Source organism: Phaethon aethereus (genome assembly GCF_964289735.1).
Source record: "Phaethon aethereus genome assembly, chromosome: 16".
NCBI classification, from domain to species: Eukaryota; Metazoa; Chordata; class Aves; order Phaethontiformes; family Phaethontidae; genus Phaethon; species Phaethon aethereus.
In genome coordinates, this window is record NC_138592.1 from 16,835,474 (window position 1) to 16,905,811 (window position 70,338).

The 70,338-nt window shown below is 51.0% G+C and overlaps 1 protein-coding gene across 1 annotated transcript; it reads left to right on the forward strand.

The window, feature by feature from the left end:
• The first annotated feature begins 10,721 nt into the window (after positions 1-10,721).
• Positions 10,722-39,502, forward strand: LOC309410751 (uncharacterized protein). The gene is given in 27 exon segments (XM_082007197.1): positions 10,722-11,473; positions 11,668-11,724; positions 12,451-12,533; positions 12,936-13,101; positions 13,833-13,939; positions 15,229-15,456; positions 16,049-16,145; positions 16,634-16,732; positions 17,039-17,200; positions 17,520-17,698; positions 18,137-18,319; positions 19,265-19,409; positions 19,692-19,838; positions 20,045-20,275; positions 22,169-22,362; positions 24,655-24,782; positions 24,988-25,157; positions 26,015-26,158; positions 26,614-26,915; positions 28,175-28,334; positions 29,110-29,427; positions 29,859-29,984; positions 30,241-30,361; positions 32,105-32,259; positions 34,033-36,567; positions 37,341-37,496; positions 37,919-39,502. Coding segments are annotated over 27 exon segments (6,714 nt in total). The 5' UTR covers positions 10,722-11,374; the 3' UTR covers positions 38,141-39,502.
• Positions 39,503-70,338: the final 30,836 nt, after the last annotated feature.

Here is a 70,338-nt window from a genome sequence, read left to right on the forward strand (position 1 = left end):
CCGCGGGCGAGCGGGGCCATGGCGGCGCGGAGCCAGGCCTCCCTGCGGCGCCGGCTGCAGAGCTCGCAGGAGGCGCGGCAGCGCCAAGCGGTGCCGGTGCGGCTGCTACAGGCGAAGGTGAGGAGCGCGGGCGCCTGCCCGGCCCGTGTCGGGAGCTGCCCCGGGCCGCCACGGCTCCCTGTTGCCCGTGTGGGCAGCGCCGGGCAGGGCCCGGTGCTGGGGCTGTCGGGACCGGGAGAAAAGCCGGGGCGGGAGGAGCCGAGCCCCTCACAGGCTGCAGCCGCTCATGGCCACTGCGTGTGCCCATCCAGGTCCTGCAGTACCGGGCTCGGTGTCGAGAGCTGGAGCGGCGAGCGGGAGCAGCAGGGGTGAGTGTGCAGGTTGCGGACGAGAGGTCGCCTGCGTAGCATTCGTTGACGCAGACAGCACAAAGCTCCCCGAAGCCGGGGCAGAGGAAAACGAGGTTCTGCCACCTGAGGCTGGAAGGAAGCCCTGTACGGTTGCCCGTCGGTGGTTTGTCCGGTTGCCGCGCGTAGAGCAGCCGGTAGGCCCAGAAATGCCCATCCAGAAAAGCCTGTCAGGAAGGCTAAAAGCCGCAGAAGGCTAAAAGCTGCGTGCAAGAGGGCTTTGCTGCTGGAGCAGCGTTTGTCCTAGGTCTCGGGAGAGGGCTGTGCTGCCTGGTACGCTACATGGCTGAAAAAGAGCCGCCTGAAACATGGCACGTTGGAAGGCGAGAATGCTGGCATTCCACATGCAGAGCCGGCTCTGCGCTTTTCTTTCCGCTTCACGGCTAAAGTGAACCCAGGGAACGAAGGGCAGGAGAGTGGGAGAGCGTTCCCGGGCTTCGGGTCGAAGTGAGCGCTCGCGGTCATGAGCTGAGGATGCCTCGCTGTGAGAGTGCAACAGTGGGAGACTGAGGAGAGCTGCTGCCGTTAGCTAGTAACGCCCCTCCCCTCCCTTCCTGTCCGTAGTCACGACACCGTTACGCCGGGAAGGAGCCCCGAGCTCCTGAGATGATAGCCAACAAAGGGAGGGGAAAGCGATGGGTGCTGACGGGAGCGAAGGGAACAGGAGAATTTGACTAAACATGTCCTTTCTCCTTCAGGGCTCCCTTGCAGGCAGGTGGGAAGCCGCCGAAGAGCACAGCCTGGAGAAAGCACTGCTTCAGTGGGAAGAGGAGCAGCAAAGGTACCAGGAAGGAGTGGTACTTGGTACCCTGGATGCTCGTGGAAGTGAGGGGAAACCCGTCAGTGCTACCTGGTCACCCCAGGGGAAGCGGCTGGGCAAGCGGCTTTGAAAGGAGAAAGGTCCACAGTCTGTTTTCCGTGGGGCAGTCCTAGGAGTGTGTGCCGAACAGCTCTGTTTTGGGCGGGGGGCTATTCCGGGCGACCTCCAAAGGACCCTTTCCAGCCTAAGCAAATGAGTTTGCCCTCACAGAGAGCTCTCAGTTAATGCTAGAAAGCACTTCTACTGCCTCTCGGTTTGACAACAAAGTCTGTGTGGAGGGAGCTGGGAAATGACGGGGATGCTGCTTGTGGATAGCAGTTGTTCAGAGGCCTCATTGCTGTTTCTCCCTTTCCAAGGTTTTCCTGGCCAAAGTGAACACTGTCTTGCGGGAGCACCTCGATAAAGTGAATGAGGTTAATTCAGCCCTCAGAGAAGATGTTGGAGAACTGACGGCGCATTGGATGAGGGCCCGGCAGGAGCTGGAATTGAGGGAGAGTGAATGGCACGCTGAACGTGAGGTAAGGAGCGGCTACGGGAGCGTCACGGGCGATGCCAGGGTGGAATGCGAGTGCATTTTATTTGTGGCCTAGAGGACTTGCTGTGGGAAGGTTGTGGCTCTGTTGAGGCTGTGTTGGTGTTGACGAGCAGAAGCCAGGGGTGTGAGATGGAGGAGTGTCAGCAAATTGTGGTGATGGAATGTGCCCACCTGCTGTGAGCGTACTGCTCGGTCTTGGAGGCAAATGCTTGCTGTTGCTGGGCACTGCAGGGCAGTCACAGAGGACCGCTCGTCTTTTTAATAGTCCTGGAGTGTCCATCTAGAGCAGTGGAGACCAGAGAGGACTGTGTGCTTTGAGGTTCAGAGGAGCCAGCAGAAGAACAAGGCAGGCCTCCCTTACCTCCCGTAACAGCCTGTTGGCAGGAAATCTGACGCGGGTCTCGGAGGGGCTTGTTTTTGTCTTCCTCCACCACGACCGCTGGACACCTCGGCAAGGCGAGAGGAGGAATCGTGATCAGTTTGCTTTGCTGCCGTCCACTCCTGCAGGAGGAGCGTGGACGTTCCCTTCTTGGCAGTCAGGTGGCAGGTCTGCTGAGGATGCTTCTGTGGTGGCTCCTGAGCCCTTGATGCCCCTGTTGCAGTGGTTGCTAAAGGAGACCTGGGGATGGTGGCTGTAGTCTCTCCTGTGTAGAGAGACTTGTGCAGTGGCAGCGAAGGCTGACTTGGCATTTCTTTTTGTCTTTGCACGTTCAGCTTTGACAGCTACTTAAGGGGTGAAGATGACCGTCTCCTCGGCCTGTGGCGCCAGGCGGTAACCTTCCGCCGTCATTTCCTGGCAACGAAGACTGCCACTGACCGGTGAGTAGAAGCTTAGAGCTCTTGCAGAAGAGCTGTAGCTTCCCTTCACACCTGCTTTTGGAGCCGCGATGTTAACGTTAGTTGCGGCTACAGCTCGGATTTCTCCTAAAGCATTAAGCGTGCTTTAGGCTATTTTCAGAACCGTTTTTGTTCGATGCTGGTTTTCAGCTAAAGCTGAGGGGCTCGGGCTAGAAGCAATGCAGGGGCCCTAAACAGGTGACTTGACTATGGTGATGTTTGGTGATTCACAGAGACACGGGCGAGTGTGGACACATTGGAAGAGACTCACCAGCGCTATGCATGCCGCACGTAGAGCAGTCCCTTCTATAGAATGATGAAAATCTGCCTTAAATCTCACTGAGTTGCTTTTCCCGCTGCTCCCGTTGGAGAGGTCGTTCATGGATGTATTTTTTTTCCTTCTCATTCCCAGCTTACATTTATTCTGGTCAGTTTGCATCCGCTTCTTCAGCGCAAGTCCCCGACTTGAGGCTGCTTTGCCCGTGACAGGGAAGAGGTCGGAAAAGGAAAAGGGGGTAAACCCGAGCCAAGCCCGAGCACCTTTGGTGCGGCAGTCCCTTGCGTCTCCTGCCGGTGGGCGAGGATGCCGGCTTGGCTTCACCGAAGCACGGAACAGTCGAGGTGGGAAGGGGCCTGTGGAGATGGCCTCTCAAAGCCCGGTCAGCAAGAGCGGGTGGCCCTCGGGCCTGTCCAAACAGGCCTCCAGGCGGGCCCGCCCCACCGCCCGGTGGACAGCAGCCGGGCGGCGTCTCGGCAACCCAGTGAGGTGACAATGTGGCGACGTGGCAACGCGATGATGGAACGATGCGCGATTGCGCTCTATAGCCGCTGGCTGGGGGACTGGCTGGGGCGGCCGCAGCTGGGTGCCTCTGGAGCGAGAGGTGCCAGCGCAGGGTCGCAGCTCCAGGAGAGCTCTTGGAAGAGGCCATGGAGCGCCGTGTCGCTGCTGGCGTCCGAAAGGCAGATGCAATGCCGAGCGCACCAGGGAAGGGGAGAGAGGTGAGCAGCGGGCCGCTGGAGGGGGCTGGGCTGGGGAGCCTGCGCCATGGGGGGGCTGCTCCGGGCCCTGGGGACGTGCCCTGTCTTGCAAGGGCCGTGCAGGAGGCCTGTCGAGCTAGCGCCTGATTGTCTCTGTCTTCCTAGTGCGGGCACAGAAGACGGGACCCGGGAGAAGGAGCTGCTGGGCTGATGGACCCTAGGCTGCTGGACCTCCCCCTCGGGTTCAAGGTCCCGATGCCGCCCGGCTGCAAGCCTGTCTTCTGCAGGGCAAAGCTGGGGGAAAAGGTAAAGGCAGTAGAAAGGGGTAGAAAAGCTCTGCTCTTTGGCGGGGTCCCCGTCACGCAGAGAAGCCCTCGTGGCCACCTGCCGTACAGCGGCAGCTGCAGCCCTTGCGTCGGACAGGGCTGGGGAGCCGAGGGAAGCGCCTGGCTCCGTGGTGCCGAGAGGAAGGAGGACTTGCCCGTAGTTCCAGGCTGGCCAGAGGTGGATGGAGAAGAGTGTTGGAGTCAGCTCTTCCCACTACCTTTCCCTTTCCACAAGGGCGGCTTGTGGCACCTCCCATTTTGCAATCGGACTGAATTGCCCGAGGAAAAGACCCGGCTGTAGGCACCGCTTCAGCTTAGCTCCTTCCAGCTGCAGCGCCGGGCACAGCCCTCTCACGCCCGCAGTACGCAGCTCCTTGTATTGCTACAGCAACAGTAGACAGCCCCCAGACGGAGGATGGGGGCACAGGGCCGCTTTTCCGTTGGAGAGTCTCGGAAGTAGAGAGACCTTTCCTCTGGGTGGGAAGTAAGCCCGGGATTAGCCTGTACCTCGGAGGTTTGGAAATGCCGCCCTGTGCGAGGGAGGAGCTCGGGGGTGCGTTCATCTCTGCTGCGCTCTGCTGCCCCGTTCCTAGTCCGGAACATCCCTCTTACAGCTTCACCGGCCCTCGTGCTACTTTGACCTGGGAGATCCCTACTGTCGCCTAACGCGCACAGAGTACAACAGCCTGCATGACCCGCACCTGCGGGTGTACCACAAGCGCAAAGTCAACATCCGGAGGCTGAAGAGAGGGGGTTACGTCACCGCCGACGGCAAAGTAGGTTTGGACATCGTCGGACTGGTAAAAAGGCTTCCCTCCGAGCGGGGTTCCCCGAGCGCAGAGGGCGGGTGTGCAGGGGAGCAGCTGCCCTCCGAACCGCTGGGTTCGGGCCGTTTCGGGGAAGGCAGTCTGCGTAGCTGGCTTGACAGCACTCGGGGCATTTCTGCCCTCGTCTCTCCGCAGGTGGTTTGCACTCTGAAGGAGTTCAATGAGTACAGGGAGTACCTGGCCAGGCTCAAGCTGGAGGCAGAGAGAAGGTCGAGGCGAGAAGAGGTAGGCAAAGCTCAGTGTTGGCGGGCAGCGGCCGGCGGCGCGCTGCCGAGGGCTGGGGCTTTACTTGCCGCATCTCGGGGAGGCAGTCGGCGCAGAAGAGGCGAGGGCTGTGCTGCTGGGCCGGGCGTTGTGGCGGGGCCAGGACCAGCCGGCTCGGAGCCGAGCTAGCGCAGGGTGCTGGGGCGGGCACAGGCAGGACGGTCACGTGAAGCACGGGGAGGCCGGAGGGAAGCCCTTCTCGTCTGCCCGCGACGCGTGGCTGAAGCAGAGCGCTGGCCCGGGCCCGCGTGAAGCCTCAGCGCGCAGGGGCGTGAGCGCTTGTCCAGGCAACAGCGAGCCACAACCTGCTGTCTCCTTTCAGGAAAGGCTTCGGGAAGAGCTGCCCAAATTAAAGGACGTCCCCAAGCCACTGGTAGCGAGCAACACATCTTGCCTGGCAGAGTGGCTGCTGCGCCCTCGGAAGCCATCTTGCTCACCTCCACCCAAGAGCAGAAAGGACTCCCTGAAATCGGGGCGATGCAGAAGAGTGAAAGCAGCCTGCGACGAGGGCCAAACCTGCTCCCAAGCTGAGCTGGGACAGGAAGGTGCCAAGCTGCCCCGGGGGGTCAGTAGCGATGCAGCCAGCGGGTTCCGAGCTGCCTCTGCACAACAACCTGCAGCAGGAGCCCAGAAGCTTGGAGAGGTGGCTGAGACTGTGGTGGAGGAGGTGTTTGAGAGGGTGAAGGCTCCTTGGGATCAGTGTGCCTGGGTTTTAAGGAGGGCTGCCCTGGCGATCAGAGGAACAATGAGCGGCAGCGCCGGAAGAGCAGAGCCGTTGGAGACTTCTCCTCCAGGTTGCTGTCAGGAGGTTGCCCTGCTGGCCAAAGAGCTTGCAGCGAGCATGTTGGAGAGCTTGGGCAACCGTTTGGCGTCCAGCACACCCAAAGCGTCCGAGCCAGGGCCGGCAGCCAGGCGGAAGGAGCAGCCTGTTGCCGAAGGAGCCAGCCGAGTGGGCAAATGGGAGGAAGAGAAATCGGGGCAGGCGGAAATGGCAGCTTCCGACGGAGCATTTTCAGAGGCTTCCCTTGCCAGGCTCACCAGAGAAGTTGTTGACGGTGTTTGCTGCACCATGGAATCCTTTGTGGCTTCCCCGTTTAAACAACACTCTTGCTGCAGCGATTCCAAAATCCTGGAGCTTCCCAGGGGAAATGTCTCCAATAGGCAGCCGCAGCCACCCCAGACACCTTTCTCAAGGCAGGGTGGGGAAGAAGGACGAGGATGGCCCAGAGCGTCTGAACAGCGGAGCCTGGCAGCAAGCAAGGGAGCAAAGCTGCCTGTGTCGCAACCACTGGCAAACACAACCACTGCCGATGACTTGCGACTGAGCCGCACGGCTGCCAGGGAGGGCATCCAAACTGCACGGACCCCCAAAGTTCATTTTGGAAGCCGTGTAGCAGAACCGCCAAGACCACGAGATGGAAAGGAGAGCTGTCCCGCTGAGAACGCCCTCCCCGCCACGGGCGCACGCGTTTCCAGACAGCCCGTCCCCCCAGCAGGTCCGAAGCCGCCTGCCCAGACAGGAGCACGGCGCAGATCGGTGCGCGTCACGCACTTGTCCAAGGCGAGCCCCAGCAGCCCGTATGAGAAGCGAGGGCGTTAGTTGGGAGGCTTGTGGACGACGTCCTGAGGAGGCGTGTGGCAAGAGAGGTGCAGAGCCCCTGGGCAGCTCCACCAGGCACCAAGGACAGACCTTACACCCTTGTGCTCGCAATAAAGTGTTCACTCGCAAGTGCTTGCTTGTGCCTACCTTCGTTCAAGCCAGGCCATACTGGGCCTGGGCGTTTTCCCTGCTATAACCTGTCTCATCCTCTTCCCCCCGACAGCCTCTCTCACGCTAAGGCCCAATTTGACAGGGAATATTAACCAGGGAGGCGAGAAGTAGCCAGCATTTTTGCCTCGTTTAGCAAGCTTTGCTGCCGGGCTGGTGGAGGGACGGGTCCCGTTCTCAGAAGCCTGCTTTTCACATTGTGTGAAGGGTAATGTTGGTCTTTGCCTCGAGAGCCTTTTTCCAGGGCCCTTTCTCCTCCGACCGAGCTCCCCAAGCGGCTCTGCACGAATACTTCTCGCCGCTCCGGGGACGGACAGCGGCGTCTCCACCTGGGGACGGCTCTGCCACACGGCGTTTGGGTCTCGTCTGTCCGGAGCCCGGGGACGGGTATATTGCGGAGGCCCAGAATCGTGCACGTGAGCAGGTTCAGGCAGGCGGTGCCAGGGCTCACCCCAAGGGAGCGGGGGGAGCAGCCCCCTCTCTACCGGGAACTCGCTACGCTGCGGTGCCGCAGGCTGGGCCCTTGACCCTGCGAGGTGCAGCATCCCCTGGGGAAGGGAGGCCTTCGGCCCCCCGCGGAGACAAGTCAAACCCTTGGCAGGAAGCAGAGCCTGGCCTGCCCCGCTTGCCCCCAAAGCCCGTTGTCCGTGACGCGCTCAGCACTGGCGGCTGGAGCTGGACCCTGGGTGGCAGCCCATGTGCCCGGTGCCGGCTACTGGCGCGGGGGCGAGTGCCTGCATCTTCCCCAGAGTGTGCGGGGGGAGGTGGGGTGGCTGGTGGGAGATTTGTCATCTGCCAGCAAACGTCAGGCTGGACCAGCTGGCACAGAGGAGGCCCTGGGTGCGGGCTGGTGCCATCTGGGACAGTATTTGCATCCGCAAATGGCACCTGGAACGGTGTCTGCAGCCACACTGGCATCTGCATCTCTATTTGTGTCTGCAATTGTACATGCATCTGCAAGGGCACCTGTGGTTGTATGTGCATCTGCAGTGGTGTCATCTGCATCTGCAAGGGCGTCTGCAAAGCTGTCTTCAGTGGTGTCTCCCCCCAGCAAATGTTCTTCTTCTACTGCCTCTGCATCTGCAACGCCATCTCCAATGGTCTGTGCATCTGCAGCAGTATCTCCATCTGGAATGGCCTCTGCACCTGCGATGGTATCTGCACCTGTATGGGCATCTGCAATGGTCTGGGCATCTGCAGCGGCGTCTCCCTCTGCCATGCTGTCGGCATCTGCCATGCTGTCGGCATCTGCAGAGGTATCTCCATCTGCATTTCCATCCTGAATTTCATCTGCGTCTGCAACGGCCTCTGCAAAGATACCTTCCTCTGCAACGGTATCTGCATCAGCAACGCTGTCTCTATCTGCAAGGGCCTCTGCATGTCCCGTTTTGTCTCCATCTGCAGCGGCACATGCAGGGTATCTCAGCACAGGAAAGACACGGGCCTGTTGGAGCGGGGCCAGAGGAGGCCACAAACGTGCTCAGAGGGGTGGCACAGCTCTGCTGTGAGGACAGGCTGAGCGAGTTGGGGTGCTTCGGGCTGGAGCAGAGAAGGCTCTGGGGAGACCTTAGTGCAGCCTGCCAGGGCTTAAAGGGGGCTTCTGAGAAAGCTGGGGACAGACCTTTTAGCAGGGCCTGCAGCGGTAGGACAAGGGGTAACGGTTTTAAACGGAAAGAGGGGAAGATCTCGCCTCGATCGAAGGAAGACATTTTTGACAGTGAGGCTGGTGAAGCACTGGCCCAGCTTGCCCGGAGAGGTGGTAGATGTTCCCATCCCTGGAAACATCCCAGGTCAGGTTGGACGGGGCTCTGAGCAACCTGATCTAGTTGAAGGTGTCCCTGCTCATGGCAGGGGGGTTGGACTAGATGGCCTCCAAAGGTCCCTTCCAGCCCAAACCATTCTATGAGTCTAGGAGTCTATGATCTGGAGGGGCACCTGCATCTCCAGTGGCACCTCCACCTGCAATCGCATCAGGAACTGCATGTGTTTCGGCAGGGGTGTCTGCGTCTGCCCGGGCATCTACACTGGCACCTTCATCTGCAACGGCCTCTCTAATGGTTCCAGTATCCGCGTCTGCAGTGGTATCTCTGTGGGTACCTGCGTGCCTCGTTGTGCCTGTGTCTGCGTCTGTACGGGCACCTGTATGTGCATCTTCAGTCGCATTCGGACCACACCTGTTTACCGGCGCCTCCATCAGTAACGGTATCGCAAGCGGGGGCTGGAGTTGTAGGTGTAACGGAAAGTGTGCTTGTATCTGCAACTGCACGTGTAATCGTGTCTTTATCTGTAATGGTATCTGCAGTCGTATGCGTACTGGTTTGTGCGACTTTTCTTGCATGAATAATTTTGCGGGGTGTGGTGTCTGTGACGCTAATTGTGTCTGTGTTTATATATATTTTACGCCTGTGTTTGCAACTGAACGGGTGTATGGGCCTTTAGTTATAATGGTGCCGGTGTGTGCTGGGTTTGGCTGGCATAGAGTTAATTCTCTTCATGGGAGCTCTATGGTGCTCTACTTTGGATTTGTAATGACAACAGTATCGATCACACAGCTCTGCTTTAGTTACTTAGTTATGAGTAATGTAGTTAGCTGTTTGCAAGAGCTCTTTGTGGTTCAAGAAGCCCTAACCATGGCATAAGAGCTCTTACAGGCGGGTGGAACTCAGTGCTGCACTCCATCAGAGGGGTGTAGTGCTTTTTCTTATATGTACTGGTAGTTGTGAGCTACAGAGGCGGGAGAGATACTGGTTCTAACCGCTGTGGGTGCTTTTCCTGCAGCTGGAATACACTTCGCACCCCGGGCCGCGGGCAAATGCTTGAATGCCCTTTCTCCACATTTCCAATATTGCCCAGGTAGTTGTGTCGATAGGGCAGTGTAACCTGCACATAAATCTTAATCATCTAAGATCTATTTCCTGTCACAGGCTTGGTCAGTGCTGCATCTGGTGTTTTAGGTAAGCCGGTGAGGCTTGGACCCAGATGAGGTGACTCAAACCAATCAGGATCCCATAGGACACCAACATTCTCTAACTGCCTTTACTTTGATTACGGCTGCCTACAGAGCACCAAGTTAATTAATCTGCCAGGAACCCACCACTTGCTCCTTCTGGCAGCCGCAATCATGGCTTCTTTGGCCAAGAAGGTCATACATATATCTGTGGGAATATATATTCGCACATCTTCATGGGAAACATCATCAGAATCCTTCACAGACAATTGAGACGACTGATGATCAAGCACAGCACCGATGTGAAGACTAAACCAGTCCTTGTCCCTCTCTGAAATGTTACAGTGCCAGAAACTTGTGGACGGTGTTAGAGAAACTGTAAAGCAAACCTCACACCAATGCTGGTGGAATTCTTGCCTACAACTTGGTCCGTACCCTTAGGAACATTGTGGGGCACAGTGTGCTCTCAACTGGAAGAGCTGGACTCCTTAATCAGCAGCTACGACCAAGCTGTTGCGTACCAGAACCACGGGACTATCGCTGTCAAAGACGACACTGGCCGTGTTGTCAGCATCGCAACAGAAATTGAACTGCTGGACATCACTGGTGTGATCTTCTGTCCGACTCTGCTGACTTTGGGCGATGGTGGAGACCAGACTGCCAAGCTGGAAGGTACAAAACATCAGCCGGTCCCAAATGCCTTGGGAGCGGATCCAACAGCAGCCGGACTGCTGAGGCTGTGGCGCTTCCCAGAGAGATGCGGGGGACGCCCGCAGCGTGGCGGAGCAGGGAGGAGGAGCACCCTGGCCAGGGAACTAGCCCTTTTTCTTGATTAGCTCGCAAGCGCAGGAATTAAGCGTTACTTAAGTAAGTGTAAGCTCTGCAGCCTCAGGGCTTGAGTGGCGGATAAGGGAATCCACGTAACAGCCTGGTCTGGGCAAAGGGGACTGAGCCCCGCTTGCCGTGTGTGTTTGTTGTCTTTCTTCACGAGCTGCTGACAGCGAGCTTCAGTCACAGAGCAGGCTGTCCTGGCAGTGGGTTTGCAGTTCTGTCTGCCACAGCGTGTTTTCTCTTTTCTGCTTGCAGCCCGTCCCGTTCGTGCTGCAACCGGGGAGACGAAGCGCCAGCGACTCCACCCGCGGAGCTCTGGGTTTCGCACCAGACGGGGCCTCCTGCTCCAGCGCAGCCAAGGGCTGAAGCTTGAGCTTTCAGCCGAAAGCTGCCGCTGCTCCGCGGGCTGCCCTGGCCGAGGGAGCTTCCCCGTGCCGCCGCGGTGCCAGCCCCCCCGCCCCAGGGTGCCCACACGCCCCATCGCCGCCCCGGTGCCAGGGGCTGCATCCCGCCGCTCCTGCTCTCGCGGACGCTCCCCGGAGCGCGTGCTGCACGCAGCGCTTTGCGCGGCCGTTAACGGTCTCCGCGCAGAACGCGCCGGAGCAAACCGCTGCCTGGGCGGCCTCTCCCCCGCGGCAGCCCCGCAGCCCGGCGCGGCATCGTCAGCGAGGAGCGAGAAGGGAAGCGCTGCCACAGAGCGGCCCCGAGCGAGCCTAGCGCTCCCGGCCCCCGGCCCGGCTCCCGGTCGCGCCCGGCGGGCAGGGTGAGCCGCTCCACCCGGTCCGGCAGGCGCCAGCCCGCGGCCCGGAGCCGCCTGAGCTGGCGAGCGGGGCCATGGCGGCGCGGAGCCAGGCCTCCCTGCGGCGCCGGCTGCAGAGCTCGCAGGAGGCGCGGCAGCGCCAAGCGGTGCTGGTGCGGCTGCTACAGGCGAAGGTGAGGAACGCGGGCGCCTGCCCGGCCCGTATCGAGAGCTGCCCCGGGCCGCCACGGCTCCCTGTTGCCCGTGTGGGCAGCGCCGGGCAGGGCCCGGTGCTGGGGCTGTCGGGACCGGGAGAAAAGCCGGGGCGGGAGGAGCCGAGCCCCTCACAGGCTGCAGCCGCTCATGGCCATTGTGTGTGCCCATCCAGGTCCTGCAGTACCGGGCTCGGTGTCGAGAGCTGGAGCGGCGAGCGGGAGCAGCAGGGGTGAGTGTGCAGGTTGCGGACGAGAGGTCGCCTGCGTAGCATTCGTTGACGCAGACAGCACAAAGCTCCCCGAAGCCGGGGCAGAGGAAAACGAGGTTCTGCCACCTGAGGCTGGAAGGAAGCCCTGTACGGTTGCCCGTCGGTGGTTTGTCCGGTTGCCGCTCATAGAGCAGCCGGTAGGCGCAGAAATGCCCATCCAGAAAAGCCTGTCAGGAAGGCTTTTAGCTGCGTGCAAGAGGGCTTTGCTGCTGGAGCAGCGTTTGTCCTAGGTCTCGGGAGAGGGCTGTGCTGCCTGGTACGCTACATGGCTGTCTCTGAAAAAGAGCCGCTTGAAACATGGCATGTTGGAAGGCGAGAATGCTGGCGTTCCACATGCAGAGCCGGCTCTGCGCTTTTCTTTCTGCTTCATGGCTAAAGTGAACCCAGGGAACGAAGGGCAGGAGAGTGGGAGAGCGTTCCTGGGGTTCGGGTCGAAGTGAGCGCTCGCGGTCATGAGCTGAGGATACCTCGCTGTGAGAGTGCAACAGTGGGAGACTGAGGAGAGCTGCTGCCATTAGCTAGTAACGCCCCTCCCCTCCCTTCCTGTCCGTAGTCACAACACCGTTACGCCGGGAAGGAGCCCCGAGCTCCTGAGATGATAGCCAGCAAAGGGAGGGGAAAGCGATGGGTGCTGACGGGAGCGAAGGGAACAGGAGAATTTGACTAAACATGTCCTTTCTCCTTCAGGGCTCCCTTGCAGGCAGGTGGGAAGCTGCCGAAGAGCACCCCCTGAAGAAAGCACTGCTTCAGTGGGAAGAGGAGCAGCAAAGGTACCAGGAAGGAGCGTTCCCTCATACTTGATACACTGGATGCTCGTGGAAGTGAGGGGAAACCTGTCAGTGCTAGCTGGTCACCCCAGGGGAAGCGGCTGGGCAAGCTGCTTTGAAAGGAGAAAGGTCCACAGTCTGTTTTCCGTGGGGCAGTCCTAGGGGTGTGTGCTGAACAGCTCTGTTTTGGGTGGGGGTCTATTCCGGGCGACCTCCAAAGGACCCTTTCCAGCCTAAGCAAATGAGCTTGCCCTCACAGAGAGCTCTCAGTTAATGCTAGAAAGCACTTCTACTGCCTCTCGGTTTGACAACAAAGTCTGTGTGGAGGGAGCTGGGAAATGACGGGGATGCTGCTTGTGGATAGCAGTTGTTCAGAGGCCTCATTGCTGTTTCTCCCTTTCAAAGGTGTAAGAAGCTGGCCAAAGTGAACACTGTCCTGCGGGAGCACCTCGATAAAGCGAATGAGGTTAATTCAGCCCTCAGAGAAAATGTTGGAAAACTGACGGCGGATTGGATGAGGGCCCAGCAGGAGCTGGAATTGAGGGAAAGTGAACGGCGCGCTGAACGTGAGGTAAGGAGCGGCTACGGGAGCGTCACGGGCGATGCCAGGGTGGAATGCGAGTGCATTTTATTTGTGGCCTAGAGGACTTGCTGTGGGAAGGTTGTGGCTCTGTTGAGGCTGTGTTGGTGTTGACGAGCAGAAGCCAGGGGTGTGAGATGGAGGAGTGTCAGCAAATTGTGGTGATGGAAGATGCCCACCTGCTGTGAGCGTACTGCTCGGTCTTGGAGGCAAATGCTTGCTGTTGCTGGGCACTGCAGGGCAGTCACAGAGGACCGCTCGTCTTTTTAATAGTCCTGAGGTGTCTGTCTAGAGCAGTGGAGACCAGAGAGGACTGTGTGCTTTGAGGTTCAGAGGAGCCAGCAGAAGAACAAGGCAGGCCTCCCTTACCTCCCGTAACAGCCTGTTGGCAGGAAATCTGACGCGGGTCTCGGAGGGGCTTGTTTTTGTCTTCCTCCACCACGACCGCTGGACACCTCGGCAAGGCGAGAGGAGGAATCGTGATCAGTTTGCTTTGCTGCCGTCCACTCCTGCAGGAGGAGCGTGGACGTTCCCTTCTTGGCAGTCAGGTGGCAGGTCTGCTGAGGATGCTTCTGTGGTGGCTCCTGAGCCCTTGATGCCCCTGTTGCAGTGGTTGCTAAAGGAGACCTGGGGATGGTGGCTGTAGTCTCTCCTGTGTAGAGAGACTTGTGCAGTGGCAGCGAAGGCTGACTTGGCATTTCTTTTTGTCTTTGCACGTTCAGCTTTATGACAGCTACTTAAGGGGTGAACATAACCGTCTCCTCGGCCTGTGGTGCCAGGTGGTAACCTTCCGCCGCCATTTCCTGGCAATGAAGACTGCCACTGACCGGTGAGTAGAAGCTAAGGCTAGAGCTCTTGCAGAAGAGCTGTAGCTTCCCTTCACACCTGCTTTTTGAGCCTCGATGTTAACTTTAGTTGTGGCTAAAGCTCAGATTTCTCCTAAAGCATTAAGCGTGCTTTAGGCTATTTTCAGAAGCATTTTGTTCGATGCTGGTTTTCAGGTAACGCTGAGGGGCTCGGGCTATAGGCAATGCAGGGGCCTTATTCAGGTGACTTGACTATGGTGATGTTTGGGCATATTCACAGAGACACAGGCGTGTGTGGACACATTGGAAGAGACTCACCAGCGCTATGCATGCCGCACGTAGAGCAGTCCCTTCTATAGAATGATGAAAATCTGCCTTAAATCTCACTGAGTTTCTTTTCCCACTGCTCCCGATGGAGAGATCATTCATGGATATATTTTTTTTTTTTCTTCTCAATTCCAGCTTACATTTATTCTGGTCGCTTTGTATGTGCTTAGTCCTGTACCAGCATTGCTGAGAGAAAGAATATCTTCTCTACCCTGTTTCTGCATTTATCCAATTAATTTTGCTTAGTCCAATACCTCTTTTTGTGATTGTTTTCTTGTATTTGGGCTCTCTGAAGTTCCTTTCTCACAGTTGCCTTCTACACAAACAAATGTAGCGTAGCCGTAATAGTACCTTCTTCTGGTGTCAGCATGCAGTTTATTTCCAACTCTGGGTTATTGTCAGCCATTTACCTTCTTTGGCGATAAGCCATCCTTAGTGTGTGGAGTGTGCCTGACTTACTATTCAATTCTTGTGATATTTGTGCTTTTTTTGCTACAACATTTTAAGCTTATTCTTACAGCACCTTGCTGGAATGTTTATTCTGTAGATATTGTTGTGAGCCTCTTAGCAGTCCAAGGGTTGATAATAATAGCCCGCTTAAGGCTGATCCCCTAGGTAGGTATAGAAGCTGGGGACCTTGGTAAAATGCCTTACATCTGTTGATGATAACTAGAGGATATTAATAAGAGAGAGCAGGAGCAACAGTTAATAAGAGTAATGAGAGGCTCATGAAGACTTCTGGCTGTGCCCTCCATTTCTTCCTCTCTCTGAGGAGAAAACAGGCTCATTTCTCAACCGTCCCTAGACTTGTTGCTCACCTGTCAAGATGTGTCCTGGTCCCAAAGTGTCAGATGAATGATTCGTCCGCAACGAAGATGTCATCTTTCCTGCCAGCTTTTACTGTTGCACAATTACGTGCTTCAGAGGTGAGTCGGCTGCTAAAGATGGTGGCGTGAACATGAGCTCTTTCTTTATTCTTCTTCAGAGATTTGTCTGAGCTGAAGGCAGAGCAAATGAGGGTTTCTGGATCTATACTTGTAAACTGCTCCCATCTAAAATCCGTCGTACAGCTCCGGCAGCCCATCACGCTGGGTAGAGCTGTCCTCAAGGATCGGGCAGAGCAGCAAGCGGGACAGGAGATAAACCAGGAGACTCAGGAAGTGATGAGCTTACAAGTCAAGGGGGACCTGGAGAAGAAGGAGCTTCAAGACAGGTGAAGGTGTTTTAAATGTGGCTGTTGCCAGCGTGATCTTTTGTGGCTGCTGCTTGGATTCCTAGCTGGGCTGTGCTCACGTTTAAAACACAGCCATTCTGCACAGCCTTGTTTCTGTCCCTCGTCAAAGTACTGCCTTCCGCAGAAAGGACAGAAAAAACGGTCTGAGTGACAGCAGCTCTTCTGAGTAAGCCCGGACTGGAAAAGAGATTGCGTCTTTCAGTGCTTTTGCCGTTAAGTGGTTCTTGGTGAGCGGTTGAGACCAGTATAAAGAGAGCTCTGTCTCTCGTACAGCCCTTTTGCTAGCCAGGGCTGTGCTAAAGGGAGTTGGGAGGCATTTGCCCAGGGCCATCATAAGCAGTGTAGCACCTGTGTACTGACAAGTCCTTGCAAGGCTGAGTGCAGAAGGCCTCTTTGGGGCAAGAAGTGCTGTTTTGCAACATTGAGCATATGAACCTGTAGAGATGAATGCTGCCCTTGCTGTATTTTCTGGGTTGAACTTTCTCTGCTATGCTTCTGGGAGCTGCTGAGCTCTTTAACAGGCGATGGTGTGCAATGCTTCTGGAATGGCACGTGGACCTTCTGTTCTCAGGGTGGTGGAGCTCTCGGCCTTGCTTGTACAGTCTCAGAAACAGAATGAGGAGAAGGAGACGACCATGAGGACACTTCACGACACCGTGGAGATTCTAGTATGTTTTCCCTTTATCTGGGAGGTGGCGCAGCGTTTGCTCTCCAGGCTCAGCACAAAGAGGTGTAGCTTCCTCAAGAGAAAGAGTGGCAAAGGTGCTAACTGTCTGGGAACGTCAGGCACATGGCCCAATATTCCTCGTGCGTTGGGCCCATGTGGAGTCAGTCCAGGTGCAGGCAGTGGCAGGGGGGCTGGAGACAGTTCAGGTGTCTTCCTCAGGGGGGTTGCAGCAGTGCTATTGTGCCTGTGGCTTTCAGTCTCTAGGGATGAGAGTTCCTTGGAATGGATAGCTTGACAGCAGTCTGTAGAAACTAGCTGTTGGTCTTTCTCCTCTTAGTTTTTGCAAAGAAGAAATTGAATAGATGTGGGAGGGAATATACTGGAGTCACTAGGGCTGAGGCTTATCGGCATGGCAGTGCTACTGAGGATGGGAATGCTACAGAGGGGAGCAGCTCTCCCCTGCCCACCCTTGCCTTATTCTGTTCCCAGGAAGGAAGTCGATTAGAGAAAGAATATGAAGCTTCATTGACTAGAAGTGTCAAAGAAGAGAATCTTTCCCTCCAGAAGCTGATAAAAGATATAATGGAGGTGAGTACAGAGTTCAGAGACTCATAGAACCATGGAATAGTCTGGGTTGGAAGGGGCCTTTAAAGATCACCTAGTCCAACCCCCCGGCAGTGAGCAGGGGCATCTTTAACTGGATCAGGTTGCTCAGGAGTTGGGACCACAATCGCGGAGCACTTGTGGCCACAGGGACAAAACTGCTTTGTTGACTGAAGAAATGAGAGAATTGAGTTTTGAATGACTCTAGGGTGAAGTGGGGGGAAAAGGAGAAATAGATAAAGGAAGCCCAATAGAATGAGCAAAGAGTAACGGCTTGATGCGGGCTTTCAGGTGGTGTTAGATGACAGTGACAGTACGGTCAGCATTACCTGCCCTGAGAGTTCCCAACATGCAGAGCCTAGCAACATCCTCTCTTGTCTGAGCCCCCTTGATGCAGAGCGTGCCTTTGTATTGGTTCAGGAAGCACTGGCAAGGAGGCGAGGAGCAACACAGGTGAGAATTTCTGCTTGTCTTCCCTGCTGGCTCAGCTGCTAATGCCATGCTTAGCTTGACAGCTTTCCATTTACTTTGCCAGTTGAGCCAGTTCCTTTCTAGCCTGCCCACTCGAGTATTGCTACCTTGAGTATTACCTTGGCAGTCTCGCCAGCTCTGTGTTCTACTTCTTTTCTCTCCTTGATCTCCACCCCCTCGTGACAGCTTTTGCCTTCAGGCGAGCTGTCTCTCTGCTTGCTGCTTCCACTCCAGCTACCTGGAGCCATCTTCCCTGCTCCTTATGGCTTTTTTGTGCTCTTTCCCTGCCCATTCCTTGCAGGCCGTAAGAGAAGAGCTTTCTGCCAGGCAGGACTCTCTCAATTTCCTGCAGCAGCAGCACAGACAGCAGGAAGAGAAGTGCAGGAAGCTGCAGCAAAGGCTTGAGCAACTGGAGGAGGAATGCAAGGCGTCCAGCAGCCACCGGCAGCACCTCCAGGCTCTGGTAGAAGCCCTCCAAAGGTGAGTGTTTCCTCCTCCTCCTGCGCTCTAGAGGCAATCTGCTTCCAGTGCTGGGAGTCCGGAGGATTTATGGGCAAAGAACTCGCCTGCCCTGCCACGCTTGGCACTTTGTCATCCTCCTGTCACTGCTTTTCATGCTCTACTGTGCATCGTAAGGCTGTCTTGGAGATTCCGAGCGTTGTTGGACTACAAGAGGCCTCCCTCTCGACATGCTGCTTCTCTGAATTGTGTTCTTTGGGTGCCCTTCCTAGCCACTGCTGCTCACTGAATGAAGGCAAAAGCCTGCCTTCCTTTCTCCTTCCCTCCTCGGTTACCTGGCAAGGGGGAGAGCAAGTTCTTCCTTACCGTGCTCCCCACAACTCCATCCTGGCGTGATGAAAATGGGACCTGTGACTCTTCAGGCCTCTGTGTTCTTCTAAGTGAGCCTTGTCTCTGCAGTGACTGTGCAAACCTTGAGCAAACCAGGGAAGAGCTACAGCAACAGCTTGAAGTAACGGAGCAAGAAGCCTCGCGTCTGCGTCAAAGTAACTCTGAACTGCAGTTGAAGGGAGATTCAGCCCAGAGGGAAAAGGTGGAGCAGCAACAGGCGATGGAGAGAGCACGTTGTGACCAGGAGCTCCTGTGAGCGTTAAAGCTTTCTCTGGGCAGGGGTGGGCATTGCTGGACTTGAGGAGGCCCACCGTAAAAGAATGAATTTTGCATGCTCCTCGTTTGTAGCACAGAAGGGTGATGGGACTGCGTGGGCAGGTCTGGCTACCTACTGACACACAGCATAGCTGCCTCCTTGTACTTTCTTTATGACCCTTTAAAAAAAGTCATTCCAAACCTGGCCAGAGTAGTTGCTGACAGGCATAAGCTGAAACAAGAGAGGCTCAGACTGGATTCAAGGAGAACAAAAAATTTGAACCATGAAGGCGATCATGCAGCAGAACAGGTTGCTCAGGGAGGCCATCCAGATGCCATCCCTTGAAATTTGGGAGACCCGAGTGGAGAGAGCCTCGAGCAACCTGGGCTGATCCCATAGCTGACCCCAGGTGCTTTGAGTTGAAGATTGGGCTAGAGGCCTCCTGGGGTCCCTGCCAGCCTGAACCATCCTGTGATCCTATGATTATTGGACTGGAAATTCATACACATCTCCTCCCCAAACAGATTGCAGGCTCTTCCTTCATCTCACTGCTGAAGGCAAGAGCAATTGTGGGAATATGAATCTGGACTTAGAAAGTCTGTCTTGCCCAAAGACGAACTTTGGAAAGTCTCGTATCCAATGTGTGGAAAAGGAGAGAGAGAACTAACAGGCAGGAAGCGGTTGAGAGTACCTGAACCTTTTGGAAACGTTCTGTGATTTCTGGAAGCTTGTTTTACTTTCTCAGTGACAAGTGTTTCACCTACATCAATGACAAAGAGTGAGGCAGCTCTAGTCAGGGAATTCCAGTATTTGTTAGGTGCAAATAGGAAGCTGTTGGAAGTCATTCAAACTGCCATATCTGGGACACAGGATGTGCTCTTGGTTTTGGAAATGAGCATATTTTTACATTAACCACTTGTTTGCCTTTCCCCTTCTCCTAGACTGAAGGACTTAGCCGCACTTGAAGGCAAACATTCATTATTACAGAGCGAGCTGGCAGTCGCGAGAGAGGCACTGGAGGAATCGCACCTTCAGAGGGATCTGCTGAAGCAAGAGAAACACGAGCTTACGGTGGCACTGGAGAAGGTATGGTCACCATCTTGCTAGGCAGCGCTTGTGGGAGAGGGAGTTGTGATAACAAGACCACCGCAGATGCTGCTTCTGGCAGTAGAGAACAGGGACAACGTTGTTCTCCATCTTGGAAAACGGTGATCAGAGCACCCAGGCTCTTTGGGGTAGTTAGTCCCCACGTGCTTATTGGGAGCGCTGAACTGGGAGTATGTCAGAAACGCACGGCGGTGTGGACTTGCTGCTTGAAGTCGGGGATTTTCCTGCTTTTATTGTCATGTTGTTCTTTTGTCTCTTCAGGCTGAGCAGTTGGTAGCAGAGTTGACCGGGGCTCACAGTGAGCTGAGTGCTGAAAATGCTGATCTGCATGTTGCAACAGCAACCATGAGCAGCATCAATGAAGCTCTCGCACTGGATAAAGTGCAGCTGAACAAACTTGTGCTGCAGGTGAGCAGCGCTGCCAAAGAGCTTGTGAGGTGTTTGTCTCCAGCTGCTGCTGCTTCTGAGACTTCTTGCCTTCCGACCGTACGGCTGACTGAATATGGACATGTTGTTCCTCTTCCTGTGCATGCCAAAGCTTCTTCATAGTAAACTCTGTATTTTATTTATACATAAAACTGTATTTTGTTTCCTCTCTGCTTCTGTGATTGTAGCTGGAGCAAGAGAATGAAGTTCTGTCAGGTAGAGTGGCCGACATGGCGAGAGCAAAGATGTCTGACCAGGAGAAGCTGAGCCTGTGTAAAAGAGCAAATGACGAGCTCTGCACAGAGAAAGCCCACCTGGAGCAGCTGCTGCAGGAAGCAGAGGAGCAACAGGAGAGGCTGCAGGCAGAGCTGAGGTGGCTGGCAGAGGAGAAGGAAGAAACCCAAGAGAAACTCAGTCAGGTGAGACCAAAAACCTGGTGCTTCTGGGTGGGCATTGGGCTGCTTGGCTCAGTGAAGCTGCATCCGTTGGATTCTGCAGTGGTTTTGTCCAGGAGACACATGGCAGTGCTGGAGGTCATGCTTTTACTGTCATGTTTACTTCTTCTTGGAAACGTCTTGATGGCTTGCAGAGCTTTTGATAAGCTGCAAAGAGACGATTGCATTGTCCATGAATCTGAGTGGGGCTACTACTCTCACATGTGGCCAAAGCAGCAAACTGTGTAGCTCTGAGTCCTTTTTCTGAGGTGAAAAGCAGGGCTGCATGTTCCTATTTATGTTTTTCATTGAGAAGTCTGCAACTTTCAAAACTCCATTTGTCTGAGCCTAGAGAGCGGGACAAAGCTGCAAGTCAGTGCCTGCTGTCATGTATTGCTAAGAGTGGCAGTGACATCCTGAAATTGTTGAAATGGTATTGTAAGACATACATGCAACTTTGTGGCTGGAAAGCTGCCTAGGGGAAAAGGACCTGGGGGTGCTGGTCGACAGCCAGCTGCGTATCGTCTGGCAGCGTGCCCAGGTGGCCAAGAAGGCCAACAGCATCCTGGCTTGTGTCAGAAACAGGTCCTGCCCAGCAGGACTAGGGCAGGCAGTGATCGTGCCCCTGTGCTTGGCAGTGGTGAGGCCCCACCTCAACTACTGTGTTCAGTTTTATGCCCCTTGCTCCAAGAAAGACACTGAGGTGCTGGAGCGTGTCCAGAGAAGGGCAACGAAGCTGGTGAGGGGTCTGGAGCACAAGTCTGATGAGGAGCAGCTGAGGGAACTGGGGATGTTTAGCCTGGAGAAGAGGAGGCTGAGGGGAGACCTTATCACTCTCTACAAGTACCTGAACGGGGGTTGTAGCGAGGTGGGTGTCAGTCTTGGCCATTATTAGGTGTGCGGTGGGACTCGATGATCTTAAAGGTCTTTCCCAACCGAAATGATTCTGTGATTCTATGGATTGTTAGAGTCTCTTTAGGCGTTGAGGAAGAAGAGGAGAAAGAGGTGATCACACAAGACTCTTCAGTCAGGACTAACTGATTTTGGTAGCCTGGAAGAAGAGCTTGGGAGAATCATGTCCCTAGAGGAGACTAGGGAGTTTGTCATCACGGAAATGTCAGTGTCACAATGTATGATCTTGGGTATTATGGGATAGCTTTGAGAGAATTGTTTGTTTCTGACGGTCTGTTCTCTGTTAGATAGCCTTAGTTTTGGAGTATGTGGTATGTTTGGCAAATACCCAGCAGCGGTGTTAGACTGAAGAAAAAAGCCCAAAAATTGTGGTTAATCTTCAAGCTGGAATACCAGCAAGGTATATTAGACAACTTGTTTGTGTAAGACAAGTAAACAGTGTTCTTGACATGAGCTACTGTGCCAACAGAGTCTACCATCTCTTTGGCCACATCAGCCAGACTTTAGACACCAAAGTAGGTGACACTTTGAGTATTTTCTTTTTCTAGAAGGTGAAACCATGTGTATTTTCACTTTCTCCCATGAGCAAAGATGCTTTTGCTCAAACCTTCCTGAAAATTTCCAGCACTACAATAGATCCTGGTAGAATGTCAGTTTGCAAGGTGGCAGTTCTGGAAAATGCAGAATTTGTGCATGAAAACACGTAGTGTGGGATACGTACGTTTGTCGTGAAGGAGCTGTGTGGTCCCCGGCACGCCAGCAGGGCCTTACGCATCTCTTCCAAGTTAACGGTGCCAGTGCCTTTTGGCAGCCCAGGGTATGAGCGTGGTATACAGCAGATGCTGTTAAGCTTTCAGCCCACAGTACAGGAGCTCTTTCTGCGGTAGCTGGTTCACCAGTGGCACTGGCTGGCTCTGCACAGAACTCCAGAGAAAGGGCTCTAACTGTATTTTGTCCCGCTTTCAGGTTTACCATCAGCAAGAGTTGGCAAGCAGTGGTCTGGAGCAGTTGCGCCAGGAGTCCTGTCGCCAAGGGCACGCGCTGGCCGAGGCATCCAAAGAGAAGGAATTGCTGGTGCATGAGAAGGCCGCCCTAGAGGTGCGACTGGCAGCCATGGAGCGGGACAACCAAGGCCTTTCAGAGCAGTTGGCGGAAACCAGGTAAAGGCAGGGAGGAGAGCCTAGGCAGGACGTTATTTAATGTCTGTAATTATAAAGGTAATCATTACACGAGGATTTATTGCATCTTGCGTGCTTTTCAGATGTTTTCACCTTCCATGCACAGAAAATGGAAGACTCTCGAGCCAAAAGAAAAAAGAGTCTACCATGATTTGAGTGTTATTTTCTGACAGCTAAAGCTCCCCTGAGCCTTGGGCTCATGTTTCTGCCCCCTTGCACTTCACACAGGTGTGAAGTCCAAAGCAAGCCAACTTGGCTCTGCGTTGAGTAGCAATTAAACCATGCAGACATTTACTGAAACCTGAAGTTTCTCTCTAGTTTTGGTTTCTTGTTCTGTGCCTTTGAACATAGATCTTCCCTTAATAAGTAGTTTGGCATGGGATCTTCAGAATTCAAGGCTGTTGCGTACGGACATTGTGAGGAGGACACTGCCATTTAGGGTGAAGCTAGAGGCTGAAAATCTTGAGGGCCTTCTGTTTCTAAGCTAACTCCTGTCAAGTATGGTGCAGGACCTAGAGCTGGTTACAGCAGCAGCAGAGAAACCTCTTTTGAATTCTCACCAGTCTTTGGGGATTGTTGCCCATCACTGATGCCTGGGTCCTGGGCTCCTTACCACCTGCTGTTCAGAGACAGACGTTGCGGAGAAGTTATACAGGGAAGGAACAAGCTTCTGTGCTTCTGCTGTATCGGGTTTCTGAGATCACATGTGACAAGTTCTGCTTTTCCCTTCCACAAAGAAAAAGAGAAAAAGACTTGAGATGTTTGTCCTCCTCTTAGGTGTTTTTTAGAAGACTCCTGAACTTGCAGATCTGTACATTTGGTATTTGAGATTGATTGTCGTACTTCTTGACTTCTACACTTTACCACTCCAGAGTATGTTGTTAGCAAGGCTGATAAACGCCATTTTGACTCAGTGTGTTTCTTGAGAGCTGCTGCTTCTTTGGAGCTCCAGCTTCTCTTATTTGATCCAACTGAATTATGTTTGGTCAATTATTGGGCTGTTATTAAATTATTAAATGTTCAGCTCCTTTTTTTTTTTTTTCCGCCAAAGAGATAAATGCTATTTTTAAAAAGAGATCAGTTAGTTATGAAGAACCTTTGGCAATAGATAATGAAAAATCAGCAACTGTTCTTGCCAGATGCTGTTCTCAAGAGCCTTTTGTTGTCACAGTTTTGGAGTCCCATCTTTTCTGTTTTAGAGCCTGAGTTCTATTTATCCATGAAATGGGGCACATTTACTCTGGACTGCCCGAGATCGGCGTAATCAGAAATCTGTGCTTGTTCTCCTTCTTGGAGATCGATCCTCCGTTGTCCATCAAAGCAGTGAAATCCTCCCGTTGAGGGTTTTACTGTTGTACCACTCGGGTGCCCCGTTGCCCTGAAGGACGTTACCCTGATGGCATCCCTGTACTAGTGAGGCGGTGCTGTGTATTGGAGGACGCTGGCACGCAGGGCGCTGTGTGAGGTCAGGGAGGTAACTGCAGCTCCTGGTTCCAGAATCCTGTGTATCTATGCACCAGCTGGTTGAAGTCTCTGGAGTAACAGTTTGCCTCTGCAGTACTACAGCTTCCTGTCTAAGGAGTGACAAGTCATTTGGGCTACTGCCTACTTAGTTAGCAACGTGGAAATAAAGGTAGCAAGTTTTTCTCTTGACCTTCCCAGCGTTTAAACGGAAGGATACCTGTCTCTCCTTTCAGATCGTTCTTGTTCAGATAAAATCTAGTTCTGATTTCTTACAAATGCTGCTACCAGCATGAGATTTTACTATATCACCTGATGTATTTCTTTGGCCCCTTTTAAATATAGGGAGTCTGGAAAACTACCTACCTATACCTATGCTATGAACAGCACTAAAAAGTCACGAGTCAGGGTAATACTCTTCTGTTTTCTGTGCTGCTGCAGAGCAACCTGGAAGTGCTGATGAGATTAAGGGCTGCGAGCAGAGGCTGGGCTTTTGCTTGCCGGCACAGACGTTGTGGGCACAGCTACCCGCGTGTCCTAGATCGGACAACAGCAATTTAAGATTTGTCTACTGAGATCAAACTCGGCTGGGCTTTTTTGCGTTACGCTAGGTCGTAAGGAAAGCCCGGGCATTCCCTCGGAGGGGCCTGCATTGCTCTTGCAACGGTAGAAATGTGATGTCTGTATACAAGTTTCCATGCAAGCCATTTTCCATCCTCAGGTGTAGGGACCTTGAACGACTTCCTACTGGAATAAGTCTGCGTGGATGTCAGGAGCAAGAAGCTCCTTTCTCTCCGTATTCACAACTTGCAGGTCTATGAAGGAGACCCTGGTATCCAGCCTGTTTGAGGCTCAGCAGCACTTATTTCAGCTGGAGATCAGCAGGAGTCAGCTTGAAATCCAACTTCACGCAGTCAAGCAAGCCAAGGAGGTGATACAAGGTGAGAGCCTCATGTGCCTTGTTTCTGGTGGTGCCCTGCCCTAGGGAAGGTGGTATAAAAATGGCTCTGTGTCCGCAGTGCTTCTGAGGAGTGAAGGAGCTGGAGGCAGATCCCTCCTAGACCGAAATTCAAATGGCGTAAGGTCAGTAAAGTCAGAAGCGCTGCTTGTGTAGACTCTGAATCTTGCTGTTTGCCGTGTTTGCAGGGGAAGTGCAGTGCCTTCGATATGAGCTGGAAGCAGAGCGATCTCTCATGAAGCAGGAACGGGAAAACATGGCGCAGCAGCTCTTGCGGACAGAACAGCAGTGTGACAGTACCCTCCAGCTTCGGGAGGCTGATCATGAAGCGGAAATAAACAAGCTCCTGCAAGACCTGGTAGGAAACAATATGCTTCTGAATTCTTGACGCAAGCCTTGTGGGCTGGCTTCAGGAGAAGAACAGCCTGAGCATGTGAAAGGGCAGCAATCATCTGTCACAGGCCACACGTTGCTAGGCCAGGCAGCAGAGCCAATGGCTCGCACTTGAAGGCCCGTGAAGACCCACGGGGCTATGGTGGGAGAGTATATGCAGCCACAGGTTCTGTGTGGGCGTAAGACGAGTTCAACAGAAGATTGGGTGGTCTCCACCCAAAGCGTGGCAGCTTACGGAACAGGCCCCTGGTTCCTGGTACTTCAGTTCGTGGCCTGTGTTGTGACTAGGGCATCAGGGTACTGGTCTCTTTCTCACCCTGCAGTCCACCTGCACCTTGTCATTGATGAAAAGGCAGGTGAGCTTTGAAAATAGAGACTCTGAGAATAGAGAGAAATCATGAGAAGAGAGGTGCTAGGAAACAGGCAGCCATCAAAGAGGGGAAGGAGACATCCCCTTTTCTTTGTGGTTGGACTCAATGGTCTTAAAGGTGTTTTCCAACCTAAATGATTCTATGGTTCTTCTCTGTGCTGAGCCTCCCTTTAAGTTCCTTGATGGGACATGATTTATGGATGGCAGAGAGCCACTGCTGTGCACTGTTGAGGTGGGGGTTTGTGGGAGGGATGAAGCTTTGCTTTTTTTTTGCGGAGCTTGTCTGGGAGTTCATCTTGAAGCCTTTTCCTCCACTCCTCAGGCAAGCAGAAGCAGAGCGGGGCAGAAAAGCAGAAAGAAGTGGCTGAGTGAATGTGATTCTGAGACAGGAAGAGGAGAGAGGTGACCCTGATGGCACGTGCCAGTAACTTGCTCTCCATTTGTGTTTACAGAACATCACAGAAAAGCTGCAAGCAGAGCTGGACAAAACTCGGAGAGAGATCAAGGCAGTGGAGAAGAGGCACAATGAGGAAATCCAAACCACCAAAGAGGAAATTAATACTGTTCTGCAGGAGAGGGATGCTCTACGAAACCAGGTGACTGGAACAGCAATAGATGACTCCAGTCATCAAACAGGTGGTCTCTCCCCTTCTTGCCTTTCCATTGCAGAGCAGCAGGCTGATGGGGTAGTCCCTCCGACTGCCACCTTACTGTGGTCTCCATCTCAGCTGGTCTGAAGGAGACTTACTGGTCAGCTGAATTGCAGCTGCTGCCCTGGACAGATGGGTTAGTCCCTCTGCCTGTTTGCCAGCGATCATCAGAATGGATTTCTGCTGGCCAGTTACTGCTAGCCATGTTTCGTGAGGTGGTTTTTCAGATGAACGTGGTGACCCACGTGGATTTTTCAACAAGTCGGCTGTATCCACTGTGAATCTAGTACTGTCGTGACAGGGTGAAATTTAAAGTTGTTCTGTCCCTTTCCTCACAGTGTGTGATATGTCTGGCAGTGACAAGCTGTAGTCTTTGACTGCTTTGTTCTGTTTTGCTTGAGGTGGAAGAGTTGACGTCTCAGTTAGCAGCCTCCAAAGAGTCCCAGCAAGTGATTGGCCGCAAAGCTCAGCAAGATCTGAGTGAGGCACAGGAACTGTCAAGGCAGAAGGTGCTGGAGGTTGTGCACCTCCAGAAGATCCTGGAGGAGAAGAGGAGTCAATGGGAGGAGGCAGAACATCAGAATGAGGAGCTGCAAGCGTGTCTGCAGTCCTTGCAGGAGGAAAGGAGTCGATGGGAAGAAGCGGAGCACTGCAACAGAGAATTTCAGGCTTTGCTGAAGGTCCTTGAGAGTGAAAAAGCCAGGTAAACAAAAGCCAGTGGGAGTCTCCCTTCTGTTTGATGGCTTGATGCCATTTCCAGATCTTTGCATATACAAGCGGCTCTGGCAGCATTTCCTAAAAAGCAGACTTCTGAACTACCCATGCAGAGATGTTTCATTCTCTTGATGCTGTGTTTCATTTTCTTCTAATCCTTCAGTTACTGTTTTTCTGAAGACGGTGGCTTTTGGAGTAGTCCTTCCCTTCAAAGGCGGTGTTCTTTTGTTAGGTCGGCACATTAATACTGATAAACGAGACTTGCAGGGGGTTCAAACCTGAAATGCACCGAAGGAGGCAGGTGGAGCTGCAGTACAGTGAGCTGGATTGATCCATCAGCTCCTCCTCGGGTCCAGTAAACTTGAAGCATTTGGGATCTGTATCGGTCTTCCATCCCGATACCTCTGGTTGGGAGAAGCCATCTTAAAACCATGGTTTTGAACTAAGCCAGATTCCCCTCTGAGACACCCAGGAAAGAAGAATGTTTCTGATTGCCATCTGTTTCCTCGCTCCTCAGAAAATCCCCACAGGTGTCTGGAGAGGCTCGAGCAGGGTCCCTGCCAGCCTCAGCAGCTGCAGATAGGACTGACTGTCCAAGGAGTGCACGAAAGAAGAGAAAGGGTAGGCAGGCTACTTCCCCTGGTAAAGTCCTGCCAGTCTTCAGCACATGTCTTCCCTGAAGAAGAGAAATAAAAGGCAGTGCAGTCTTGCTTCCCCTGCGAGGGATCCTGCGACTTCTATACGGATCTGAGCATTTCCTCCAAGCCTCCATTACCACGGCTGGTGTCAGCCGTCATTTCTCTAGCTGAAAGTGATATGGGTGCTGGCAAAACTCCCCAAAGATCACCTTGCTGTCAGTTGCTGCTCTTCCTATCAGGACATACAAGCTAGGGGGAGAAAATGTCTCTGCATTATTGACAAAACGTCTCCCTTGGCATCTCATTAGTCAGAAGAAAAACTTTCCTCTTCCCTGATGTCTTCATTTCAGGACTTGGTTGTGTTTCTATTCACATTCCCATCTCCAGAAAGATCGGGTATGTAGGCAGTAATTCCCCTTTCTTCTGTGGAAGCAAGCGTAGTGGGCACATGCTTGGGTGTGGCTGCCAACCTGCCTTAGGACTGAAGCAGCAGCCCGGATGTTTAGACAAACCTCAGCAGACAAAGCACTTTTCCCCTTGGTGGTGGAAGTCCTAAGAGTTTATTAAACGTTATGCCACGTAGCAATGAGTTGCATGCTTTGTCTGGCAGGCTGACCTTGTCTCTGGAAGAGAAGGAACTGAGCCTCAGAACCCTGGAAGAAAACAACCTTGCCCAGCAAAACGAGGTGTCTCAGCTTCTTTCTGCTGTTCACCAGGCCCAGAAGCTGCATTCAGACCACAGAAGGGAAATACAAGAGCTCAACAACCAGGTGAGCTAGGCACTAGCATCTTCTTCTCCAGGGACATAGAATCCCACCTTCAGCTTGTAGGCCCCAGCTTGTTTCCCCTCCCAACAACGTACACACCTGCTGTACTCTGCCCAGGGACTTTGCACATGGAGGTCAAGGCTGGATCTGCGATGTTCTGCCTGTGCTTTCCCCTATTCTCTCATGGTTCACGGCATTAAATCTCTGAGGAGAAACGGAAGGCTCCTTTGGAGCTTCTCAGTACCTCTGTTACAAACGTCGTCCCCAGATGGCGTTTCTGCCTTCGACGGGCACTGAGCAGTCTGGTGAAACAGAAGTGGTTATTGCAGTCTGTGGAAGTCACTTCCATCTCAGCCGGTTCCTCGGGCATTTTGGAGATGCCCCATGAAGGATGCTGATTGTCTCCCTTTCACTTCTACTCCTGAGCATCCCTGGCAGCCCCTCTCTCCATGTGGGGATGCTTGATCTGCCACCTCACCTGCCAGCCACCCGCTCTCACACTCACCCCGCCCACAGAGCTTCGTTTCTGAGGTTGGAAAGCACGAAAGCCTGACAGTTTGATCGTTCCTTTGGGGATGGGGAAACCGCCTTCGGGCCCCTCAGCCTCCGGATACCTGTTTCTAGCTTATTTTGCTCAGTTTGAATCCTTGGCTTTGTGCCTTCTGTTTCCAGTGGTTGATTTGCTTGAGGTGATTTCTCCTTCATTGCTTCCTCTAGTTCCCGCTCCGCTGCCTCAGGAGCAGCGGTGTCCCTGAGGCTCTGTGCGTCTGTGTTCTAGATACAGTCACTGCAGGCGGTAGTGCTGGAGAAGGAGGCTGACCTGGCAGCTCAAGAGAAGCAGCTGCTGCAGGATCTGGAGGAGTCCCGAGCCGGCGAACGTTGCCTGAGGGAGACTCTGCGCACGCTGGAGGCTGAGACGTCTGAACTGCGCTTGAGGCTTCGTAGCACAGAGAACAGAGCAGAGGCATTGGCCGCGGAGCGTCAGCAGGCTGACAGCGCCCGCTGTGAAGCGCGATCCCAGCTGGAGCAACTGCACTTGGTTCTCCACCACACGATCTGTGACAGCAGAGACTTGGTCGCTTGGAGCTCAGGCAAGTGTGGCAGACTGGCTGAGCAAGTCCATAGAGCACGTACAGGAGAGCAGATGGAGGGAGGGGTGGTTCGCTGTAATCCCGATGTGGTAGCCTCATCCTTTCCGCTTCGGCTGCCTCAAGCCTCGGGAAGTCTTGAAAGCCTGTCATCGCTGCAGAGAGGCAAGTCCATGTTTGTACATGGAGAAATGACCAGCATGAAAACGAAAGAGGGCCCAAGTCATGCCAAGTCAGAGGGCACGTGCCTTCTTCCTTGGGGCAGCGCTGGCTTTAGCGGTCATCCAAATAACGCTAGCCTGTGACACACGTCTTGCTGTAATGTGAGCTCTCGGACGACGTCAAAGGCACCGCCACCTTCTCCTGTGTAGAAAGGTGGCCTTGTTGGTTGGAGGCCCTTCAGTTAAAGCTTGAAACAGAATGGCTTCTTTCTTCAGAACAGGGACATGTGTGGGGCCAAACTGTTTCTCAGGCCAGGGACCCCCCTGCAGAGCTGACAGTGGACAGAGTGGCAGCAGCCCTACAAGACCTGCGTCAGCACCTGAAGCAGACTCAGCAAGATCTGGTAACGTATGTCTGGTGCAGCCAGAGATCCTGTCCCTCGGCGGGACAGAACCGACGAGCAGAGTGCCCAAGCCAGAATGGGGGTAAATTCTTGTAGGGCAGGTTGGCTTGCTGCCGTGGGGAGTAAGGAGAATGATGATAACAGCTACCATTACTGTCCAACACCCCCTCCTGCCTTGGCTACTTCTGCCTTAGCGTTTGCACCTCTTTGTCTCCTGCCAGCAGTGAGGTGATGCTTCTCTTCTCTCCTCTTCCAGAATGATGCGAGGAAGAAGATAGAGGACTTGGAGCTGGAGCTGAGCAAGAGGCAAGCTGAGAGGGACCATTTCAGCGCCCACAATCAAGAGCTGCAGAAACAGTTGTCTCAAAGCCAGGAAGGTACAGCTTCTCCTTTCCAACCCACTGACCCCGTCCTGTCTCACCAGCGGGGTTCTCTGATACCAGGCAGAGGGAAAGTGCAGTGCCCAGAGATGGGAAAGGGAGTAAAACAACAAGCAAGAGACTTCTCGGTAGAACTACTAGTGGAAGCTTTTGAGAGAGAAGGATCCAGTGGCTGGCAGTGCATCTCGCTGTGCTACCGGTGACACATGTGCAGAGGTGGTGCCTTCGGGTCACGGGTCACTGCTAGGTAGGGGTAGCTTGATGCCTCACAGCATCCGTCTCCATATGCTCTGTAACAGCACCAACCTGCAAAAAGGCTTGTCTTTAGTGACTTCCTTTTCCTCTTACGTGGCAGATTCACCGAGCGTTAGTTCAGTGTTAAGTTCCTGCGTTATTGCATCCTTTCTTCCGCTGCTTTTCCTCGTTCCCCGGTGCCTCGTGCTTCTGCATCCTTCTTACCTGTTTTCTTGCTGATACTGATTTGGTGTCTGAGCTTAGAGCCATAGCAAACACAGGTTCTGACTTCCCTAGCCACTTCTTACTTACGCCTTTGCTAACGTGTTCACGTTGGGTTTATCTATAAACTGTTTTTCACATGTAGCTAGTCACCTCTTCCTCTAATCTGCAGGCCATCCCAGAGCCTCCAGGGCTATTGGCCTCTCTACATCATAGCTGGACAGGCATCCCTGCTCCTTCCTCTGTCATTGTTTTCCCACTCTCCCCATCAGAAAAGCTTTTTCATCTCATCGCCTTGTTTTCCGTGTCTCAGACTGCAGGAACAGGGAAGGGTGGGCATTGCTCATTGCCTCTGCCACAGGCTGTCGCCTGCTCATGTCCTGCCTTTACGTGCTCAGCATTTCTTCATGTTCCCGCTCTGAGATGGCACTGCTGGTCATTTTTCAGACTCTTTACAGGAGAGATCGTCTCAGGCCTTAGATCATCCCTTTTTCTGGAACAGCCGTAGTTTTACCACATGTGTTACATATGATAAGAGCTTCTGTACTTTAAATTCTGCCATTGGATGGATCCTGCTTGGCCCACGCCTCAGTTCTTTTCCTCTTTAGTTCCTGTCTATCAGTTTGGTCTATTGGCTTAGTTTTAGTTCCTGTCTATCTGTAGTCCTCCTTGCTTCAGGTCTCGGTCCTGGTGTGATGCTCAATTGTTCTGGCCTTGCTGTTGTCCTAGTATCACTGGGATACTTCCTTTCTTCTTTTTTCTGCCCATGCACAACGTACTGCCCAGCGTCCTTTTGGACAAGTAGCAAAGTGCATCTTCAAGCACAACACTGACATCTGTTCTTTTCTCTAACGTCTCTTAAGTCTTCCTGGTCAATTAGCTGTGTTATAGTCAGTCTTTGCTTTTGCTGCTGCTTCCTTTTCCTTTCGCGCACTAGATCTGGCTCTCACCTGCTGTCTGTGTCCTTGCTTTGTGGACGTTGGTTCAACCTGCTTCTGACACTGTGGGTGATGTGCTGCCATGCCCTTAGCCCCGGCCTTTCAACAAGCAGAAGAGCAAACACATTTTCATATTCTTCTGAACCTTGCCACATTCCATTCTTCTTTTTTTTCTCTGCCTGGAAGTTTCCTGTACTCATGTCTACTTTGAAAGCCCGTGTGGGCTTAGTCCTGGAAAACACAGACAGGCAGAGAAAAAATGATGTTTTCTCGATAGGGTGCAAATCAGGGTTTGGTTTTGCTTCGCTTTTCACCTTCTCCTTCTCCTTCCCCTTTGCTGCTGCAGAGACACAGATGGCAGAACGCAAGAAGAACTCTCTACAAGCTGCCTTGCAGGAAGAGGCCACTGCTCTAAAGGAGGAGGCTGTGACTCTGCATCAAGAGGTGGCATCTTTGGCAAGGAAACTGGAGAGTACCGAGAAGCAAAGGAAGGATGTCCTGGTGAGGCTGGCAGATGCCGTGAAGCGCCATTCCTTACACTTTTTTTTTGCCTTCTGTTACTAATTCTGAGGAGCAACTTTTTCCGTTGGAGAGCTGATTTTGGGTGGTGGTGTACAGGTTCAGTCCAGATGTGAGAAGATGCAGAGTAGTTTCCCTCATTTTCCCCTTCCTTCCACTCCTCCTTCCTTGTTTCCCAGGCTTTTGCTTTCCTGCCAGGCCGTGTAGCTGCATTAGCAGGGTCATCGCCTTGGGTAAGAGAAGACAGTCCAGAAAGGAGAGATTGCTAGGATGACCAATGTCACAGACTATGTGGAGAGACCACAGACCACTACAAGAGCAGAAGAATACTGCTTAGACCAGTGGTGTTTTTTCTGGTTTAACATTTCCAGTTGCGTTCTTGTGAATAAGTAGGAAAAGATGCCATAGTCATAGAAAACTCAGTTATGATTTGGGGTGTTTATTTTCCTCAGTTCTGAAGATTTCTATGCTTGAAGCTTAAGTCAAAGTAATTTCCAAACTTGTTGCTTACCTTGCTTACTTACTTACCTTGCATGGTTTGGCAATTATTGGTGTCCAAATCCATATGTAGATTTCTCAATGGATCAGGAAAACAGGGGGAGAAGACAAAGCTGGATAATAACAGAAAGTTGTTCAACATTGCCCGTCTGAGCACAGACAGCGGGGAGAAAACAGAGGCATTTGGGAAATGAAAGTGCTGATCCAGCTAAATATGCATGTCTGCAAGGGGAAAACTAGTCCTGATTTCAGCCACAGAAACGCAGAGTGATAGACTGTGATCTGACCATTACTCTTTCAAGAGAGGACAGTGGGGTTCTAGAGGATGGTACCATGAAAATTCTGCACAGTAGAAGTCCAAAACCAAAAAAAAAGGTGAATGAGGTATTCTCTCTTCCCATCCTAATAGAGAGAACTTCATCATGCCACTGCCTAAATGATGCTTAGTCTGGACTTCAAATCCTGGCTGCAGTTCTGGCAGCTCCTGCCCAGAAGAACACACTAGAGCCAGAAGAGCTTCCGAGAGGGGCAAAAAGAAAGATGGGGCTGGCTGAAGAAGCTGGGCAAGACGCAACCTAAAGAGTGGTGCAGGAAAGGGCTCCACCGTCCTGAGAGGCAGGGAGAGAGGGGGCAGCGGTCGTTCACTCTCTTCTCCGGGAGATGAACAAGAGCCACCTGATGAAGGTAGTGAGAGCCTCTGCTGCAGGCAGAGGACAGGAGGTGGTGTACTTACAGCAGAGCAGGCCTGTTGAACGCCTTGGCAAAGGGTGCTGCAAATACAGCAGGTCTGCATGGCCTCAGGAGGAGGCTGCGAAAGTTCTCACAAGCTGGAACAGTGCTGGGCTTGGGGAGGTATCATGTCAGTCTACCCCACCCTGAGGCTTTCTTCCCAGTGTATGCGCTTATAGGCAGGAGAGTAGCTCAGACATTTGAGCCAGCGCAGCTGTTCTTACATGACCAATATTTTCCCACTTCTCCATTTCACAATGACTCCAAAAATCAGCTGTGGACAGAGTTTGGTAAACACAGTGCACTTCCCAAATCTTCGTTGAGAGACAGCAGAACATTTACATCGAGCAGGGAAACCAACTGAATAGCTGCTAATTTCTAGTAAAAGCTCAAACTTCAGTGCTTGACTGCCACTGGAGCTGGAGTTCAACTCTTGTAGGAAAAACAAACGTCTAGATATATTTTAGACCTATATATATTTTTCTGTATATATATATGAAAATAGATATTTTCCTCCCTGTTTTGCAGCATGAACGGGAGAGGCTTCAAGCAGTTGGAGAAAAACTGGTATGGAAGATAAAACTTCTTCAGGAATCAGTCACAGGCTCTGAAACCCAAGCAAATACAGCAAGAGATGATATGAATCACTCCCGGGAACATGAACTCCAAACTACATTGTCTATCTTAAAAATTGAAAATGAGGACCTGAGAATGCGGTGGGAGAAAATCCAGATGCTACAGAAAGACGCAGCAGAGGTGAAAGCTTTGCAGGATACTCTCACTCACATGACTGCCCTCCTGTCAGAGAGGGAGGGAGAATTGAAGTTATACCAGGAACAGATGAGAATGCTGGAAAAGCAGAAAGAAATGCATAAAACTGCTCTTGATCAGGTTATTAAGGACATAGCAGAGGAAAAAGAGAAGACAGAATCCCAGCAAGAACACATACAGGAGCTGGAGAAGCAGCATGAAAAACAAAGGACTGCTGTCAGCAAGATGAGCCAAGAGCTGGAGGAGAGAGACCGGAAGATCAGATCCCAGCAAGAAAAGATACAGGAGCTGGAGAAGCAGCTGGAATTGCAGAGGGCTGCTGTCAGCAAGATGAGCAAAGAGCTGGAGGGGAGAGACCAGGAGATCAGATCCCAGGAGGGGAAAATAATGATTCTAGAGCAACGCGGTACATCACAAGTGAGAAATCTGCTTGCGGATCTTGATCATATGAAAGGAAACTTGAAGGAGAAAAACTTAGAGCTTATGTCTCTGACTCAGCAGATGCAGGAACTGGAAAAGGAGAGAGAACAGGTAAAATCTCTGCACGCAAGCCTTGAACACCTGAAGGCACTTCTGAAGGACAGAGAGAGTGAGTGTGATTCTCAAAGGGATCAGTTAAGTCTCTTGCAGCGGTACAAGGAACAGCAAGAGGGACACCTGCAAGAGCTTCGTGGTAAAGTAGAGAAGATGACAGTTTCTTTATCTGAAAAAGAGCGAGAGCTTGAGTCACAACAAAAGCAAATCCAGGAAGCTGAAGAAGTCATGGGAATGCAGTTAAGGACTGTCCGTGACCAACTGGAGCAGACCTCAGCAACCTTAAAAGAAAAGGACAGACTCCTAGACATGCACAAGCAGCAAACAAGGAGCTATGAGGAAAAAACAGAAGAACGGATTAATATCTTACACAGAGACTTAGAATACACTAAGGCAATACTGAAAGACAAGGATTTAATGATTGAGTCTCAGAGGGAAGTGATTGAGGCCTTCCAAAAACAAGAACAAGACTCTGAACAGCAGAAGGAAATTCTGCAGCATCTTCAAGTGGCACTACAGGAGCAAGGACAAGAAATCTTATGCCTTAGAAAGCAATGTGAGGCACGCAAGGAAAAGGAGGAAGAGCATGCAGCTGAGCAAAACACATCTCAAACACATCTTCAAGCACCAAAACTGACTCTGAAAGACAGCGAAAAAAAGATAGAGGTTCTGGAGGAGACTATCTCTAGGCTTCAACAGCAAAAGGAGGAGGCAGTGCTGCAGACTAAAGCCATCCTGCACAAACTAGAACGTGCTGAATCGTTTCTAGAAGCTAGAGATCAAGAGATAGTGTCTTTGCAAGAGCATGTCCGGGCCCTTCAGGAGCAGAAGGAGTTGGAAGGCAAGCAGGCCAAGAGTCTAGAGCAGGATCTAGACAAAATGAGCCAAATAGTGAAGAAGAACCATTTGGAGTTCCTCAGGCAGACAGAGCAAATGAACATGTTGCAGCTTCATGAAGAAAGCGTGAAAGAAGCACTAGCATCCTGCCAGAAGCAAGTGAATCTGCTTGAGGAAGTGGTGAGGAAGAGAGATGAAGACAATGCAACTCTTCTGCAAAAACTGGAGCTCCAAGAAGAAGACCTGGAGGCCTTGCAGAATCTCCAGCTTAGGCGAACCAAGAAGAACGAAGAGCTTAGACAGCACGGAGAGCAAGAGAAGCTCCTGGAAGAAGGCTTGCTTGAGAGGGAAGGAGAGACCGAGGCTCAAGGTGAGCTACAAGAGTTAGAAGAGGAAATAAGAGGTCTTCGGGAAGACCTCCAGCACGTTCAGCAGACTCTGACAAAGAAGGATGAAGAGATCAAGCGCCAGAGAGACAGAGTCAGGTATTTAGAGAAGACTCTGACAGGGAGAGAACGAGAGCTTAGGAGGCAGAGTGAACTCGTGAAAAAACTGGCATCAGCTTTGCGATGGAACGGTGAAGGGGAGACCCTACAGAAACAAATCCAGAAACTCCAGAAATGGGAGGAAGAGGAAGCCGAGAAGAGGAAAGTTCTCCAGGAGAGAGACCATCTCCTGAAAAGGCAGAAGGAGCTAAGCCGACAACTGGAAGATGAGAGGAGAGCAAAGGGGGAAGAATTGGAGCGTGTGGTTGCTATTTTGAAGCAGACTGAAAGCGGAGAAATCGAATGGAAAGAGAAGGCACAAGCACTGACTCTTGCCCTCACCAAGAGTGAAATGGCCAATGGGACTCTGAGGCAAGAAGTAGCCATCCTGCAGAGTATGGTTTCGGAGAGGGACAAGGACCGGTTTCATCTTCAGGTAGGCACTGTGATTGATCATCAGTCACCTAAAATGTCTAGAAGGGATTCTAAAGATGTTTCCCATAAAAACATGGGAATATATGTTTCCCATAAAGATATGACCTGCTTGGCCAAAGAAACCAGGATTGCAGCCAGCAGGCTTGCCTGTCTGTGTAGCTGCGGCCAGAGACCGTTCACATGCTCGAATGTGTTCTGTTGAGTCCAGAAGTACTCAAAGAACTACAGAGCTTGCTGTGAAAACTCAGTCAAGTCCAAAGGTTGGGGGTGGGTAATTCCCATCTCCTGTCTAGGCAAGTTTAGCCGGCGTGTCATGGTTAGGATTGGGCATGGAAAGGAAAGGGCACAGCGGACCAAACTAATGCGCTAAACTTGGTAGAATTTTATAGCGATGTCTGAACAGCAGCTACACTGCCGGTGCTTAGAGGATGCTTTCAGAGGTGCAGATTTCTGAGGTGCAGCTTTTCCACTGTATTAAATAGAATGGAATTTGTAGCGTTGCCTGATCAGGGTAAAAGCTTCACTGCACACTCAGGATGTCCGTGTGCCACAGTCCAAAAAGCACGAAGGCAAATTTGTGCGCATTTCTCCAAGTTGATGTGGAGGAGGGCCCCTAGGAAGAACGTGTGTTGTTTTGGCCTGTGGACCAGGAGGAGAAGAAGGGACTTGGCACTGTCCATTCCCGAGTCCGCTCACTCTCCCTGGCGTGTTGATCCTGGCCCTCCTAACCTTTATGTGGCACCAGCTCCCATAATCTCCTCTCTGGACACCCAGCAGGCTGTTGCAGAAGGGGAGCAGCTACCGTGGCTCTCGGAGAAGGGACTCCTGTTGCAGCGGCTGGAATGTCTGCAGCGAGCAGTTGCGAGGCTGGCACATGAGAAGACGGAGCTGCAGCAGTTCAATGCTGAGCTCAGGAGGACTCTTGAGCAGGTAAAATAGGCTTTCGCCGCCTCTGCAAAGCCTCGCGGTCCTCTGGAGCACAACACATTTGCACAGGCAGCGCTTTGGAGTCCTCTGCTTGTTTCCTTCCCTCTCCCACTTCCCCCTGTGGACACACACTTTTGTACTTTCCCTCTCTTCTGGCACCCCATTGCCCTCACAAATGCACATTCACTCCGGTACCACCCTTCTCGCCCACACACCCATTTGACTCTCGTGTGTGTCAGGAACTGTTTCCTCTTGCTCTTTCTCTTTGCACAGTCTACATCGAGCGCCTTCTGCCCGTAACGTTCTCTGGTGCAATGAACAGTCTCTGAGCAGACATCTCCTTGCCATGGCGTGATGTCCAGAGGTCCTTTTGCTCCTTGTTCGGTGGCAGGTTTCTGTGACCCTTTCTCCTCTGCAACGTGCAGGTGGAACGTGAACGGAGGAGACTGAAGAGAGTTTATGGTGGTCGGTCGCTGCCAGATGCCCGTGGATTTTCTCTCTCGGAGTCTGACCAGCACAAGATGCCTGCTTCTAGGGAGGTGAGGACAGAATCTGACTTGGTGGGAGGAGGCTGTGGCCACAAGGAGGAACAATGGCAACTCCCAGTGGCAGCAGCCCCCCAGTACAGACCTAATAACGGAAGTTGAATATATTCAACCGTGCCCCGACCAAACTGGAGACTAAAAAGAAACGCTTGCATTTTCTTCACAGGAGGAGTCTCCTGCTCGCTGCAGTCGATTATCTGAGCTACAGAACCAGGTGAGGAGTAGGAGAGCTCTCGCCAAAAACCACTGTGGCTGTCCTGATGGGCACAGCTTTGCATTGTGCTTCAGGCCGAGTTTTGTCTGGCTGTCAGGAAGGGGCCACCCCAGTCACTGTCAGTTAGACACATCTGTTGGCCCTGGCCAAACAACATCATTCACCTAGGTCTAGTCTCTGACTCGCCTCAAGGTCAGGCAGGGTTGGAGGAAAGTCAGAAAACTGGAACTTGCCTGAAAATAGAGAATATTCCATGGATGTTCCCCTTGAGTCTTACTCATCTTGTTGACTGCTTCCATTTTCCCTTGACTCCGTTAACAGTGGAGCTTGCATCGTATCAGATCTGCAGGGACCTGAGGGAGTGCCAGCACTTGTAGCCTTCAGGCAATTGTTGGTCTCATACTGCTGTGCCGTGCTAATCGTGTCTTGTGGTTTAGCCCCAGCCAGCAATTAAGCAGCACGCAGTTGATCGCTCACCCCCCGCCCAGGTGGGATGGGAGAGAGACTCGGGGAAAAAAACCTCATGGGTTGAGACAAACACAGTTTAACAGGACAGCAAAAGAAAAGGAAACAACAAGGATAACAATAATAACATTAGTGATAAAGGAATATACAAGAACTGGTGATGCGCGGTGCAGCAATTGCTCACTACCCGGTGATCCATAGCCCATCCCTGAGCAGCAATTCCCACCCCCCCACCCCGACAACTCCAGTTTATACGCTGGGCATGACGTTATCTGGTGGGGAATATCCCTTTGGCCAGGTTGGGTCAGCTGTCCTGGCTGTGCCCCCTCCCAGCTCCTTGTGCACCTCCCTGCTGGCAGAGCCCGGGGAGCTGAAAAGTTCTTGACTGAGTAGAAACACTACAACTACTTAGCAACAACCAAAAACGTCAGTGCGTTATCAACATTATTCTCATACCAAATCCAAAGCACAGCACTATACCAGCTGTCAGGAAGAAAAACGAAAGAAAAATCCCAGCCAAAACCAGGACATCGTGATCCCAGTATCGGACCGAGTCAGAGACCTAAGCTCTTTTTATCGGTGTAAGAATGTACATTCCAGCTACTGAACCCTACTGCATCCTCTGACAGTGGTGCTGGCAGCAGCAGCAGCAGTCGCCAGACTGCGCTTCCGTGTACTTTTATGGGTCTGGTGCACCCCGGTCTCCCTGAGGCGGTGAATCTTCACAGGCGCTCAGGGCAAAATGCATATTTATGTCAGTCAAGTATGCATGTCCTTACTCATGAACCAGCCAAAAGGGAAAGCACAGGAGAAGTCGTATCTTTTCTAGATACAACAGGGGTTAAACTTTATCAGTTCTCAAGTCTTCCAGGTAGGTATGCTAGAAATGTGAATAGGGCTGGCTGGCTGGCTGGCTAAAAATTGAATTAATGCAGCAGAGCCTGACCTTGCTCTTCAGTTATCTAAAGACAGATAAACACCCTCCCTCCATTTCCAAATCATGTTTCCTTCTGAGCCTGGTCTTAAGAGAAAGCAAAAGGAATGCAAAACTGTATTTAATGAGTGTGCAGAACAACTTTCATCGAGGTTGGGTACGTGTGTATAAATACAGAACCAACATCAAAAGAACATGAAACCAAAGGTTACATACGAGCATTGAAAAACATCCACACCAATAGTAAGTGAAGTGAAATAATCCCCCTGGGATTTAACATTCATGCAAGCAGAAACAAAACAAACTAAAAAGGACAAAATAACTTTTTTCTTACAAGCGGGCAAGCTTTTTATTTAAGAAAACAATTTTAGTTTTTCAGCATTTCCAGTGTTTCTTGTTCCTTCAGACACGTGAATATTGCATAAAGACAGGGAGGAGAACTTGTGTTAAAACAAGCAAAATGCCCAACACTTACTTTGCAGAGAAAAAAGATGATCGCAGAGAAAAAAGATGATCATCATCAGGAGACGGTCAGAGGTCCTCAGGGCATAAAGATTACCATGGTATAAGGATATTAAGAAATAATTCTGGGGTCACATAAGGTTTGGGTAACGCACTTTTTTCTGAGAAAGTCGGAGATGTTAGGGGCTTGATTTTTTATGAAAAACGCTCAGGACATTTAGAATGCCAAACAGAAGTGAAATGTGGTTTGAATCTGTTTCAGCAGCTGTTACCCAATGATGAGATGACAGTGCACTTACATCTCTTAAGAGCATGAGATTCATAGGCTACCTGTTTCAAAACACTGATTCGTGTTAGTCTATAGACATGTCTGCGTTAAAACAGACATATATACCATACTGTGTCAATAAATAACTCGGAATATCCCAATGTGGTTGTAACTAATAAAACCTGACATACAGTAACTCTGAAGAAAGACCTTCATGAGGTTTACCCACTCACACAGTATTTAAAAGTGAAAAAAACTGGAGAGCAATTGCTGGTAATCTGATTTTGGTGGCTCCTCATTAGCTTTCTCCTCATTGGCAAAGTAATTGAATTTAGCTAATGTTAGCAAACTTGTATGTAACTTCAGTCTTTTTTTTCCTAGTCTAAACAGGACCTCTGTCGTAATGGAAGGATTTCTGCCAAGCCAAAGACAGAGAATCAAGGCTCATAGATCTGAGAAATGGGATCAACTCCGCTGGGCGAGGGCACTCCCTGCCTTTTACCTATATTCCTCTCAGATTCTGCTGGCGCCGTCAAACCTCTCCTTATGATGAGTATTAGAATCTATAAAGCATTATTTCAGGCAAATGATTTCTGGGGACAAAATGCGAGTAAGTGAGAACAAAAACACTGGCAAGGAGAGAGAACTGAAGGGTACACTGAAGGGTAGGGCTGCAATTCAGAAGGACCTTGACGGGCTGGAGAAATGGGCTGGACTAAGAGGAGCCAGGAATCCTTCCTCTCAACCACCTGTCTTAAGCCTACAAAAGCCCCCTCCTCGCCCAGTGGAGGGATAGACTGTCAGAGTTACAGCACCCAGCACTCTCTAACATGTTATCTTTCCTTCCTGGTTTTTGCTGGGAACAAAAACACTATTAACGACTTGCCCTTGGTTGTGCAAATGAGAGGTTTTGTTGCAATTATCTTAATGGTCATTTTAATCCTAATTCTTTACATTCTTTTTCCTGGCACTGCTGACTTCCTGTTTGGTCAGCAGACTGCTTTTATGTTTTTGTAATAAAGGCATTCTTTAACTCTTGTTTCCAGAGCTGATGTGAATATACAAACCACTTACTTACTAAAAGGACAATCAATTAGAGGACTGACCCTGAAGAAGTGGTCAGTGAAACCTTACTAGAAGTCCTCTTCCCAGGTAGAGGGCAGACCCACAGTCCTTTCCATTAGCCAACAGTGCTCCTTCTCCCATCAAGCAATTCAGTGATCTGTTTTACACATCAGACTCTAAAAAGTTCTTGAGAAATCTCAAGAACAGTTGAGACAAAGGTCACACTCTGTCTTTGTCTTGAGCACAGCTGCTTCCTGTTTGGCTATTCTGAGGTTTGAACGACCTGTCCTTTCAGGGCAGAATCAGCAGCTTCAACTCCTGATAATGAGATATTTTCTGTCTTGTTGAAAGTTTAAACTCTACATGAGTCTCCACAGAATGAATTCAGTAAAGAAGAAAAGGGAGAGTGGAAGGAAAGTTTACTCATTGCAAACAAAATCCAAACCTATAGTTTGCAATTGTTAAAAGCCAAAAAAAGAGTGGTGGTGAAAAAAGATGCTGGGAACTGAGTTTTAAAGATAGGTGGGTGGTGGAGAATGCTTTTTTTTTTTTAGTAAGGGTTGATTTCAAAGTCACTGACAGAAATAGACTGTCAGACCTGCTGCTGACATTTACAGCTGATGTCAGACATTGACTGTAAATTTAGGCAAAAGGTATATTGGGGGGTGAGGAACCAGAACAAAAGGAGAAGGAGAGAAGGGAAAGGGAACACCGTCCCCAGAGAGCAGCCAAGAAGAGCAGCAACTAGATTTTCAAGTGTGTCCTCTCACAGGCATCCCCTCTGCTATGGCAGGGGGTTCCCAACACTTCTCCTATATAATAACTGCACGCTTCTCCTCAGGATCTTCTCAAATGTCCTATTAGCCACTACTCTTACAGTCATAATCAGGGTATGCCTTTCTCAGGGGGAGGTGTGGCTTGCTGATTAGCTAGAAGAGGAGCCTTGGGGAGAACGCAGGTCACCAAGGCATTAGGACATGCTCCCTGCTCTAACTCCTGGACTTCCACTAAAGGCTGATAAACACAGGTGTCCAGGTTTGCAGGCACCCTACCCTTCTCTTTCCACTGAACACTTCATCTACAGTCTGCAGAAGCAACCAAACATCCAGGACATAAGGAACCTCCTCCCTGCAAGCTAGAGGAGGACCCAGGTGTTTAGGACTTCTTCAAACCCCCACTTTCCTCTTACCGATGGGAGGACAAAGGCATGCAGGGTCAAAGCACCCTCCTCCTACTCTAACTTCAAGGTTCCCACCCAGCTGGCAGGAGGATCCAGAGCCCAGGGCACAGGCTCCCACAGAGGAATCCTGTGATGGACCCTGTGAAGGACCCCAGCTTCCGTGCTCCATGAGGAGCCACAGCCTTGATGCCTGTCCTGCTTATAGAGTCCTGGTGCCACTGGGGCAGAAGTCCCCACTGGATGGCAGCACTCTTCCTCTTCCTGGCTGGAGCCACCCCTCATTCCTATGGTCCCCAGAAGCTCACAGACACACTTCCCACTGATGTCATGGCTGGCCTCAGCTCCTTCTTGCACCCTATGCTCACCACAGAAGATAACTGCAGATAAGAGACAGAAGCCATGTATTCAGTCTTCCCAGTCTTGAAGGCACATGAGCCTCCACCTTCTACAACTGGTCAAGGGCCAGGGCACCTGACAGTGACGTGCGGAAAACAGACTCCACAATCTATAAGATTGTAAAGTAGGTATGTTTATTCAGCGCTGGGCAGCACGGGGGGTAGTCCCACCAAAAACCGTGCGCCCAACGCGGCACTTACTTCAAATATATACAGCAAAGTGTTGCATATACATAAAGTTTAGCAATATACCTATACATATGCATGATCTATCCCCGCTTCGTATTAAAATGAGTTCTCCTCCCATCTGCGCTTGCGTGTTGCCTCCTGGTGGTGGTCGTCGGGGGTCGTGGGGATGAAGGCCGGTGGTTCCTCTTCATCACCGCTAGTAACCTTTTGACTTTGCGCAGGCTCCGTTGTTTTTTGGCTTCTATCCAAACTGCAGAGTCAGTTTTAGCTAGTTTCTTGAGGTAAGTTCTTAATTCTTATCAGGGACCGTCCTTGTGAGGAGCCACAAATCTTCTTGCTCCTTTCAGTTTATCAGGACCTGTCTTTGGGAGGAACTACAGTTCTCCTGCTTTAACAATAGCTAACAAGATTTCAAGCTTCATCTACTAATTAACTGCTAAGACTCCCTTAACCCCTTCTCTCAGTCCCCCCTTTTTAGAAAAGTTAGTAAATTCTTTTACTAGATTTATTTCTGATACTATTTCTAATACAATGTTTCTTTATCTAACATTTTCAAAGTACTTGTTAGATTCCAATTTGCGTCGTAATTGGTTTTTCTTCCATTCACTGTAAGAGTCTCCTGTGTTCTGAAAACACCAGAGACCACATCGAACTGTAATACAGAGAGTTATAACCAAAGAGATAATCGCAATTATCAGAACAAATAATTGTCTTAACCAAGTCAAGTTTGGGAGCCAAGAAGTCAACTTATTCCAAAGATCAGAGAAACCCAGTGAAGTGTCATCTAGTGTTACTAGGTGTAATATTTTTGACTGTTTCCAAATTTGGTTGATGTCTGCGGCAATTCTTTTACTCTGATCAATGTAAGAACAACAACTACTATTAATCACTGCACATGTTCCTCCCTGATTAGCAAATAAAATACCTAAAGCCATCCTATTCTGTGCCGCAAACAGTCGCAAACTCTCTATTTCTTTTTGCTGAGACAACAGGGCATCTCCTGTTGCATTTAAAGACAACTCCATTGTTGCTGATATGTTTAGGATAGCTTTTTCAAGTTCGCTTACTCCTAACCAAGGGAGGAACCGTCGAGCGAAACTGTGAAAACTAGTAGGTCTATCTATCAATGGGTTATTCCGTTTTACTCGTACCCAGGGGCTCCTCAGGACTCCTGAAGGTACCTCAGTTTGATTAACGATCCTGTATTGTGTTGTGAGATACCCAAGAGTACAGGTCCCTTGCCAAGCTCTGGGTAATATCTTTTGTGCACGTCCATCTCCACATAACCACCAAGTCCCTTGAGGGGTTGGACATATAGGTACTGGGCTTGCCACGTTACTCCTTCTTTGGGCAGTTATATTAAGATAGATTCCATTCAAAGTCACCTGTAGGTCGTCATTAACCAGGTTACTTAAGGTTCCGATTGATTCCTGTTCTGTAAATCAATGATAGTACAGTTTATGGTGCTCAAATTAAAGCTTCCAAATTGAGGGGCCCTAATACATGCTTCGGAGCTCTTGTTCTTACATCCCTCAAAAAATATTCCTCCCTCCAGGACCTGAAGTTCAAATTTAGGTCCTCTTTCTCTAATTGTCACCTTAGTTTGACACTCTAGTTTGGATGTGTTTCCTGACTTCCACATGTCCACCTCAGTGACTTCATTAATTATAGACCAATTAGAAGACATGACTCCAAAAGTGGGTATCTCCATCTGACCTCTGGGAAGAGCTATGCACACCCAACAGCTAGACAAGTTCATGTTATCTACTATTGATTTAGTCATTTGTACATACATATTTTGGTCCCATGTACACACAGCTTTTGCCCATAGTCCCATTATACAAACGATCAGGGTTCGTCTTTTCGTTGGAGGCGTAATTTCAAAGGTCCAGCTAATGTTGACTTCCATGGTAGCCGAGGAGCTTTCTTGACTCTGGTATGATGAATCCAAGCGTTTTGTTCTTTAATTTTAATTGCTGTAAAAGAGGTAAGGAGGACTTGGAAAGGTCCTTTCCATTGTGGCTCCAGAGTCTTTTCTGCAAGAGATTTTACATATACGTAGTCTCCTGGTTGTATATTATGTACAGGTCCATCCAAACCTCTCCCCCTAGTCCCAATTATGTGTTTTCTAATATTATTGAGTTGTTTTCCTAGGGCAACCATGTAAGAGGTCATGACTTCGTTTCCAGCTTGTGTGGATATTCCTCTCTGTATTCCATATGGTTGTCCATACAAGATTTCAAATGGGCTCAGTCCCTCCTTCGCCCTTGGCCTAGTTCGTATACGCAAGAGGGCTAAAGGAAGAGACTGAGGCCAGGCTAGATTTGCTTCCTGTCCTAGTTTCACAATCTGTTGCTTGATGAGGTGGTTCATTTTTTCTACTTGGCCACTTGACTGGGGACGGTATGGGGTATGAAGTTGCCAATCTATGCCTAAATGGTGGCTAACTTGTTGTACTATTTTTGAAACAAAATGTGGTCCCCTATCAGAGGACATTATCATTGGGACCCCAAAACGTGGTATTATCTCTTGTATTAATGCTTTAACTACTTCTCGAGCCTTAGCGGTTCTAGTTGGAAATGCTTCTGGCCAACCTGAAAAGGTATCAGTTAATACCAATAAATATGGATACCCCCCTTTTCTTGGAAGTTCTGTAAAATCAATCTGCCATTGTTGCCCAGGCCCATTGCCTTTCCCAATTTGGCCCATTTCTAGCCTGGGAATATTCTTGGGATTAATCTGGAGGCAAAGATCACATTGCTGAGTAACCTGTCTCACCGTAGTATATAAATTTCTGGCCACAATTTCTCTAATTAAATGTTTATATAGAGCCTCTATTCCCCAATGCCTCTTCCTGTGTTCCTCTCTTACCAAATGCCATATTAGGCAAGAGGGAATAACTAGTTTTCCTTGTGGGGTATAAGCCCACCCCTCTTCATTGTATAATCCTTCCAGATCTGTAATAAGTTTTTGATCTTCCTTGGTATATTTTGGCTTACCTTCTAAAGAGATTCGCCTGTCGGGGACTAAAGCTCCTTCTGTTTTTACCTCTGCTTTGGCTACCTGTTTTGCCTCTCTATCTGCCAGTTCATTTCCTCTTTCCAATTCTGAGCTTACTTTCTGGTGTGCCTTAATATGCATAATCGCCACTTTCTCAGGAAGTTGGATTGCTTCCAACAGTCTCAAAATTTCTTCTGCATGCTTAATATTTTTCCCTTGAGAGCTCAATAACCCTCTTTCTTTCCAAATTGCTCCATGCGCATGTACAACTCCAAAAGCATATCTTGAATCTGTATAGATATTCACAACTTTGCCTCGGGCCAACTCCAAGGCACGGGCCAGAGCAATTATTTCTGCCTTTTGTGCAGAAGTATTTATGGGTAAAGGTCTTGACTCTATTATTTCTTGACTAGTGGTAATGGCATATCCCGCGTGTCTTTTACCACTTAGGACATAGCTGCTTCCATCTGTGAACCAGTTTTCTCCGCTTTCCGTAGGGCTGTCTTTCAGATCTGGGCGGCTTGCATACGTTGCTTCAATAGTCTCCAAGCAGTCATGAGGCACTGGTTCCCCCGTGTTTCCACTGAGGAAAGAGGCTGGGTTGACAATGTTAGTAACTACGATCTCCACATCATCCTGTTCTACCAGTATAGCTTGATATCTCAGGAATCTTTGTGGGGAAAGCCAATGCCCACCCTTTGCTTCCAACACTGCGGATACGCTGTGAGACACTAAGACGGTCATTTTCTGGCCCAGAGTAAATTTTCGGGCTTCTTGTATATTCAATATTACAGCTGCAACTGCTCGCAGGCATCCAGGCCAACCTTTCGCAGTTGCTTCTAACTGTTTGGAAAAGAATGCAACCGCTCGTCGATAGGGGCCCAGATCTTGTGCTAATACTCCCAGAGCGATTCCTTGTTTCTCGTAGGAAAAAAGGAAAAACGGTTTACTCACGTCTGGGAGCCCTAGGGCCGGAGCCGACATCAGAGCTTTCTTTAGTAGCTCAAAGGCTCGTGCGGTCTCCTTGTTCCATTCAAGGTGTTTCTGTTCAGTGGTTGTTAATGCATACAATGGTTTAACAAGAAGTCCATAGTTTTATATCCACAGTCTTCACCACCCAGTCATTCCCAGGAAAGTTCGTAATTCTTTTACTGTCTGAGGTCTCGGGGTTTGGCATATTGCTTCTTTGCGGGCTTGTCCCAAAGTTCTCTGTCCCGCACTAATTTCGTAGCCCAAATAGATCACTTTCTGCTGTATTACTTGGGCCTTCTTCTTAGATACCCGATACCCTTGAAGCCCCAAAAAATTTAGTAGACTCACCGTCCAGGTCATACAATCGTCCTCTGTTTTGGTGGCGATCAGGATATCATCTACATATTGTAACAGTTTCCCTTTTTCAGACGGGATTTCCCAAGATTCCAGGTCTTTTGCGAGCTGGTTGCCAAAGATGGTAGGACTGTTTTTAAATCCTTGTGGCAACACCGTCCAAGTGAGCTGAGTTTTGCGACCAGTTTTGGGGTTTTCCCATTCGAATGCAAATAATTTTTGGCTGGCTTTATGGAGAGGGAGGCAAAAGAAGGCATCCTTTAGATCTAAAACAGTAAACCAAGTTAGCTCGGGTGTCAATACAGTCAACAGGGTATATGGATTCGCCACTACGGGGTAAAGGTCCTCAGTTATTTTATTTACAGCCCGTAGATCCTGGACCATGCGGTATGACCCGTCAGGCTTACGGACAGGTAATATAGGTGTGTTAAAATCAGACTCACATTCTTTTAATAATCCTAATTGTAAAAATTTTTCAATGACTGGTCGGATCCCTTCCCTATCTTCCTTCCTCAAGGGGTACTGTTTAACCCTTACGGGTTGCCGACCTCCTTTGAGTTTAACTTCAACGGGTGGGGCATTCTTTGCCCTTCCAGGTACATCAGTGGCCCATACCCCAGGATATACTTGATTTAGGATCTTTTCACTAATCTCTCCTTCTCCAGGAAGACTGGCTAGAAATAGGCTCAGTACTTGAATATAATCGTGGTCTTTTATCTCCAGAATAATCTCTCCCTTTCTAAATGTAATTTTTGCACCCAATTGTTCTAACAAATCTCTTCCCAAAAGGGCCTTTGGGGAGTTAGGCATATATAGGAATTTATGGATCCCCCATTGTTTTCCAAATTTATAATTCAAAGGTTTGCAAAAATATGCCTTTTCGCTTTGGCCAGTCGCCCCTTTTACCATGATGTAATCGTTCCCCAGGGGCATCAAGGCTTGATTCAAAACCGAGTAGGTTGCCCCTGTATCAACTAAGAACTCCACTTCCTGTTGTTCTTTCCCTAGCCTCATTATAACCAGCGGATCCGCTAGGGTAGATTCCCCGGGTCCCCGTCAATCTTCTTTTACATGGGCTACCATCTTCCCAATCTGGTAGCCCCGTCTCTTTTCCTTGTTTGGACATTCTCTTTTCCAATGACCAAATTTCCTGCATAGTGCACATTGGTCTTTGCCTAACTGAGGTGGTTCTCGTTTGTACCTTTTTCCTTCCTCTTCTCTGAGAGCCGCTATTACTTTCCGCTGTCCTTGTCTATATCCTTCTTCTCTATTGCTGAACACTCTCCATGCCTCATCTAACAATATTTCCAGATTCCTTCCTTCTGTAGTGCGTAGCTTCTGAAGCTTACGCCTGGTGTCCCCTGTAGATTGACCCAGGAACAGAGAAACTAATTGTTGTATCCCTATTTCTGACCCAGGATCTAGCGGTGTGTTACGGCGCATTACATCTCTCAACCGATCCAGGAATTCAGATGGGGACTCGGAGGGGCCCTGTTTGACTGCATACAAAGCTGACCAATTTATTGTTTTGGGGATAGCTCTTTCTATTCCTCTCGAAATCCATTCCTGATACCCCTGCAATCTTTCCATATGTGAGGATTTGTTAGGATCCCATTTCGGATCTTGGAGAGGAAAATAATCTTTGACGTCCCCTCCTATACTCTTATAATGATCTTCGGCTAAATTCCCTGCCGTCTTTAAAATCAGCTGGTTTTCTGTCTCAGTCATATATTCTAATAATAACTGTATATCTTTCCAGTCAGGGTTGTGCTGTTTCACAATAAATTGAAAATGCCTCATTACTCTCACTGGATCAGCTCTGTAATCCTTCGCAGCCCCTTCCCATCCTTGTAAGTCAGCAATAGAAAAAGGCACTCTGATTAGCATTGTCCCACCTTCGGGTCCTACCGCCTCTCGGAGAGGTGCCTGTAAGGCCACTGGAGCAGACTTCCCCCTAGTGCGGGAAGATACGGGGCTATCTGGGGGGGTGGAAGTTTCGTCTGAGTCCACATCCCGTTCCTGAGATCGAGGGGGAGGCTTAAATAGGTCAGTTAAATCTGGTTCCGGTGCCTGGTGGGTTTTGTTTACTTTAATGCATCTTTGTCCAATGCTGCACGCCGAGCAACATCGCTTTAATTTACCTCTAAGTTCTTTATTATTTTCCCGCTCAAGTGCGAGTACCAGGGGGTCCTGTGGTGGCACCATTCCACAGTCCCTTTGCCACTCCGGATGGTTTCGGAGGGTGAAAAACATGTCTGCATATGAAACTTCATCCCATTTCCCTTCTCTCCTTAAAAACAACATCAATTGTAAAAGGGTATTATAGTCTATAGATCCATTAAGTGGCCACTTAGCATCATTCTCTAACTTATACAACGGCCACCACTGATTACAATATTTAATAAGGGTTTTTTTACTTTCTGTTCCCCCAATCCCAACAATGTTTTTCCAATGAGCAAGCACACAGCCTAGGGGGCTTTTCTTTAAAACTCCCTTTTGAGTGTTACCCATTTTTGCAAAGCTCTTCTATTACTTTAGTTTCTGATATACTTTTCAATAAGTTTCCACACAAGCTGTTCCTTAGACTTCTTTATGGTTTCTTTCCAGTTCTTTTCCCACACTTCCCAAATTTCCGGGATTAGATTTTCCTTTCCACACACAAAACAGGGAATTACTTCTATTTGTCCACCAACACTGGGATTTACAAAAAACGTCTGAAGGTTGTTCCCAATCTGAGGCCACTTTCCACCCTGCAGGAGTCACATACGCTCCTCAGATAAAATTGTTCATTTCCCCTTTTTATCCAATGTCTTCCTTCATTTAGATATCCCCAAGGTTCGAGCCCGAACCACTGAAGGAGTAATTCCCTTTGCCCCGCTTCTTCATTAACATATAAAGGTATTCACAATCTTTCTATATATTACACACATAAAGACAAAGACTTTTAACATAAAATTCCCGGGTACTTAATTTATACATTCATCACTCCAGGTAACACCCATCCAGCAGCTGCAAATATATAAAATAATAACCCTACCGCAATTGCGAGGAGGTCCGCTTACCCTTCTCCTGCTTCTTATATACTAGTCATTAGCAGGTCCATCCTGGCTCCCGACACTGGGATGCAGCGGTGACCTCGGATTTGCTCGATCTACCCTCAAGATCGCTAGCGGCCTCCCCTTCGGTCAGCAAATCCCCCTATTCCCATACAGGGTACCCTCCTCCTACGGGGACTGTGCTGCACGCCAGACGTCTCCACGCGATTTACCAGCTGCCCCGGCCACGTGTACGACTTACAGGCTCCCCTCATAAAACATACCGTTTTCTTCCGCAGCTTCAGGAGGTTGTTGTCTGCTCCCGCGGTGAGCGGCTGGCAGCGGACTCCCCTCCGAGGAAAGTGCTCGAGGCGCGCCCAGGGGCGTCCGCTCTGTAACCAAGGTGGTAGAGAATTAAAATAAAATAGGGTTAGAAAATAGGTTTGTGAATTTGTAGAAAGTTGTAACTATAAGAACATTATGCACCAGCAATGCTGCTCGAGAACCCACCTAACCCTTCTCATCTTGATTTAATTATCAAGGAGTTAAGTGTAACGTTGTGATCATGGTATTATGTTTTGTTCTAATAACAAGTAGTCAGAAAGAAGGAACACCTTGGTGAGTTCTACGGTCCGGTGGGTAGGTAATTATTCATTCTATAGTCTTGTCTTAAAACAAAGGACTGTGGGGTGAATGATTGCATACTGGACCGATAGCCTGTGAAGATCTATTGAGTGTTGCCAAGCTTAAGTGAACTTTGTAGGAAAGGTAATTCCGGCAGGGGGAGATCGCGACCACCGACTCAGAGACCACCCACTCAAGAAACCCTCCGACTCAAAAGATTAAGGAAGTAAAATCCCAAGAAATTATAGTGAGCATGCGTGGTCATTTACATGGTAGGCGAGGAATACTTAACCAATCATTGTATGGACACTTGATGAATATGTATTAATCTTGCCTATAAATGTTTGATTTTTGAACTGATCGAGCGAACACGATTTAGGAGGAGCTATCCCCCGTGTTCCCGGCGCCGTGAATAAAGAATGCCTGCCTTTTAACACTACATTGGTGTTACGAGGTTTATTCCCGATTTCGGTGACAGTTTTGGCGACCCAGATGGGACCCTGCTTGTGAATCTCGACGGATCCGTGGGATCACAGGACCTCCAGCCGGCACCGAGGGATTCTCGGGGAGAACCTCTGATCCCCGGACCAAAGAATTCTGAGCAAGTCCCCTGGAAAGGTAATAAGGCATTCTTTAAAGGATTGAAGTAACGTGGGTTCGAGTCCCACTAGCTCGCTCGTAAGGCGCGGCGAAAGCTACGCAGAGTAGGGCTGAAAGGTACCTCTGGAAAGGGTGAGGGTACGGGACCCTCACAAGGAATGCCTGCCTATAAGACGCGGCGAAAGCCTCGCAAGATTGGGCTAGGGGCCCAGGTAAGGAGGTTGGGGGATTTCTAGCAGGGGGCTAGAAGATCCAGAGGGACCCTCGAGGAGAGTAGGGGTCCCTCCGACTAGTGCCTGTGATAGTGCACAATCACACCCACTAGTCTTGGGAAGATGGGAACATTTCCGAGTAAAAGATCTATCCCACAAAAAACACCTTTGGGTTGTATTTTGAGGCATTGGAAAGATCTGGGAGGTGATCCTCTGACTCGGAAGCAATTAATTGAATATTGCAATCATTGGTGGCCAATGTATGTCCAAGGTTGGACAGTGGGGAGAAATGGTCAGAAAATGGGACATTGCAATATAACACCATCTTGCAATTAATGTTGTTTTGTAAAAAGGAGGGTAAATGGGAAGAAATGGCTTATATTGATTTGTTCTTTACACTACAAAATCATCCAGAATGGCAGAGACAGTATGGAATATATCTGTATGATCCCATGGTAAAGATTATGAAAAAGGGAAAATGTGATGAGAACTCGAAACAGTGGTGGTGAAATTAATTTTCAATTACTGATTTAAGATCATGGAAAGAGACTGCAGGTACCTATCAGGAGGATCCCGAAAGGGTGGCTAAGGTAAAATGCTTGAAATTGCTTAGGCTGTATATAACAATAGAGTAAAAGAAAAATAGGTGAGGCAAACCCGAAGGGGTGGAAAGCTACTAGCAGTTTTGGCAGGGAATAACAGGATAGGCAGAGGGAGAGGACAAGGAATGAATATCAGAGAGAGAAGGAAAATAAGCCCCGATTGGCAGAAGATCAATGTGCTGTTTGCAAGAAGTGTGGGCACTGGAAAAGAGAATGTCCTAAGGCAGGAGAATTAGATCCGGCTCTGCAGGCAATTAAATTAATGACTCTGGATGAAGAACTATGAAGGGGACTGGGGGAATCAACCCTAGCTGAACCTCTGGTTACATTGAAGCTAGGGAATGAAGAAATAGAGTTTCTGGAGCTACTTACTCAGTATTGTATACATGTAAAGGGAAATTTAGTCACAAATCAGTAGATGTTGTTGGTGCGACAGGGCGGAAGGAAAATTGGCCATTTTTAGAGCCATTAAAGTTTAAATTGGGAAAACAATGGGTAACTCACCAGTTTCTGTATATGCCTGAATGTCCACTGTCTTTGTTGGGACGAGATCTATTGAGTAAATTAGATGCACAAAGAACTTTCAAAGATGGAGAAATCAAGTTGTTAATGCCAGAATCAAAAGCCATAGAGGCAAGAGTGTTTATGTTACAGGATTCCTACAGGGAAGAACAGATTCCAGAAGAAGTGGAAAATGCAGTTATTCCTTTGGTCTGGGCAAGTGGAATTCTGGGACCATCTAAATTGGCAGAGCTGGTAAAGGTGATTTTAAAACCTGGAGCCAAACCGGTAAGACAAAAACAATATCCTATTAAGTGGGAAGCTCGAAAAGGATTAGAGGGGTTGATTACAAAATTTTTAGAATATGGACTATTGGTAGAGTGTGAATCAGAATATAACACTCCCATATACCAGTAAGGAAATCCAGAGGTAAGGAATACCGATTGATTCAGGATTTAAGAGGTATAAATCAGATAGTCCAAGATATACACCCAGTAGTGGCTAATCCATATATTTTACTGACTTCCTTAAAAGAGGAACATAAATGGTTTACTGTACTAGATTTAAAGGGTGCCTTCTTCTGCATACCTCTAGATATAGGCAGCCAAAACATATTTGCTTTTGAGTGGGAAAGTCTGGCCACAGGACGAAAGACCCAATTGACATGGACTGTACTTCCACAAGGATTCAAAAATAGCCCTACGATATTTGGGAATCAATTGGCAAAGGAATTAGAGATATGGAAGAGACAGGACCAAAAGGGAAGTGTTCTGCTATCAGTTTACTAAATTTCCTAGGCCAAGGAGGATATAGAGTCTCCAGAAATAAGGCCCAAATAGGAAAAGAAACAGTAATTTATTTGGGATTTGAAATATCCCAAGGACAGAGACAATTGGGAAATGAAAGAAAAGAAGTTATCCGTCAAATTCCTGAACCAAGTAGCCTGAAAGAATTGAGAACTTTTCTGGGAATGATTGGGTGGTGCTGACTTTGAATTTTGGATTATGGATTATATGTAAAGCCACCGTATGAGGCTTTAAAGGAATCCAAGGATCAGTATCTGACTTGGACACCACAATGTTAGAAATCATTCAAAGAACTGAAAAAGGCATTAATGATGGCACCTGCTCTGGGACTACCTGATGTGACCAAACCTTTTGAGTTGTTTGCACATGAAAGGCAACATCTGGCTCTTGGAGTGCTGACGCAACAGCTGGGACCCTGGAGATGACCAGTGAGATACTTCTCTAAACAACTTGACAACGTGAGTAAAGGATGGCCAGGATGTTTACGCGCTGTGGCAGCAACAGTATTGCTGATCCAAGAAGCTCGAAAATTGACCATGGGTCAAAAGACGGTGGTGTACGTACCGCATATGGTAATAACTGTTCTAGAGCAAAAGGGGGGGGTCACTGGCTATCCCCCAGCAGAATGCTGAAGTATCAGGTTGTCCTATTGGAACAAGATGATGTGGAATTGAAAACCACACCGATTGTTAATCCAGCAATCCAATATTTTTGTCAACAGAGAATCCAACAGGAAATTTGGAACATGATTGTTTGTTAACTATTGAACAAGTTTATTCCAGCAGACCAGACCTGAGAGATGAACCCCTAGAAAACCCTCATCTGGAGCTATATACAGATGGAAGCAGTTTCGTACGAGAAGGAAAACGAATGGCTGGATATGCTGTCATCACCACCTCTGAGGTATTGGAATCAAGGACACTATCTGTAAGTACCTCAGCACAGAAAGCAGAATTGGTGGCATTGAGGCGGGCTCTGCAAATAGCTGAAGGAAGAAGGGTGAATATTTGGACTGATTCTAAATATGCATTTGGTGTGATCCATGCTCATGGAGCCCTCTGGCAAGAAAGGGGACTGCTGTCAGCTCAAGGAACATCAATAAAGTATAAAGAAGAAATTCTCCAACTCCTGGAAGATGTGCAGAGGCCGAAAGAAGTGGCGGTAATGCATTGTAAAGCTCATCAATTTGGTGAGACGGCTGTAAATATAGGTAATCGATTGGCAGACAAAGCTGCAAAAGAGGCTGCAGAACGAGGTATCCTTGCACTAGTACCAGTAAAACAAAAAAACAGGTGATAGTAACCCTGCAAATTATGACATAACTCACAGAGGAAAAACATGAACAAGCACACTGGGGAGTAGATGCTATGGTTTCAAGTTTAAAAACATCTGTAGTATGTGTAGGAATGACAGGAATAGTTAAATCAATAATAGCTAAATGTCCAATCTGCCTTAAAAATAACGCCATGAACCAAAAGAGGCCACCTCTAGGAATGATAAAACAAGGAAATTCTTCAGGAGATTATTGGCAAATTGATTTCTCTGAGTTACCCAGTCAGAACGGGTACAGGTATTTATTAGTACTAATGGATACATTTTCTGGATGGCCGGAGGCCTTCCCTTACCGCACCAACAAAGCTAGAGAGGGAGTTAAAGTGTTGTTGAAGGAAATAATACCAAGATTTGGAATGCCATTGGGAATGTCTTCTGATAGGGGACCACACTTTGTGGCAGATGTAGTTCAATAGTTCAGTAAAGTTTTGGGTATAAAATGGGACTTATATACCCCTTGGATGCCACAATCGAGTGGAAAAATTGAGAGATTGAATCAAATGTTGAAAAGACAAATAAGTAAAATTTGTCAGGAAACATCTTTGAAGTGGCCACAGGCTTTACCACTAGCTCTCTTGAAAATCAGGATCCAACCAAGATCAAGAGACGGTATAAGTCCATATGAAGTCCTGTATGGTAAACTGTACCAGACTCCTTTAATCCCAGGGGATATGAAGGTAGCTGGGGAAACTGATTTGCAAGTGTATCTAATTTCTTTAGGAAAAGTCCTTGGAGCACTTTGGAGATATATTGTGCTGAGTAGGTCACTTGCCTGTACATCAGTATCAGCCAGGTGATCTTTAAACTTGGAACTCTGAACCACTGCAGGAAAAGTGGAGGGGACCATTCTAGGTACTGTTAACAACTTATACTGCAATCAAGGTTGGAGGAGTGGAACCGGGGATACACGACACCCGAGTGAAGAAAGCCCCGTCATGGAAGGTCATCAATAGGGATTCAGAGACTGCAAAGTTGATTTTAAAACATGTTTAAGAAATTATCATTGGAAAATATGGAAAAATGGGTTTTGATTTGGAAACTGATGATGTTGGGAGCGTTATTTGAGATGATAATAGATCAATTGGAAGGGAGGGTGAAGCAGAGCAGCTAATATACATTCCAAGGAGAACTCCAGAAGAAAATTTAATGGTAGGATTGATAAAAGAATTTGCAAATTTACAAAATGTAACCCAAATAACCGCATGTCTTCCAATTCCAAGAGCAGTAGGTGAATCAATTCCATGGGGAATCTTAACAACAAATTTGAGTGCAGTAAGCACAAGGGATAAACAATTATGCAAAGAAATAAGTAGAGGCCTCCCTGTACATGATCCCGAGGAAGCTGGACATGTAGTCCATAATTGTGAAAATCAGACTAAGCTAGAGGCAGAGGCTGCATGGGATTCAGTGTGGTCTATGACTATTCTATCTCAATTTCAATATATGGCTAATACTTCATGGTGTTTTGCCTGGGACGGAACAATCTTTACAGTTTTCCCATCAGTTAATGACAGGGGAACCACATCCAGGGAAAAGGAAGACATAGTACCCTGGTGGAATTGTAAAAAGATATGTAATTGCAGTGCAGTTGATAGAGCAGTCCGAGAAGTTCCTCCCTTAGCAGCTGCATTGAAATATGGGTGTTAGTGCAGAGGACTCAAGAACGATTTAAATTTGACTAGTGTATATAAAATTAGAAAGGGATCAATATTTAGTTGTAGAAGATCTACAGTTCAGAACCCAGGACATTTAGTTTGGGCAATGAGTGATGGAACTTGGACCACCCATTTACCAATGGACGGGAAAGTAAAACAAATTACTTTAGGAATGCCAAGATTATGTCCAATCTGAAAGAAATCTTCCTTTAGGGGAGATTCTGAAAATTTTAACTTTATGGACAAAAAGATCACAAATTGATGATGATGATTGGAATGAACCCTCGACAGGAGTGAAACTTGGATGAGCCTTAGAATCCTTATTGACTCCCTTGGCAACTTACAGGAATAGGGATTGGTTATATAAGTTAACAGGTCAAGTGAAAAGATTAGCCAAAATAATGAGGAAAGGATTTAAACAACTAAATTTACAGTTACAAGCCACTTTGAAGATGACCCTACAAAATAGGATAGCTCTAGATATGCTCTTACTAAAAGAACATGGAGTTTGTGGATACCTGAGGGATAGGATAGATCATTGTTGCATAGATATCCCAAATGTTACCCAGGATGTTGAATATGATTTGGACTTATTGAGAAAAATAGAAAAGGATACTCAGGAAATGCAACAAGACATGCAAGAAAATTGGTTTGATAAAATTTTCAGTGGATAGGGATAAAACTTGAGTTCTTGGGTGAAGTCCTTTAATTGATACTGTGTTATTATTATTAATAATATCTTTGAGAATATTATTCATTTATCATTGTTTGAAAAAGAAATTTACAAAAAGAGCTACCATTGATAGCAGAATTACACTTGCATTGACTACAAAACACCAAAATTTAAATGGACTAACTAATAATGCTCCTACCATCATACAATAAAGTGATTGAATGTTAATAAGGAAATTAATTTGTAATGGAAGTATTGAAAAGAAATTATTTCAAAACTTCCAAAGGGGGGAAATGTAACCAAGGTGGTAGAGAATTAAAATAAAATAGGGTTAGAAAATAGGTTTGTGAATTTGTAGAAAGTTGTAACTATAAGAACATTATGCACCAGCAATGCTGCTCGAGAACCCACCTAACCCTTCTCATCTTGATTTAATTATCAAGGAGTTAAGTGTAACGTTGTGATCATGGTATTATGTTTTGTTCTAATAACAAGTAGTCAGAAAGAAGGAACACCTTGGTCAGTTCTACGGTCCGGTGGGTAGGTAATTATTCATTCTATAGTCTTGTCTTAAAACAAAGGACTGCGGGGTGAATGATTGCATACTGGACCGATAGCCTGTGAAGATCTATTGAGTGTTGCCAAGCTTAAGTGAACTTTGTAGGAAAGGTAATTCCGGCAGGGGGAGATCGCGACCACCGACTCAGAGACCACCCACTCAAGAAACCCTCCGACTCAAAAGATTAAGGAAGTAAAATCCCAAGAAATTATAGTGAGCATGCGTGGTCATTTACATGGTAGGCGAGGAATACTTAACCAATCATTGTATGGACACTTGATGAATATGTATTAATCTTGCCTATAAATGTTTGATTTTTGAACTGATCGAGCGAACACGATTTAGGAGGAGCTATCCCCCGTGTTCCCGGCGCCGTGAATAAAGAATGCCTGCCTTTTAACACTACATTGGTGTTACGAGGTTTATTCCCGATTTCGGTGACAGCTCCACAGCCGGTCCCGCGGTTAAGCAGAGAGTCTCCTGCCTGGCTCGCCAAAACTGACGTGCGGAAAACAGACTCCACAATCTGTAAGATTGTAAAGTAGGTATGTTTATTCAGCGCTGGGCAGCACGGGGGGGTAGTCCCACCAAAAACCGTGCGCGCCCAACGAGGCACTTACTTCAAATATATACAGCAAAGTGTTGCATATACATAAAGTTTAGCAATATACCTATACATATGCATGATCTATCCCCGCTTCGTATTAAAATGAGTTCTCCTCCCATCTGCGCTTGCGTGTTGCCTCCTGGTGGTGGTCGTCAGGGGTCGTGGGGATGAAGGCCGGTGGTTCCTCTTCATCACCGCTAGTAACCTTTTGACTTTGCGCAGGCTCCGTTGTTTTTTGGCTTCTATCCAAACCGCAGAGCTAGTTTCTTGAGGTAAGTTCTTAATTCTTATCAGGGACCGTCCTTGTGAGGAGCCACAAATCTTCTTGCTCCTTTCAGTTTATCAGGACCTGTCTTTGGGAGGAACTACAGTTCTCCTGCTTTAACAATAGCTAACAAGATTTCAAGCTTCATCTACTAATTAACTGCTAAGATTCCCTTAACCCCTCCTCTCATTGGGAGCGGATCCAACAGCAGCCGGACTGCTGAGGCTGTGGCGCTTCCCAGAGAGATGCGGGGGACGCCCGCAGCGTGGCGGAGCAGGGAGGAGGAGCACCCTGGCCAGGGAACTAGCCCTTTTTCTTGATTAGCTCGCAAGCGCAGGAATTAAGCGTTACTTAAGTAAGTGTAAGCTCTGCAGCCTCAGGGCTTGAGTGGCGGATAAGGGAATCCACGTAACAGCCTGGTCTGGGCAAAGGGGACTGAGCCCCGCTTGCCGTGTGTGTTTGTTGTCTTTCTTCACGAGCTGCTGACAGCGAGCTTCAGTCACAGAGCAGGCTGTCCTGGCAGTGGGTTTGCAGTTCTGTCTGCCACAGCGTGTTTTCTCTTTTCTGCTTGCAGCCCGTCCCGTTCGTGCTGCAACCGGGGAGACGAAGCGCCAGCGACTCCACCCGCGGAGCTCTGGGTTTCGCACCAGACGGGGCCTCCTGCTCCAGCGCAGCCAAGGGCTGAAGCTTGAGCTTTCAGCCGAAAGCTGCCGCTGCTCCGCGGGCTGCCCTGGCCGAGGGAGCTTCCCCGTGCCGCCGCGGTGCCAGCCCCCCCGCCCCAGGGTGCCCACACGCCCCATCGCCGCCCCGGTGCCAGGGGCTGCCCGCAGCGCTCTCCGCGGCCGGTAACGGTCTCCGCGCAGAACGCGCCGGAGCAAACCGCTGCCTGGGCGGCCTCTCCCCCGCGGCAGCCTCGCAGCCCGGCGCGGCACCGTCAGCGAGGAGCGAGAAGGGAAGCGCTGCCACAGAGCGGCCCGAGCGAGCCCGGCGCTCCCGGCCCGCGGCCCGGCTCCCGGTCGCGCCCGGCGGGCAGGGTGAGCCGCTCCGCCCGGCCCGGCAGGCGCCAGCCCGCGGCCCGGGGCCGCCTGAGCTCGGTCCGCCGGGGCCGGCCGCGGAGCGGCCCCCGCCGCGGGGCCCGTCAGGCGGCAGAGCCCCGCGGGCGGCGGGCCCGGCGGGCGAGCGGGGCCGTGGCGGCGCGGAGCCAGGCCTCCCTGCGGCGCCGGCTGCAGAGCTCGCAGGAGGCGCGGCAGCGCCAAGCGGTGCCGGTGCGGCAGTTACAGGCGAAGGGGAGGAGCGCGGGCGCCTGCCCGGCCCGTGTCGGGAGCTGCCCCGGGCCGCCACGGCTCCCTGTTGCCCGTGTGGGCAGCGCCGGGCAGGGCCCGGTGCTGGGGCTGTCGGGACCGGGAGAAAAGCCGGGGCGGGAGGAGCCGAGCCCCTCACAGGCTGCAGCCGCACATGGCCATTGCGTGTGCCCATCCAGGTCCTGCAGTACCGGGCTCGGTGTCGAGAGCTGGAGCGGCGAGCGGGAGCAGCAGGGGTGAGTGTGCAGGTTGCGGACGAGAGGTCGCCTGCGTAGCATTCGTTGACGCAGACAGCACAAAGCTCCCCGAAGCCGGGGCAGAGGAAAACGAGGTTCTGCCACCTGAGGCTGGAAGGAAGCCCTGTACGGTTGCCCATCGGTGGTTTGTCCGGTTGCCGCTCATAGAGCAGCCGGTAGGCGCAGAAATGCCCATCCAGAAAAGCCTGTCAGGAAGGCTTTTAGCTGCGTGCAAGAGGGCTTTGCTGCTGGAGCAGCGTTTGTCCTAGGTCTCGGGAGAGGGCTGTGCTGCCTGGTACGCTACATGGCTGTCCCTGAAAAAGAGCCGCCTGAAACATGGCACGTTGGAAGGCGAGAATGCTGGCATTCCACATGCAGAGCCGGCTCTGCGCTTTTCTTTCCGCTTCACGGCTAAAGTGAACCCAGGGAACGAAGGGCAGGAGAGTGGGAGAGCGTTCCCGGGCTTCGGGTCGAAGTGAGCGCTCGCGGTCATGAGCTGAGGATGCCTCGCTGTGAGAGTGCAACAGTGGGAGACTGAGGAGAGCTGCTGCCATTAGCTAGTAACGCCCCTCCCCTCCCTTCCTGTCCGTAGTCACGAGACCGTTACGCCGGGAAGGAGCCCCGAGCTCCTGAGATGATAGCCAACAAAGGGAGGGGAAAGCGATGGGTGCTGACGGGAGCGAAGGGAACAGGAGAATTTGACTAAACATGTCCTTTCTCCTTCAGGGCTCCCTTGCAGGCAGGTGGGAAGCCGCCGAAGAGCACAGCCTGGAGAAAGCACTGCTTCAGTGGGAAGAGGAGCAGCAAAGGTACCAGGAAGGAGTGGTACTTGGTACCCTGGTTGCTCGTGGAAGTGAGGGGAAACCCGTCAGTGCTACCTGGTCACCCCAGGGGAAGCGGCTGGGCAAGCGGCTTTGAAAAGAGAAAGGTCCACAGTCTGTTTTCCGTGGGGCAGTCCTAGGAGTGTGTGCTGAACAGCTCTGTTTTGGGCGGGGGGCTATTCCGGGCGACCTCCAAAGGACCCTTTCCAGCCTAAGCAAATGAGTTTGCCCTCACAGAGAGCTCTCAGTTAATGCTAGAAAGCACTTCTACTGCCTCTCGGTTTGACAACAAAGTCTGTGTGGAGGGAGCTGGGAAATGACGGGGATGCTGCTTGTGGATAGCAGTTGTTCAGAGGCCTCATTGCTGTTTCTCCCTTTCCAAGGTTTTCCTGGCCAAAGTGAACACTGTCCTGCGGGAGCACCTCGATGAAGTGAATGAGGTTAATTCAGCCCTCAGAGAAGATGTTGGAGAACTGACGGCGCATTGGATGAGGGCCCGGCAGGAGCTGGAATTGAGGGAGAGTGAATGGCGCGCTGAACGTGAGGTAAGGAGCGGCTACGGGAGCGTCACGGGTGATGCCAGGGCGGAATGCGAGTGCGTTTTATTTGTGGCCTAGAGGACTTGCTGTGGGAAGGTTGTGGCTTTGTTGAGGCTGTGTTGGTGTTGACGAGCAGAAGCCAGGGGTGTGAGATGGAGGAGTGTCAGCAAATTGTGGTGATGGAATGTGCCCACCTGCTGTGAGCGTACTGCTCGGTCTTGGAGGCAAATGCTTGCTGTTGCTGGGCACTGCAGGGCAGTCACAGAGGACCGCTCGTCTTTTTAATAGTCCTGGAGTGTCCATCTAGAGCAGTGGAGACCAGAGAGGACTGTGTGCTTTGAGGTTCAGAGGAGCCAGCAGAAGAACAAGGCAGGCCTCCCTTACCTCCCGTAACAGCCTGTTGGCAGGAAATCTGACGCGGGTCTCGGAGGGGCTTGTTTTTGTCTTCCTCCACCACGACCGCTGGACACCTCGGCAAGGCGAGAGGAGGAATCGTGATCAGTTTGCTTTGCTGCCGTCCACTCCTGCAGGAGGAGCGTGGACGTTCCCTTCTTGGCAGTCAGGTGGCAGGTCTGCTGAGGATGCTTCTGTGGTGGCTCCTGAGCCCTTGATGCCCCTGTTGCAGTGGTTGCTAAAGGAGACCTGGGGATGGTGGCTGTAGTCTCTCCTGTGTAGAGAGACTTGTGCAGTGGCAGCGAAGGCTGACTTGGCATTTCTTTTTGTCTTTGCACGTTCAGCTTTATGACAGCTACTTAAGGGGTGAAGATGACCGTCTCCTCGGCCTGTGGCGCCAGGCGGTAACCTTCCGCCGTCATTTCCTGGCAACGAAGACTGCCACTGACCGGTGAGTAGAAGCTAAGGCTAGAGCTCTTGCAGAAGAGCTGTAGCTTCCCTTCACACCTGCTTTTGGAGCCGCGATGTTAACGTTAGTTGCGGCTACAGCTCGGATTTCTCCTAAAGCATTAAGCGTGCTTTAGGCTATTTTCAGAACCGTTTTTGTTCGATGCTGGTTTTCAGCTAAAGCTGAGGGGCTCGGGCTAGAAGCAATGCAGGGGCCCTAAACAGGTGACTTGACTATGGTGATGATTGGTGATTCACAGAGACACGGGCGAGTGTGGACACATTGGAAGAGACTCACCAGCGCTATGCATGCCGCACGTAGAGCAGTCCCTTCTATAGAATGATGAAAATCTGCCTTAAATCTCACTGAGTTGCTTTTCCCGCTGCTCCCGTTGGAGAGGTCGTTCATGGATGTATTTTTTTTCCTTCTCATTCCCAGCTTACATTTATTCTGGTCAGTTTGCATCCGCTTCTTCAGCGCAAGTCCCCGACTTGAGGCTGCTTTGCCCGTGACAGGGAAGAGGTCGGAAAAGGAAAAGGGGGTAAACCCGAGCCAAGCCCGAGCACCTTTGGTGCGGCAGTCCCTTGCGTCTCCTGCCGGTGGGCGAGGATGCCGGCTTGGCTTCACCGAAGCACGGAACAGTCGAGGTGGGAAGGGGCCTGTGGAGATGGCCTCTCAAAGCCCGGTCAGCAAGAGCGGGTGGCCCTCGGGCCTGTCCAAACAGGCCTCCAGGCGGGCCCGCCCCACCGCCCGGTGGACAGCAGCCGGGCGGCGTCTCGGCAACCCAGTGAGGTGACAATGTGGCGACGTGGCAACGCGATGATGGAACGATGCGCGATTGCGCTCTATAGCCGCTGGCTGGGGGACCGGCTGGGGCGGCCGCAGCTGGGTGCCTCTGGAGCGAGAGGTGCCAGCGCAGGGTCGCAGCTCCAGGAGAGCTCTTGGAAGAGGCCATGGAGCGCCGTGTCGCTGCTGGCGTCCGAAAGGCAGATGCAATGCCGAGCGCACCAGGGAAGGGGAGAGAGGTGAGCAGCGGGCCGCTGGAGGGGGCTGGGCCGGGGAGCCTGCGCCATGGGGGGGCTGCTCCGGGCCCTGGGGACGTGCCCTGTCTTGCAAGGGCCGTGCAGGAGGCCTGTTGAGCTAGCGCCTGATTGTCTCTGTCTTCCTAGTGCGGGCACAGAAGACGGGACCCGGGAGAAGGAGCTGCTGGGCTGATGGACCCTAGGCTGCTGGACCTCCCCCTCGGGTTCAAGGTCCCGATGCCGCCCGGCTGCAAGCCTGTCTTCTGCAGGGCAAAGCTGGGGGAAAAGGTAAAGGCAGTAGAAAGGGGTAGAAAAGCTCTGCTCTTTGGCGGGGTCCCCGTCACGCAGAGAAGCCCTCGTGGCCACCTGCCGTACAGCGGCAGCTGCAGCCCTTGCGTCGGACAGGGCTGGGGAGCCGAGGGAAGCGCCTGGCTCCGTGGTGCCGAGAGGAAGGAGGACTTGCCCGTAGTTCCAGGCTGGCCAGAGGTGGATGGAGAAGAGTGTTGGAGTCAGCTCTTCCCACTACCTTTCCCTTTCCACAAGGGCGGCTTGTGGCACCTCCCATTTTGCAATCGGACTGAATTGCCCGAGGAAAAGACCCGGCTGTAGGCACCGCTTCAGCTTAGCTCCTTCCAGCTGCAGCGCCGGGCACAGCCCTCTCACGCCCGCAGTACGCAGCTCCTTGTATTGCTACAGCAACAGTAGACAGCCCCCAGACGGAGGATGGGGGCACAGGGCCGCTTTTCCGTTGGAGAGTCTCGGAAGTAGAGAGACCTTTCCTCTGGGTGGGAAGTAAGCCCGGGATTAGCCTGTACCTCGGAGGTTTGGAAATGCCGCCCTGTGCGAGGGAGGAGCTCGGGGGTGCGTTCATCTCTGCTGCGCTCTGCTGCCCCGTTCCTAGTCCGGAACATCCCTCTTACAGCTTCACCGGCCCTCGTGCTACTTTGACCTGGGAGATCCCTACTGTCGCCTAACGCGCACAGAGTACAACAGCCTGCATGACCCGCACCTGCGGGTGTACCACAAGCGCAAAGTCAACATCCGGAGGCTGAAGAGAGGGGGTTACGTCACCGCCGACGGCAAAGTAGGTTTGGACGTCGTCGGACTGGTAAAAAGGCTTCCCTCCGAGCGGGGTTCCCCGAGCGCAGAGGGCGGGTGTGCAGGGGAGCAGCTGCCCTCCGAACCGCTGGGTTCGGGCCGTTTCGGGGAAGGCAGTCTGCGTAGCTGGCTTGACAGCACTCGGGGCATTTCTGCCCTCGTCTCTCCGCAGGTGGTTTGCACTCTGAAGGAGTTCAATGAGTACAGGGAGTACCTGGCCAGGCTCAAGCTGGAGGCAGAGAGAAGGTCGAGGCGAGAAGAGGTAGGCAAAGCTCAGTGTTGGCGGGCAGCGGCCGGCGGCGCGCTGCCGAGGGCTGGGGCTTTACTTGCCGCATCTCGGGGAGGCGGTCGGCGCAGAAGAGGCGAGGGCTGTGCTGCTGGGCCGGGCGTTGTGGCGGGGCCAGGACCAGCCGGCTCGGAGCCGAGCTAGCGCAGGGTGCTGGGGCGGGCACAGGCAGGACGGTCACGTGAAGCACGGGGAGGCCGGAGGGAAGCCCTTCTCGTCTGCCCGCGACGCGTGGCTGAAGCAGAGCGCTGGCCCGGGCCCGCGTGAAGCCTCAGCGCGCAGGGGCGTGAGCGCTTGTCCAGGCAACAGCGAGCCACAACCTGCTGTCTCCTTTCAGGAAAGGCTTCGGGAAGAGCTGCCCAAATTAAAGGACGTCCCCAAGCCACTGGTAGCAAGCAACACATCTTGCCTGGCAGAGTGGCTGCTGCGCCCTCGGAAGCCATCTTGCTCACCTCCACCCAAGAGCAGAAAGGACTCCCTGAAATCGGGGCGATGCAGAAGAGTGAAAGCAGCCTGCGACGAGGGCCAAACCTGCTCCCAAGCTGAGCTGGGACAGGAAGGTGCCAAGCTGCCCCGGGGGGTCAGTAGCGATGCAGCCAGCGGGTTCCGAGCTGCCTCTGCACAACAACCTGCAGCAGGAGCCCAGAAGCTTGGAGAGGTGGCTGAGACTGTGGTGGAGGAGGTGTTTGAGAGGGTGAAGGCTCCTTGGGATCAGTGTGCCTGGGTTTTAAGGAGGGCTGCCCTGGCGATCAGAGGAACAATGAGCGGCAGCGCCGGAAGAGCAGAGCCGTTGGAGACTTCTCCTCCAGGTTGCTGTCAGGAGGTTGCCCTGCTGGCCAAAGAGCTTGCAGCGAGCATGTTGGAGAGCTTGGGCAACCGTTTGGCGTCCAGCACACCCAAAGCGTCCGAGCCAGGGCCGGCAGCCAGGCGGAAGGAGCAGCCTGTTGCCGAAGGAGCCAGCCGAGTGGGCAAACGGGAGGAAGAGAAATCGGGGCAGGCGGAAATGGCAGCTTCCGACGGAGCATTTTCAGAGGCTTCCCTTGCCAGGCTCACCAGAGAAGTTGTTGACGGTGTTTGCTGCACCATGGAATCCTTTGTGGCTTCCCCGTTTAAACAACACTCTTGCTGCAGCGATTCCAAAATCCTGGAGCTTCCCAGGGGAAATGTCTCCAATAGGCAGCCGCAGCCACCCCAGACACCTTTCTCAAGGCAGGGTGGGGAAGAAGGACGAGGATTGCCCAGAGCGTCTGAACAGCGGAGCCTGGCAGCAAGCAAGGGAGCAAAGCTGCCTGTGTCGCAACCACTGGCAAACACAACCGCTGCCGATGACTTGCGACTGAGCCGCACGGCTGCCAGGGAGGGCATCCAAACTGCACGGACCCCCAAAGTTCATTTTGGAAGCCGTGTAGCAGAACCGCCAAGACCACGAGATGGAAAGGAGAGCTGTCCCGCTGAGAACGCCCTCCCCGCCACGGGCGCACGCGTTTCCAGACAGCCCGTCCCCCCAGCAGGTCCGAAGCCGCCTGCCCAGACAGGAGCACGGCGCAGATCGGTGCGCGTCACGCACTTGTCCGAGGCGAGCCCCAGCAGCCCGTATGAGAAGCGAGGGCGTTAGTTGGGAGGCTTGTGGACGACGTCCTGAGGAGGCGTGTGGCAAGAGAGGTGCAGAGCCCCTGGGCAGCTCCACCAGGCACCAAGGACAGACCTTACACCCTTGTGCTCGCAATAAAGTGTTCACTCGCAAGTGCTTGCTTGTGCCTACCTTCGTTCAAGCCAGGCCATACTGGGCCTGGGCGTTTTCCCTGCTATAACCTGTCTCATCCTCTTCCCCCCGACAGCCTCTCTCACGCTAAGGCCCAATTTGACAGGGAATCTTAACCAGGGAGGCGAGAAGTAGCCAGCATTTTTGCCTCGTTTAGCAAGCTTTGCTGCCGGGCTGGTGGAGGGACGGGTCCCGTTCTCGGAAGCCTGCTTTTCACATTGTGTGAAGGGTAATGTTGGTCTTTGCCTCGAGAGCCTTTTTCCAGGGCCCTTTCTCCTCCGACCGAGCTCCCCAAGCGGCTCTGCACGAATACTTCTCGCCGCTCCGGGGACGGCTCTGCCACACGGCGTTTGGGTCTCGTCTGTCCGGAGCCCGGGGACGGGTATATTGCGGAGGCCCAGAATCGTGCACGTGAGCAGGTTCAGGCAGGCGGTGCCAGGGCTCACCCCAAGGGAGCGGGGGGAGCAGCCCCCTCTCTACCGGGAACTCGCTACGCTGCGGTGCCGCAGGCTGGGCCCTTGACCCTGCGAGGTGCAGCATCCCCTGGGGAAGGGAGGCCTTCGGCCCCCCGCGGAGACAAGTCAAACCCTTGGCAGGAAGCAGGGCCTGGCCTGCCCCGCTTGCCCCCAAAGCCCGTTGTCCGTGACGCGCTCAGCACTGGCGGCTGGAGCTGGACCCTGGGTGGCAGCCCATGTGCCCGGTGCCGGCTACTGGCGCGGGGGCGAGTGCCTGCATCTTCCCCAGAGTGTGCGGGGGGAGGTGGGGTGGCTGGTGGGAGATTTGTCGTCTGCCAGCAAACGTCAGGCTGGACCAGCTGGCACAGAGGAGGCCCTGGGTGCGGGCTGGTGCCATCTGGGACAGTATTTGCATCCGCAAATGGCACCTGGAACGGTGTCTGCAGCCACACTGGCATCTGCATCTCTATTTGTGTCTGCAATTGTACATGCATCTGCAAGGGCACCTGTGGTTGTATGTGCATCTGCAGTGGTGTCATCTGCATCTGCAAGGGCGTCTGCAAAGCTGTCTTCAGTGGTGTCTCCCCCCAGCAAATGTTCTTCTTCTACTGCCTCTGCATCTGCAACGCCATCTCCAATGGTCTGTGCATCTGCAGCAGTATCTCCATCTGGAATGGCCTCTGCACCTGCGATGGTATCTGCACCTGTATGGGCATCTGCAATGGTCTGGGCATCTGCAGCGGCGTCTCCCTCTGCCATGCTGTCGGCATCTGCCATGCTGTCGGCATCTGCAGAGGTATCTCCATCTGCATTTCCATCCTGAATTTCATCTGCGTCTGCAACGGCCTCTGCAAAGATACCTTCCTCTGCAACGGTATCTGCATCAGCAACGCTGTCTCTATCTGCAAGGGCCTCTGCATGTCCCGTTTTGTCTCCATCTGCAGCGGCACATGCAGGGTATCTCAGCACAGGAAAGACACGGGCCTGTTGGAGCGGGGCCAGAGGAGGCCACAAACGTGCTCAGAGGGGTGGCACAGCTCTGCTGTGAGGACAGGCTGAGCGAGCTGGGGTGCTTCGGGCTGGAGCAGAGAAGGCTCCGGGGAGACCTTAGTGCAGCCTGCCAGGGCTTAAAGGGGGCTTCTGAGAAAGCTGGGGACAGACCTTTTAGCAGGGCCTGCAGCGGTAGGACAAGGGGTAACGGTTTTAAACGGAAAGAGGGGAAGATCTCGCCTCGATCGAAGGAAGACATTTTTGACAGTGAGGCTGGTGAAGCACTGGCCCAGCTTGCCCGGAGAGGTGGTAGATGTTCCCATCCCTGGAAACATCCCAGGTCAGGTTGGACGGGGCTCTGAGCAACCTGATCTAGTTGAAGGTGTCCCTGCTCATGGCAGTGGGGTTGGACTAGATGGCCTCCAAAGGTCCCTTCCAGCCCAAACCATTCTATGAGTCTAGGAGTCTATGATCTGGAGGGGCACCTGCATCTCCAGTGGCACCTCCGCCTGCAATCGCATCAGGAACTGCATGTGTTTCGGCAGGGGTGTCTGCGTCTGCCCGGGCATCTACACTGGCACCTTCATCTGCAACGGCCTCTCTAATGGTTCCAGTATCCGCGTCTGCAGTGGTATCTCTGTGGGTACCTGCGTGCCTCGTTGTGCCTGTGTCTGCGTCTGTACGGGCACCTGTATGTGCATCTTCAGTCGCATTCGGACCACACCTGTTTACCGGCGCCTCCATCAGTAACGGTATCGCAAGCGGGGGCTGGAGTTGTAGGTGTAACGGAAAGTGTGCTTGTATCTGCAACTGCACGTGTAATCGTGTCTTTATCTGTAATGGTATCTGCAGTCGTATGCGTACTGGTTTGTGCGACTTTTCTTGCATGAATAATTTTGCGGGGTGTGGTGTCTGTGACGCTAATTGTGTCTGTGTTTATATATATTTTACGCCTGTGTTTGCAACTGAACGGGTGTATGGGCCTTTAGTTATAATGGTGCCGGTGTGTGCTGGGTTTGGCTGGCATAGAGTTAATTCTCTTCATGGGAGCTGTATGGTGCTCTACTTTGGATTTGTAATGACAACAGTATCGATCACACAGCTCTGCTTTAGTTACTTAGTTATGAGTAATGTAGTTAGCTATTTGCAAGAGCTCTTTGTGGTTCAAGAAGCCCTAACCATGGCATAAGAGCTCTTACAGGCGGGTGGAACTCAGTGCTGCACTCCATCAGAGGGGTGTAGTGCTTTTTCTTATATGTACTGGTAGTTGTGAGCTACAGAGGCGGGAGAGATACTGGTTCTAACCGCTGTGGGTGCTTTTCCTGCAGCTGGAATACACTTCGCACCCCGGGCCGCGGGCAAATGCTTGAATGCCCTTTCTCCACATTTCCAATATTGCCCAGGTAGTTGTGTCGATAGGGCAGTGTAACCTGCACATAAATCTTAATCATCTAAGATCTATTTCCTGTCACAGGCTTAGTCAGTGCTGCATCTGGTGTTTTAGGTAAGCCGGTGAGGCTTGGACCCAGATGAGGTGACTCAAACCAATCAGGATCCCATAGGACACCAACATTCTCTAACTGCCTTTACTTTGATTACGGCTGCCTACAGAGCACCAAGTTAATTAATCTGCCAGGAACCCACCACTTGCTCCTTCTGGCAGCCGCAATCATGGCTTCTTTGGCCAAGAAGGTCATACATATATCTGTGGGAATATATATTCGCACATCTTCATGGGAAACATCATCAGAATCCTTCACAGACAATTGAGACGACTGATGATCAAGCACAGCACCGATGTGAAGACTAAACCAGTCCTTGTCCCTCTCTGAAATGTTACAGTGCCAGAAACTTGTGGACGGTGTTAGAGAAACTGTAAAGCAAACCTCACACCAATGCTGGTGCAATTCTTGCCTACAACTTGGTCCGTACCCTTAGGAACATTGTGGGGCACAGTGTGCTCTCAACTGGAAGAGCTGG